We start from the raw sequence: 72,089 nt of genomic DNA, 5'->3' as shown, positions 1-72,089 counted from the left end.
ATGATGTAAAGCATGTTGTCATTAATGGATAAACATCTCTTTTCGGTAAGTAAAAATTATTTCAAGGTACAGGGTGACTCTTTAGAAATGTTTACCAGGTTATTTAATTTTTTTCTGCTGTATTCTCGAGGAAGTTCCCATTATCTATGTTTGTTTAATATTTTTCAGTTGGAAATATACACCACTTCTACTTTATCTAATATTGAAACAAACCGCAATTTGTAGCATAAATTTAATTGTAGAGTTATGGATATCAACGAGGTTCCAGTACCATGTGTCATTGGCTTTGCAGATAATTCTGCATGTCATCTGAATACACACACATCAACAAGGTTTCATTGCAATCAAAGAATTTTCGTTAGAGCAACAGGAACTAATAAACCAAATAAGTGAGACATTTCTTACTGAAAATGCACAAATATGCTTTCATCACAAAGCAATACTTGTGGACAAATATGACTTTCTACGGAGACCTTTTTGTAATCCTTTTGGTGCAAAGAACCATTCTGTTAAAAAGGGTTTACGGATTATCAATGTGGAAACAGCAAAACAATTGCAACCTATAACTAAGAGCAATGTGAAACCTGGTCAGAAGATCTGTCCAACTTGCAGAAAACAGTTTTTAGCAAAGAAAGCAGAAAAATCACAGTCAACTTCAAACCAGTCAGAAGATGGAGCATATCCAGAAGTATCACTCGATTCAAGTCTAACTGCTTTTGGGGTCTCCCCTCTAAAATTTCAGAGAGTAACAAAAAGGGATCCGAAAGGTTACACAAAACGAAAAATAAGCGAAGCTCAAGAGGCAATTGCGAATAACATTGCTGCTGCAGGAGGATTCGCCCCAAAAGATATTCAAACACCTAGTACAAGCGAGACATGTCCTGATTGTGAAGATTATAAGCAGCTGATGAAATAATTGAAAGAGAAGTTGCAATTGTCAAGGCAGCCTGAAAAAATTGCAAATACTGACATTAGTACCACAAAGCTGGACTATAAAAGAGACAATGCAAGACTTTGGTGTTTCAGAGAGGGTGGTAAAAGCAGCTAGGAAGTTACAGGCAGAAAATGGTATATTAGCTCTGCCAAAGAACAAGTGTGGCAAGAAGATTCCAGATCCCGTAAAAGAAAGAGTGGTAACATTTTTTCAGAATAAAGAATTTAGCCGAATTTGTTCAGGTAAATAAGACTGTGCATCAATTAGAATAGAAGGAAAGAAAGTTTTGATGCAAAAATACCTTCTTCTGAGTCATTTGAAAGAAATGTTTGCTGCATATCGACTTCAGCATGGGCCTGAAATAGGATTTTCCAAATTTTGCGAATTGAGGTCAAAATGGTGCATCACTGTGGGTGCTGCAGGAATCCACTCAGTCTGTGTTTGCACTTTACATCAGAATGTGAAACTGATGCTTGCAAGCACTCCAATTAAAGAAGATTATAAGAGTCTGATTGCTAAAATAGTGTGTGATCTGGAATCCAAAGACTGCATGCTTGATCACTGTGGAATCTGTCCAGGAAAAGAACTACTGGAACAGTTTTTAGAAAGTAGTTTTGAAGACAGTGATCCAGATGATACCATTGAGTTCAAACAGTGGGTGCACACTGATAGAGATACATTAGAAATCAAGCAGATGACCACCGAGAATTTTATTGAAGATCTTATTTCAAAAATTGACAAATTTTCTACTCATCATTATGTTGCAAAGCACCAGAGCAAGCACCTAAAATGCATAAAAGAAAGCTGTAAGCCAAATGAACTGATCATATTAATGGACTTTGCTGAAAATTATTCCTTCATTGTCCAGGGTGCAAGGTTTTCACTGGAATAACAGTCAAGCAACTTTACACTCATTTGTTGTGTACTCCAGAAATAACTTGGAGATCAGCAGCTTCAGATACTGTATAATAAGCGACAGCCTGAAACATGCATTTATAGTGAAATTAATAGAAGATTTAAAGTGTCTCCTTGGAAAAATCACACACATTTACTACTTCAGTGATTGGTCAGCAGCACAGTACAAAAACTTCAAAAATTTTCTGAATCTCTGCCACCATCAAAATTACTTTGGAATCTCAGCTGAATGGAACTTTTTTGCTACAAGTCATGGAAAATCTCCATGTGATGGAATTGGAGGAACTGTAAAGTGCCTGGCAGTAAGAGCAAGCCTTCAAAGACCAACTGAGGACCAGATTTTGACACCAACTGATTTGTTTAAATACTGTACAAAGAATATCAGAGGAATCCAATTCATTTTTGTTTCAAAAGCAGAAATTGAAACATTAAAAACTGAGCAGGAAGCAAGGTTCAAAAACGGCTCACTGTATCAGGAACAAGAGAGAATGACCATTTTGTGCCATTAAATGAAAAGCAAGTTTGTATTAGAAGAGCAACCAAGGATACAAATTTTTTTTGTGGCAAATGTTGACCAAAGTCAAGCAACAGTTTCATTCAGAGATATAACAGCATACAACCAGGCCAATACATTGCCTGCATATATGATGGAAAATGGTGGATTGGTTATGTGTCTGAAGTTTCAGAGGAAGAAAATGGTGTTTTAGTCAGTTTCATGCACCCCAATGGACCTGTACATTCATTCTATTGGCTAGCTAGGCAGAATGCTTGTTGGATTCCAAACCATCACATTATTTCTATCATTCCAGCTCCATCAGCAACAAGAATGGGCCGACATTATAGGTTTTTAGAATCTACTGTAATTGCTATTAGTAACAAATGTCAGCAAATGAATTAATAAGAACTGAAATATTTGGCATGAGAACCATAAAGAGTATGACTGGTACATACATTATTTAATGTAATATAAGTGTAAGTTTATTTGGTACAACAAGATTTATGGGCCACTTTGATAGCACACTATGATGAATTTACAATAGTTTAACCTTTTGTTTTACAGCTAAGATATTGTACCCAAAAAGTTGAACAGGATCACAAAGTTTCAGCATGACAGGTCTCTTAGATCCTGAGTAATGATAAAACAAAGTTGTTCATTTATTCATTTATGTCGCAATGTCGAGAAATGTAATGTAACGAAAAGTTTATTTGTTCTTAGATGCTAAGTCTCCAAAATAAAAACATTTTTTTTGATCAAACAAGGTGAGCTGTTTTCAATGGTGCCGAGAAAAATCAAATTTGAGTGACCTCTTTTGAGCTATGACCTTTTGAAAGGAAGCCAAAATTGACTAATTAAATTTTTTAGCACACACTGAACTTCGATAACTCAGTGAGCAATCCTAGTGCCACTTGCAGAGCTTTATGACATGCTGGCACGCTGCAGATAACTAAAGTATTAGCTTCAGAAAATTACTCTTTCAGTAGATACAATTCAATAAAGTATAGCCAAAATTTGGTATGACAAGATTTATGAGCCACTTTGATAGCACACTATGATGAATTTACCATAATTTGACCTTTTGTACTACAACTAAGCTATTGTACCCAAAAAGTTGAACAGGATCACAAAGTTTCAGCACGACGTGTCTCTTAGATCCTGAACAATGGCAAAACAAAGTTGATCATTTATTCATTTCAGTCGCAATGTCCAAAAACGAGGCTTTACGAAAAGGTGGCTAGTGGCCCCACCATACTACTTACGAAGCTGTAATTTGGCAGAGCTTCATGTAAGGTCTATATGTACATCCTGTAAAAATTTCGTAAAAATTGGAGATGGTCGAGTGGGGAGCTTGTCTAAATTTAGGACACTTGACATGGAATGACCCAAGTACATCTAAGAAATGTTTGAAATACGAGCTGTATAAGGGACTGTGGCACACCGAAAGATGTCCCAGATAATTTCCCGTCGCCATCAAACAGAACCATCTTTACTCCAAACTTGTCATAAACTCAGACTGGGAAAAACAAGTTGTAAGATTTGCAGAAAAACTGAAGCAAAACAACTGGCAGTCAGTCGTTGGAAATCTATTACTTGGCCTATTGACTGTGTAAATGTAAATTTAGGGAATTCTCTGAAGTCCTATTCAGTACATTCAACAAGTCTCAAGGAAATAAATGTTGGCTTACAATCAGGTATCGCTAGCACTGCATCTCCTCAAGAAGATTGTGAGTAGATTTTTATTCAGAAAATTCAAGAAAAAGTTTAGCCTGATCTTTAAATTACAAGAAGACGCCTCGTATAAGGACGATGGGAAAACGTTCTGAAGCCAGTGATTTTTAATGGATATATGTCTTGTAATAACATTCATTTTTTGATTAAATGCTAAAATCCATTTTACCATAAGTTTGTTTTCCCAGCTTAGTGCCAGGTTTATTAACCAAACTGAATGAAATTTTTGCAGGAAGTAGTCTCGATGTGTTTGGATATCTCTAAGCATTAATATTATCGAAAACGTAATTTGCTTATTTTATTATCACATTTATGTACCGATATTTAAAGAAAATTTAAGGTTGAAATTTGAAATAAACACTAAAAGCAAATTATTTATATTTCTCATAAAATGAATGAACAGAACCGTTGAACTATGTCTTGCGAATGAACCTACAAAATCTGGCATGTGACAATTGCGGCGCGAGTACCAGAAGCTAGTTTTCAAGAGCATCATTAAAACCATATAAAGAATTTCAAACCCGAAAGCCAAGGAACTTATGGACTTCAAAAGTTGGGTATTGCTACATTTTTACATAATAAACACGATTTTAAAATTTGGTTGCTATCAGTTAGGTAGAATAAAAGTTAAATTCTTGGGTGGAGGCTCCCCTTAAGCACTGCACCGTATATTCTGTAGTAGTAATAGTAGAAGTAGTAGTAGCTTTATTCATCCATTGATTCCTTTTTACTAGGATATAGGACAGGTCAAAGTATTTACAAGTTTAGACTAATTAAAATAAACTAATTCGTATACACATACACTTACAGACTTCTTGTTATAGACAATCTTTAGATTTACTTCTGGTATACAATACTTCTTTTTACAAATAGCTATTAACTAATGTAATGCCACACTGTTCACTTATATCTCACTATTAGTCACTGCACACACTATACACACATTGTTTCATAACACTTCACTCACTACACACACACACACACACACACACACACACACACACACACACACACACACTGGGCCATTTTCTGTACCACAACTTCCCATTTGCTATCTTGAAGAACTGAGTAAGCATTCCTCTATAATGAGTGAGATGTTGAGCTCAGAAAGAGGAAGAGGTGCTAGTATTGTGCAAAGCATAGCTTGAGGGTATGTTTCTCTAGGAAAGGAAAATAGAAGGAAAAATATGTACTGTGAAGGTGTTATGTGGAATGTTGGATGTTCTATAATCTTTATTATTAATTATTTGTATCACATTTTTTTACCAAACTCCTGCTCTGTTTTATCTAAGTAATCCTGCACCGTTTAAAGCATAACAGGTACTTTTTAGCTGCCTTTTTAAATAAGTGTATTTTACAATTTCTTTTATCTCTTTCGGTAATTTGTTGTACAGTTTTATTCCTTGGTAGAAAATGCGGTTTTGAGTTTTATATTTATTTTTTCTTGGCAAATGTAATTTGAGTCTAGCTCTTGTTCCATGGTCATGGACAGAGCTGCTTGTGCAATAACTACCAATGTTATTTTTGATGTGTACAACTGACTGGTAAATGTATTGAAACGGAGCAGTTGAAATTCCCAATGTTCTGAACAGATCTTTACAGTGAGCTCGACTACCATTTTTGGGTATGATTTTTATGGTTCTTTTCTGGAGTTTCAAAATTGTGTTCATATTTTGTGCATATGTTCCCCAAAAAAGAATGCCATAGCTAAGAATTGAGTGTACATATTAACAGTATGTAACTAAAGGACACTGCATGTTACACACTGATGATAGAATTCTAAGGGCATAACATGCTGATGACATTTTGTTTGCAAGTACCTTTGTATGTTCACACCACTTCAACTGAGAATCAATATTCATTCCTAGAAATTTTGCATTTGTTACACAGTCTATAGAGGAGCCAACTACATTTTTTAACATCGTCATTTTCCCTCTGGCAGAAAACCCAAAGAGATTCTGGTCATACATAAAGCATACCAGTGGCAAGAGGCATTCAATAACTTCACTGCGCGATAACAACGGTGAAGTCACTAATGACAGTGCCACTAAAGCAGAGTTATTAAACACGATTTCCCTAAACTTCTTCGCCAAAGAAGACGAAGTAAATATTCCTGAATTCCAATCAAGAACAACTGCCAAGGTGAGAAACATAGAAGTAGATATCCTCGGTGTAGCAAAGCAGCTTAAATCACTTAATAAAGGCAATGCCTCCGGTTCAGATTGTATAACAATTAGGTTCCTTTCAGAGTATGCTGATACAATAGCTCCATATTTAGCAATTATATACAACCGCTCGCTCACAGAAAGATCCGTACCTAAATATTGGAAAATTGCTCAAGTCACACCAAAACCCAAAAATGGAAATAGGAGTAAACCGCTGAATTACAGGCCCATATACTTACGTCGATTTACAGTAGGGTTTTAGAACACATACTGTGTTCGAACAGTATGAATCACCTTGAAGAAAACGATTTATTGACACATAGTCAGCAAGGATTCAGAAAATATAGTTCTTTTGAAACACAACTAGCTCTTTATACTCATGAAGTAACGAGTGCTATCGACGGGGGATATCAGATTGATTCCATATTTTTAGATTTCCAGACGGCTTTGCCACCGTTCCTCACAAGCGTCTTCTAACCAAACTGCATGCCTCAGTTGTGTGGCTGGATTCATGATTTCCTATCAGGAAGGTGACAGTTCGTAGTAATAGACGGAAAGTCATCGAGTAAAACAAGTAATATCCGACGTTCCCCAAGGAAGTGTTATAGGCCATTTACTGCTCCTGATCAATATTATTGACACAGGAGACAATAAGAGTAGCCTTCTTAGATTGTTTGCAGATGATGATGTCATTTACCGTCTTGTAAAGTCATCAGATGACGAAAACTAACTGCAAAATGATTTAGATAAGATATTTATATGGTGAGAAAAGTGGCAATTCATCCTGAATAATGAAAAAAATGTGAAGTGATTCACGTGAGCACTAAAAGAAATCAGCTAAATTTCCAATACGCGATAAGTCACACAAATCTGAAGGCTGTGAATTCAACTAAACACTTAGGAATCGCAATTACAAATACCCTAAATTGGAACGATCATAGAGATAATTTTGTGGGTAGAGCAAACTAAAGACTGCGATTTTTTGGCAGAACACTTAATAGGTGCAACAGGTGTATTAAAGAGAGTGCTTACACCACGCTTGTCCGCCCTATTCTGGAGTTTTGCTGTGCGGTGTGGGATCCGCATCAGGTGGGATCGACTGATGACATCGAAAAAGTTCAAAGAAGGGCAGCTCGTTTTGTATTACCGGGAAGTAGGGGATATAGCGCCACAGATATGATACGTGAATTGGAGTGGCAAACATTAAAACAAAGGCGTTTTTCGTCTGCGACGAGATCTTCTCATGAAAATTCAATCACCAGTTTTGTCCTGCAATTGCAAAAACATCCTGTTGGCACCCACCTACATATGGAGAAATGATCATCACGATAAAATAAGAGAAATCTGGGGTCGCACACAAAAATTAAAGTGCTCGTTTTTCCCGCGCTTGAAGGTGGTTTATTAAACCCTCTGCCATTCACTTTATTGTGAATAGCAGAGTAATCACGTAGATGTAGCTGTAGATTCCACACTTGCAAGTCTTGCACTGACTTCATGGGAGAAAATGCTTCTCAGTGAGATTTGAGAATTATTCTCGACTACCGAGCATGGAAGCGTCATGAAGCATGAAATTATTATCAGCATCATATATTGAATTTGTGTAACATTCCAGAGTGTCGTCGATATGATTGACATTTTCGGTATCACTATCATTTGTCGTCGCACCCACTGCGGCGACATTTAGTATCTCTACACTATTTTCCCCTTAGTCGGCACAACATTTTTAATTGGTTCAATTTTGTAAATTTTTTAAAGTTATAAATATGAAATAAAAGTGAAATTTAATCTTAAAGAACCATGGACCTTGCCGTTGGTGGGGAGGCTTGCGTGCCTCAGCGACACAGATGGCCGTACCGTAGGTGCGACCACAACGGAGGGGTATCTGTTGAGAGGCCAGACAAACGTGTGGTTCCTGAAGAGGGGCAGCAGCCTTTTCAGTAGTTGCAGAGGCAACAATCTGGATGATTGACTGATCTGGCCTTGTAACACTAACCAAAACGGCCTTCCTGTGCTGGTACTGCGAACGGCTGAAAGCAAGGGGAAACTACAGCCGTAATTTTTCCGGAGGGCATGCAGCTTTGCTGTATGGTTAAATGATGATGGCGTCCTCTTGGGTAAAATATTCCGGAGGTAAAATAGTCCCCCAGTCGGATCTCCAGGCGGGGACTACTCAGGAGGACGTCGTTATCAGGAGAAAGAAAACTGGCGTTCTACGGATCGGAGCGTGGAATGTCAGATCCCTTAATCGGGCAGGTAGGTTACAAAATTTAAAAAGAGAAATGGATAGGTTAAAGTTAGATATAGTGGGAATTAGTGAAGTTCGGTGGCCGGAGGAACAAGACTTTTGGTCAGGTGAATACAGGGTTATAAATACAAAATCAAATAGGTGTAATGCAGGACGTGCTGCGCATAATTTCGGCTTCTTCTTCTAACATTTCTGCTGTATATTGTCCAGCCATCTGTCTCTCGGCTCATTCTGAAGATGACTGGACGTCTACAGCCGAAATATTAGAAGTAGAAGCTGAATGTGTGCGACTGCACGCCCGAAATTTAATGGAGCGTATTTGAACTTGAATGTTACTGTTCCATTAAAATGTGATGAAGAATGACAGTAGAAGAAGAATGGGTAGCTTTGAGAGATGAAGTAGTGAAGGCAGCAGAGGACCTAGTACGTAAAAAGAAGAGGGCTAGTAGAAATCCTTGGGTAACAGAAGAAATACTGATTTTAATTGGTGAAAGGAGAAAATATAAAAATGCACTAAATGAAGCAGGCAAAAAGGAATACGAACGTCTCAAAAACGAGATCGACAGGAAGTGCAAAATGGCTAAATAAGGATGGCTAGAGGACAAATGTAAGGATCTAGAGGGTTATCTCACTAGGGGTAAGATAGATACTGCCTGCAGGAAAATTAAAGAGACCTTTGGGGAAAAGAGAACCACTTGTATGAATATCAAGAGCTCAGATGGAAACCCAGTTCTAAGCAAAGAAGGGAAAGCAGAAAGGTGGAGGGAGTATATAGGGGGCCTATACAAGGGCAATGTACTTGAGGACAATATTATGGAAATGGAAGAGGATGTAGGTGAAGATGAAATGGGAGATACGATACTGCGTGAAGAGTTCGACAGAGCACAGAAAGACCTGAGTCGAAACAAGGCTCCGGGAGTAGACAACATTCCATTAGAACTACTGACGGCCTTGAGAGAGCCAGTCCTGACAAAACTCTACCATCTGGTGAGCAAGATGTATGAGACAGGTGAAATACCCTCAGACTTCAAGAAGAATATAATAATTCCAATCCCAAAGAAAGCAGGTGTTGACAGATGTGAAAATTACCGAACTATCAGTTTAGTAAGTCACCGCTGCAAAATACTAACGCGTATTCTCTACAGACGAATGGAAAAACTGGTAGAAGCTGACCTCGGGGAAGATCAGTTTGGATTCTGTAGAAATATTGGAACACATGAGGTAATACTGACCCTACGACTTATCTTAGAAGAAAGATTAAGGAAAGGCAAACCTACGTTTCTAGCAGTTGTAGACTTAGAGAAAGCTTTTGACAATGTTGACTGGATTACTCTCTTTCAAACTCTGAAGGTGGCAGGGGTAAAATACAGGGAGCGAAAGGCTATTTACAATTTGTACAGAAACCAGATGACAGTTATAAGAGTCGAGGGGCATGAAAGGGGAGCAGTGGTTGGGAAGAGAGTGAGACAGGGTTGTAGCCTATCCCCGATGTTATTCAATCTGTATATTGAGCAAGCAGTGAAGGAAACAAAAGAAAAATTCGGAGTAGTCATTAAAATCCATGGAGAAGAAATAAAAACTTTGAGGTTCGCCGATGACATTGTAATTCTGTCGGAGACAGCGAAGGACTTGGAAGAGCACTTGAACGGAATGGACAGTGTCATGAAAGGAGGGTATATGATGAGCATCAACAAAAGCAAAACGAGGATCATGGAATGTAGTCGAATTAAGTCGGGTGATGCTGAGGGAATTCGATTAGGAAATGAGACACTTAAAGTAGTAAAGGAGTTTTGCTATTTGGGGAGCAAAATAACTGATGATGGTCGAAGTAGAGAGGATATAAAATGTAGACTGGCAATGGCAAGGAAAGCGTTTCTGAAGAAGAGAAATTTGTTAACATCGAGTATTGATTTAAGTGTCAGGAAGTCGTTTCTGAAAGTATTTGTGTGGAGCGTAGCCATGTATGGAAGTGAAAAACTAGTCTGGACAAGAAGAGAATAGAAGCTTTCGAAATGTGGTGCTAGAGAAGAATGCTGAAGATTAGATGGGTAGATCATATAACTAATGAGGAGGAATTGAATAGGATTGGGGAGAAGAGAAGTTTGTGGCACAACTTAACTAGAAGAAGGGATCGGTTGGTAGGACATGTTCTGAGGCATCAAGGGATCACCAATTTAGCATTGGAGGGCAGCGTGGAGGGTAAAAATCGTAGAGGGAGACCAAGAGATGAATACACTAAACAGATTCAGAAGGATGTAGGTTGCAGTAGGTACTGGGAGATGAAGAAGCTTGCACAGGATAGAGTAGCATGGAGAGCTGCATCAAACCAGTCTCAGGACTGAAGACCACAACAACAACAACAATTGCAGCTTATTTTTATCGTTTACAGTTTTTGTATCCACGTTCCCAAAAATCAAAATAATGTTAACCCAAACCTCTATTGCTTTAAAAAATGTCTCAGTTTTATGACTGGATAGGGTAAGGTACTGCTACTACTTTTGGTCGAGGCGTTACCAAGTGCGATCATCCGAGCTATGAGTTGGAGTTCTTTCCTATCTTATGGACCATCTTCTTAAATGTTGTTGGTACGATTTGTAATTTATGTGGTATTTGACGTTGGTTTTCTCTCGGCAACATTCCAATCATGAAACAAAGTAAATAAAAAGACGATTAGTACAATAACACGTTTCACAGTGTGTTTTATATCATTTAATTATTTCACCTGTATAATCTATCTCGCACCATCCAGGGAACGGTGGCCAGTTCTGCTGATTAATTAATAATTATAAGAATAATAATTGCAATGGAAATCTGGCGTCGTACAAGAGGCGTAACAATTAGTGAGTTCGCTGGAGAGCGTATGTTTCAGATAATTTAAGCACAGCGACGCACACTCCAGACAGACTTATGATGTTTCGTATACACGAGAAATCTGAAACGTGTAATGTTGGGTTAATAGGCGATAGTTCTTCGATCCTTGAAGTTATTTATCTCTTCCTCTCCTTTGAAGACAATGTTCCGACGTCCAGCTTGCTTCTCCGAAGTGTTACAGTTACCGATAAAGCAGACAGATAGAGTAGGTGAAATAAGGAACTAGTAAGTGAAGTTGACTTCGTACTATAAATTAATATATTTCATATTGTGGTGTCACCGCCAGACACCACACTTGCTAGGTGGTAGCCTTTAAATCGGCCGCGGTCCGCTAGTATACGTCGGACCCGCGTGTCGCCACTGTCAGTGATTGCAGACCGAGCGCCACCACACGGCAGGTCTAGAGAGACTTACTAGCGCTCGTCTCCAGTTGTACAGCCGACGTTCATAGCAGTGGTTCACTGACAAATTACGCTCTCATTTGCCGAGACGATAGTTAGCATAGGCTTCAGCTACGTCATTTGCTACGACCTAGCAAGGTGCCGTATTCAATTGATATTTATATTGAAGCATGTACAGTCAAGAGCGATGTACATCACTTATGGATTAAAGTTAAGTATTACATCAACTACATACTTTAATTGCTACTATTAATTCCCTTAACTGTTCCAGACCTCACACCAATCTGCGTGTAATTAAACGCGTGCATTTCGGCCTCCTCTAGCAACACGGTGTTGGCTCTTCTGCCAACACTACATTGGCAACGAGGATTTAGCGTTCGTATTGCCCTAATTTACTTGTCATGGCTTCGCTACAATCTCCAGATGTACTGTCCGAATTTTATCGCTTGCAGAATCAGCAGACGCAGGCCTTATTGGATGCCCTTGGACAGCTCGTCCAGGGTCAACGTGCAATGCAAAACGATGCGGCCGCCGCCGCTCCACCGCTCCTGCAGCCACAACACGCAGTTGCACGACCTTTTCATCCTTTTGAGGCGGCACTGGAAAGCTGGACGGAGTGGTCACGCCAATTTGGATTCCATCTCGCCGCCTACAGAATTCAAGGTAACGAGCGGCAGCCTTTTTTGTTAGCATCTGTCGGGGTGCGCACGTACTGAGTGATAGTGAAATTATTTCCCCGACGCGACGTAGCAACTCTGTCCTACGACGAAATTTTGTCTGCATTAGATGCATATTTCAAGGAATCAGTCAATGTAGTTGCAAAAAGGTATACGTTCTTTCGTACAAAACGTACGGCCGGTAAAACTAATCGGGAGTGGGTTGCAACTTTGCAAGGCCTTACTAGGGATTGTGCTTTTGAGTGTGAATGTGGACTCCCTTATTCAGATACTATGGTGCGTGAACGTTTCTGATGTTCGTATAAGAGAACAGATTTTGAAACTAGTCAATCCCTCCCTTCAACAAGTGGTGGACATATTGGATAGGCAGGACACACTTGACTTTGCTCAGGAATCATTTGAAACTTCACCAGCTGTGTGTCACATTAACCGGCCCGCCGGGCGAGCTGCACGGAACAGTAAACAGCCCTCGCGCTCGTCCGCGCAGCTGCCGCCAAGCTCTCTGCTACGTTTGCCGCGCGAGCAAGCAAATGCAGTGCTGAAGTCATGCCCGCGCTGTGCTACTCCACATGCGCATGAGAATTGCCCGTCACGCCAAGCTATTTGCTTTTTCTGTAATAAAAAAGGACATGTTCAAAGTGTTTGCCAGAAAAAGCTTAGATCGGACGCTACCAACCATTCCAGGCCCTTTGCTTCACGCCAGAGTCGAACCAAGCATACTCAGGCTCGTGAGCCTTTGCCCATGGACATTCATGTAGTTCATTCCACTCTGCCCAGTGCCACTCGTTCTGACAGTGACTGTGTTCGTCCCACAAATAGTGTGCGTCGACATCGCCGGAAATCGCGTCAAGTCGCAAGTGCTTCTGTACCAGTGTCAGTTCACGTTGCACGAGACAGTCACTCTTGTCATCAGCAGGACAATAAACTTTTTGTAGATTTGGTCTTAAATGGCAACGTGATGCCATTCCAGCTCGATGCCGGAGCTGCAGTTTCATTGATCAATAAAGACACGTACAAACAACTGGGCACAGCTCCCTTGCGTGCCGCAAGTGTTAAGTTAACTAGCTATTCCGGTCAGAATATCCCTGTGTTAGGACAGTGCAGCCTTCTTGCAACATACAAGGGACAAACAAAACTTGTGTCATTTTATGTACTTTGTTCTTCTTCTGCAGTGAACTTGTTTGGTTTAGATTTATTTCAGTTGTTTAACTTGTCTATAGTCACTCACGTCCTATCAGTGAACCAGACTGTGCTTTCAGCAAGTGTTTCTCGTCTATGTGAAGAATTTGCAGACATTTTTGCACCGGGCCTAGGTTGCGCTAAGAACTATAAAGCACATTTGGAACTGAAAGTAAACGCGCAACCGAAATTTTTCAGAGTGTGCAATGTTCCCCAAGCATTGCGTGATGAGGTCGCAAGAACATTAAACGATTTGGAATCACAAGGTGTGATTGAACGTGTGCAGGCTTCTCTCTGGGCATCACCCTTAGTAATTTTGCCAAAACCTTCCGGAAAATTGAGACTTTGTGTGGACTTCAAGGCAACGGTGAATCCACAACTAGTGATTGCAACTTATCCTTTACCCCGCACGGAAGATCTTTTTGACAAACTGTGCCCGGGTAAATATTTTTCGAAGTTGGACCTAGCAGATGCGTACTTGCAAATACCAGTGGACGACGAATCCCAGCGCGTCTTGGTGGTTAACACGCATCTTGGTTTGTATCAATTCAAAAGACTGCCATTCGGGTGTGCATCCGCCCCTGCATTGTTTCAGCAGTATCTGCAAACTGTTTGGGCATCGGTCCCTACTGCAGCAAACTATCTGGACGATATTGTGATCTCCGGAAAGACAGAAGAAGAACATTTAGCCAATCTCAGAACATTATTTCAGGTCTTGCGACAAAATGGTCTTTGCTTGCTGAAGGACAAATGTGTGTTTTTTGCTCGTGACTTACCCTATCTGGGACATGTAATCAATGCCCAAGGCATACATCCCAGTCCAGAGCACCTCCGTGCCATACAAGACTTGCCTTCGCCGCAGAATTTGAAGCAGCTACAGAGTGTGCTGGGAAAAATTAATTATTACCACCGATATGTGCCGCATGCCTCTTCCATTTCAGCTCTGCTTCATCGCTTACGCCGTAAAGGTGTTCCGTTTATCTGGACGACGGAATGTGAACGCGCCTTTCGCCAGTTGAAATCGGCGTTGCTTTCACATACTTGCCTTACGCCATTCGATCCCCAGAAACCCCTTTTGTTGATGGTGGATGCATCGGATTTCGGGATCGGTGCTGTGCTTGCGCACAAAGATGGATCGCATGATCGCCCTATTGCCTTTGCGTCCAAATTGCTCTCGTCTGCGCAAAGAAATTATTCACAGATTGAGAAAGAAGCTTTGGCTCTCGTATTTGGTGTTACTAAGTTTCATGATTTCTTGTATGGTCGTCACTTTACCATCATCACAGACCACAAACCTTTGACGTCGCTTTTTCATCTGAACACGCCTGTACCTCCACGTACAGCGCAGAACTTCATTCGCTGGTCTATTTTCCTCTCGCAGTACCGCTACGATATCTTGTATCGGTCCACTGCTAAGCACGGAAACGCCGATGCGTTGTCCCGTTTGCCTGTTGCTGAGGATAGAGCATTCGATTCCTCTGAACTTGCTTGCATGTTCATTGATTCGGAAACCGATGACGTGGTCGAATCGTTTCCGATTGATTTTCGTCGTGTAGCTAGAGCCACAGCTGCTGACCGTGTCCTTGCTACCGTTTTGCGTTTTGTTGCTACGCAATGGTCCTTGTCCAAGTCACGGATCGAGGATCCGTTGGTTCGCCGATTTTTTGCACACAAGGAGAGACTTTTTGTTCGATGTGGTGTTTTGCTGTTGCGTTCTGATAATGATCAGTCCAGGGTCGTGGTCCCACGTTCGTTACAGTCCTCTGTCTTACGGCTTCTCCACCAAGGTCATTGGGGTATAGTGCGAACGAAACAACTTGCTCGGCAGCACTGTACTTGGTTCGGAATCGATGCTGCGATTACGAATATGTGCTCTTCTTGCATGGCGTGTGCCGAACAAAAATCCGCACCACCGCGGAAATTCTTTGCATGGCCGAAAGCCACTTCCCCTTGGCAACGATTACACATTGATTTTGCTGGTCCATTCTGGAATTCTCGATGGTTGGATCTGGGTGATTCATTCAGTAATTTTCCTTTTGTTGTCCGGATGTCTTCCACGACGTCATCTGCCACCATTCAAGCGTTATCTGCTATCTTTTGCATTGAAGGTCTTCCACAGACTATTGTTTCCGACAATGGCCCACAATTCATGTCCGCAAAATTTCAGTCATTCTGCAAGGCCAATGGTATTCAACATCTGACATCCGCGCCGTTTTCGCCTCACTCAAACGGTGCTGCTGAACGATTGGTCCGGACTTTCAAGTCACAGATGTTGAAGCTGAAAGAGTCGCATTCTCGGGAGGACGCGTTATTGCTCTTCTTGTCCTCGTATCGCTCTCAGCCCCGAGATGGTCGCTCGCCGGCTGAGTTGCTCCACGGTCGTCCTCATCGAACCTTGATGTCTTTGCTGCATCCGCCTTATCATGTTCCTGTGCAGCGGCAGCTACCTGCTTTTGCCCCAGGCGACGTTGTCTACTATCGCAACTATCGAGGTTCACGGCGTTGGCTCGCAGGGCGCATTCTTCGCTGCCTCGGCCGCGCTATTTATCTGGTTTTGCGGGCCTCTGGTGAGATGCGTCGGCGTCTCAATCAGCTGCGCCTCTGTCGTCGCACGGGTTCTGCCGCTCCCCGTCTGCTTTCAGCGACGGTGCCGTCAGGTCAGCGCCCTGGGGATCCATCTACTGGCTCACCTCATCCCCAGGTGTTACCGACGCTGCCTTCCATTTTGCCCCATGGCGACGCGCCGCCGCCGCCGCCGGTCCTCCCGCCGGCGACGCCCGCAGTGGACGCGTCGCTGCATCCGCCGGGCGCCTCCCTGGGTCACGCGCCGCCGATCGCTTCCCGTGACCAGCTGTCCTCCGACGTGGAACTCTTGCCCGCTCCGGACCAGATGTCGTCTTCGCCCGTCGGGTACCCCGACGCGATGGAGGTCGACCCTTCGGCCCCTCCTGTATCTCTCAGGGCGCTTACACCGCATGTTTGCGTGCACCCTGGACTAGGTTTTCAGGCGTTTCCTAGCTCCCCTCGGGCCGAATGGCCGGGTGCGGGTGGCACAGCCTCGCCTGTTGTTAGGCTCCCCACCTCGTCGTATACGTCAACATGGGGTCCTCCCCACGGTGGGCGGAAGCCTTATAACACAACCGTACGCCGATTTGCGGGGGAGGAATGTGGTGTCACCGCCAGACACCACACTTGCTAGGTGGTAGCCTTTAAATCGGCCGCGGTCCATTAGTATACGTCGGACCCGCATGTCGCCACTGTCAGTGATTGCAGACCGAGCGCCACCACACGGCAGGTCTAGAGAGACTTACTAGCACTCGTCCCCAGTTGTACAGCCGACGTTCATAGCAGTGGTTCACTGACAAATTACGCTCTCATTTGCCGAGACGATAGTTAGCATAGGCTTCAGCTACGTCATTTGCTACGACCTAGCAAGGCGCCGTATTCAATTGATATTTATATTGAAGCATGTACAGTCAAGAGCGATGTACACCACTTATGGATTAAAGTTAAGTATTACATCAACTACGTACTTTAATTGCTAGTATTAATTCCCTTAACTGTTCCAGACCTCACGCCAATCTGCGTGTAATTAAACGCGTGCATTTCGGCCTCCTCTAGCAACACGGTGTTAGCTCTTCTGCCAACACTACACATATTATTAGTGAACTAAACAGAAATCCGCGTCCTCTCTCTGTAATGGACGGGAAACATCCGATAGAAATTCTTACAAACATAAGAAAATTAATGTTCTACATCTTTTCTCGCTAGCTCCACAGCATTGATTGCTTTGGGCATACCGCGTTTAATCTTTGCCGTGAACAACTTAGGCGAATGAATGGAGAAAAATAGACAGAAAAAAATAAAACATACACCCTTATAGGTACACCAGCTTAATCTCCAATACAGTTAGTACACATTACAAACTGAGTTTACTCTGTGGCAGATGCTAACATTGTCCTGCTTTCAAACATACTACGACTGCTGAAATGTTCCGTCTAAACGAAATTTGCATCGCTGAATATGTTTACTTGTTGAATAACGCATTAGCAGTAACGAAACGCAGCATTCAAGCAAGACTCTTGCAATGCTGCTGCGCAAAAAATTGTTTAATCGATAAGACTGATTTTGAGCGCACATGCATCCATACCCTGTGATCGGACACAAAACACCTCGGTAACCTACATGGTAATCTACAGTTGCAAGACTTCGTGCACACATGGCGTCAGTTTGACGTCACACGCTGTGTCAAAAGACGAAAAGAGCTGTCCATGGGCTTTCGTGATATGACGTGATATGACGTGATATGACGAACATGACGTTCGAAACAAGAACATTCACCTCAAATGGAGAGAGCTGGAGGTTTTGCTTTTTCTTTACTGTAGGGTACGTTAACCTCGAAGTTACGTTGTTTATAGAGGTATAAAGTTCTGCATTTGTATGGACTACACACTTCAGAAGGGAGAGATTAAAGTGTTTGAAAAAATTAATTCCCAAACTTACTGAAAAAGTTGTACTAACTGTTTTCCTAATTTGCCTTTTTCGACCGCGATGTACAAGCAACAACAAGCTGAGGCCAGCTAGCACTGAATCCAATAACGTATATATATTGAACAGTGTTCGTTAACGTGTCTCAACAACATAAGTTTATTTGTAGAAACTCTGAAAACTAGTTGCAAGAGTTGGTCTGTTTCAAGCAGACGAATTAAAGCAGTAGCTCATTTATCTTATGTCCGTGAACAAATTCTGTTTCAAAACACCAGCACATTCAGCAACACTCGGAAACGCGTCGGATTGGTAAAACTGTTTGTAATGAAATGACGAAAAATGCCGTATTGGTGGTTAAAGATGTACATCAATTGAAGACATGTTTGTATGAAACGAAGTGATCTAAAGAACTAGCTCGTAAATTATGTTTTATGCTTTATAGAAGACTGCGACTAATTTATTTTTTAATTCTTTTGCAAATGGGTCAGTCTTTTCTATGTTTTTAATTCTGAATGGTAGTTTGTTTTACCAAATGATCAATGTGTTTTGAATATTTAAAATATAATATTATAATTTATAATTTGTGTGAGACAATGACAACTTATTCCTGAGAGAGAAAGAGAGAGAGAGGGAGAGAAACGGGAGAGTACTGTTTACGCTCCAGGATAGTATCCCTGGTGGACACTAAAGATTCGTCCAATTTTTACCTTAGCAGCTCCCGGAAACCAAACCGCATGCGTCAATGACCAGTAGACTGCCAGCTAGGGGGAAATGCTGAGCCAGTTGCGGCGAACATGAAAGCTATCGCAGCACGGGAGAACGACCGGGCACCTACGTCTGCAAGCGAAGCATAATATCATGGAAGGCGAGAGATACTGTCATATTAGTGACAATGCAGAATGGGTGTCGAGCCAGAAGAAAAGAGCCTCTGAAAGGTGACAACTTTCAACAGTGACTTATTTTCATGCAGTAGCGTAGATGTAGATTTTTATGTGCCATATGTATTTAAAAATGTTTAGTTTATGCCCGTCCCAACATTTATTAGAGTATCGTGTAAAAGTCTGACGTAATTTCTACAAGAACATTTCGAGATTTTTGTAAACAACCATTCCCATTTATGTACTGTATATGTACTTATATATCATGTAAATTAAAAAAAGTGTAGTCTATGCCCATTCAAACATTAATTAAATTATCGTGTAAAAATCTGAAGTAAATTGGGCAATAACTTTCGGAGCCTTTTGCTAAAAAATTTTCCCTTTCATAAAGTACAAAATATTTATTTACCATATACATTAACAGTGTGTAAACCATAGCCGTGCAAACGATTATTAGAGTGTCGTGTAAAAATTTGAAGTAAATCCGTCGAGTACTTTCGAAGTTCTTGGGAACAATGTTAAATTACAACCTCTCTTTATATAGTAGCATAGATTTGGAAGGGCATATTGTTCTGTATCACTGACTCCTTATTTTTGTTTTTGTGAATGCTAATTATTTTAGTTCTTCTGCAGTCTGTGTGAACTCTTCCGTTAGAAACGCAGATGCATATCATATAAAAGGCAACTCTGTGAGCGATCTGGCAACACTGTGTTGTTGTGCCTCTGTTGACTGCTATTTTCATCCCTTCCAGATGCTCAGTACTAGTTTCAGCCTCGTACAGTTATCACATGATTTTTGAGAACGCCATCAGTGAAGTTGTGCTTTTGTTGTGTGTTACGAAAATGGAACAACGGAATTTAGATCAAAGTTATGCCATCAAGTTTTGTGTTAAACTTGGGTAATCCGCGAGTGTGACCTCCGAAAAGTTGAAATAGTTCCATGGGAAACATTCCTTTACAGAGCACAGGTTTTTCGCTTGAAAAAATCCGTTTCGAAAAGCCGAGAACAGACTGAAGACGAACCTTGCTTAGGTAGATCTCCAACTTACAATCGAGGAAACTTGTCCATTGATCTTCTTGACAGATTGCCAATGACCACAAAAGGTTTATTCGTGTGATCGCAGGTGATGAAACCTGGATTTTTGAATACGATCCTGAGATAAACTGGCAAAGTGGAAGACTCCCCTCGACCGGAAAAAAGCTCAAATGAGCAAATCAAATATCAAAATAGTTCTGATTTGGTTTTTTGACAGCAAGGGTACCATGCAAAAAAAAAAAAATTCCTCCAGGATAAACTGTCAACCAAGTGTTTTACAAAGATTTCCTTGAAAGGCTCAGGAAAACGGGAATCGAGTGAGACTGTACGTTGCAGACAAGTGGATACTGCATCTTGACAACGCCCCATGTCACACAGACATTTCCAACACGGAATTTTTGACCTCAAAAGGCATTTCTGTGGATCCGCGGTCTCCCTATTCACCTGATCTCCGTCCTTGTCACTTTATCCTTTTCCCGAAAGTGAAAAAAAACATCTTGAAAGGACGTCAGTTTGGAACTTTGGAAAACATTCAAAAGAATATGACCGACATGTTAACGGCCCTACCAGTTCAAGCCTTTCAGCGCTGCTGGCTAGACTGGGAACAATGACTCCGACAGTGTATAGCTGCCGAAGGGAACTATTTTGAAGCGAACAATGTTATTGTTTGAAAAAAATAAAAATTTTGCTAGATTTTCCTTACACACCTCGCACTTCATTTACCTCGATTTTTATGAAGTTTTCTTTCTTTACCTGAGCATTGGCTTACGTTATCCCCTTCCTCTTTCCTCCCCATTATCGTTACATGCATTGCGTTGTGTCGCTGTTTTCAGCTGATTTTTCTGGAACTCACTCAGTGTCCCTAAATAAATTAGCAGTTTCAGCAGGTTTCCTGAGTAAGTGTCACACGCTGCGATGCTCAGGTTAAATAGTGCTGGCGCCAAACGGAAAAAGGACGCGACGAAACGGTGTTCTGGTTGGCAGCTGAACAACAAAGTTTCGTGTTGTTTTGCAGTGAATATTTGCCATCAAGTGTGTCACTGAATCCTAAGACACGGAGCTATGAACCACCTATCTCCTTTTTGTGTCGTGTTTTTCCGCAGACGGGGTTTCAAAAGGCGGCAGGCAACTGACCGCACGCACTGTTAAGACGATATTCAGTGCATCTGTTAGTTTTAATCAACAATTGTGCGAATGAGAACAGTTTCTCTGATAACACTGTCCCAGAAACAGGAATATGCATTGAAGTTCTTGACATTTCTGTCGTACAACACGCGTCCTGTATTCAGCCAGTGCTCAGTAACTGCTAATTTATCCGTTACACAAACTATGTGTAGCGACCCGTGCTAGCCGCATCTATCCTTAACGGTGTACCACTGTGGCATGCTATTCTACGTAAGACGCTGGGAGTGGCGCATAATTTGTCTCTGATGACGGGGAGATGCACCGGTCGTTGGGAAGTATCTCATTTAACTTCCTGCCGTAGTGTTTACATTAGATTGTCACAAACACTGATAGGTTCCGCTGAGCGACACCAGGCAAGTATAAATAGGTGCTATAGTTTTGAATAACAGATTTTATATGATGTAATAAAAGTGTTTGTTTTATTTTTGTTCATGATCTATTATCGTTTTCTGCAAGGCGTTCCAGTGATGTTCTGACGACGTGGGAGCGAGTGTACCGGGCGCTGTTGAAGTGCAACAGACTGTTAGTCGGCCGCAGACCACGTGTAAAATTTTGTCGAGACTGAATTTAATTACTAAAAAAAGGCCTTGTTTGCACTTTTGTATCTGAGGTCCGACTCTGGACATTAAAAATTGAAATATATCAGATAGGTATGTACTGGTAATTGATTGTAAGTAATAAGTGCTCAGAAGATAAACTAAGATTCTCACAAGCTTTAATTTTGAGACTTTTGAGTTAAAGGAAGATTAGCGAAGCAACTCTGAATGGAGATTTTTATAGCTCAGAGGAAGTAAATGGAAGTTTAAATTGAACTTTAAATGACAGTAAATATTCTTACACGTTGTATAGCATCTGATGTATAGCAATATCTCTGACAGTTAATGTTGCGAAGTTTAGCTGATTATCTTGCACTTCAGTAATCAATGCATACGTAACTTTAAACAAGTTTTACGAACTGAGAATGGTCGTTTAATGAGCGTAATAGTTATTTGACAGTTAAATGGCAATCAGTGAACCATGTTACTATGCCTGTGAATTCAGTGCATGAGAGTACGGCGAGTGAACTGAATAGAACGATTAACGGCACCTAGGATGATGGCGACTTTTGTCGGTGTACTGAGAACTTACAAAACACTTATGACCGATATCGGAATGATAGTTTGTCACGCAGTATTCCGATTACCAGTAAGCTTGTATCTCTTACTCGTGACTCGTAGCTGACGTGAAGAACGTCAACGAAATGCACCTAATGATATCACTTTAAGTGAGTTATTCAAATGCTTACGTACTCAAGAAGAGGCTTATCGTTAAACACCTTCAGTGTAAAAGTATGTGAAAGAGGACATCAACATAAGAGATTATCGTGTTGTTGGAACATCAATGTATTGACTCTTCGTTTGTTTCACGCGTCTTAATTCGACTTTCCAAGTCGAAGTTATCCCTGGGTCTCCTTGTTAGCGAAAACAATCTGCTATGGAAGAACAGAATTTAACAGAGAAAATCTAATTGGGTAATGATTGATGCGGGTTCGTCTAATTCCAGGTTACACTATGATCTGCACCTGCAGCATGGCCGGCCAGTGAGGCCGAGCGGTTCTAGGCGCTTCAGTCTGGAACCGCGCGACTGCTACGGTCGCAGGTTCGAATCCTGCCTTGGGCATGGATGTGTGTGATGTCCTTAGGTTAGTTAGGTTTAAGTAGTTCTAAGTTCTAGGGGACTGATGACCTCAGATGTTGAGTCCCATAGTGCTCAGAGCCATTTTTGAACCTGCGGCGTGGCGACACATGGTCGTAAAACCAACTACATAAGGAATAAAAGTCTTTATCCATTAAATACTTCGTCGCAGGCAGCCTTTGGAAGACACCAGAAGAGGAGGGATAGTGGACGGCACAACCTGAGCTTTTCAGATTATTATATACACTCTTACACTATACAGCGAACAGTTCTCCTATGTATTTATGTACAGAGTGAACAATTAATAAAACTTACAAACTGCATGGCGGATTCCTGACTGGAAATGGAGGAGAAAAAGTCCTTTGAACATGTGTTCAGAAAAGCGTCGTTGCCGAGATAGATGGCACCGACGAATGAAAGTTCCTCTGACCACCTGCCGTGTGTTCCTCATGCGTTGCCAGCTGTGTGATTGACGCAGTGCACGATAAGTGTAAGCGGCAGAACGGTCTGGTATTCATGTGAGGAACAAGCCGAGATTTTGTTTGTGTGCTGCCAAGCAGATAGAAACGGTCGAGAGGCAGAACTCGATCCTCCTGGTCTGGTGTAAGGACAGTCCGCCACATCCCTGTACGTTCGTCTGTCTGAAAGGACCCATGATCACACAAACGCTCAAAAAGGGCTTCAATTGTTGTGTGATGTGGTTCAGTGTTTTGAATAGCCGTGCTGCTATAGAGTGTTTCCATCTGCTTGGCCCTACCGCAAACACCATCTCGGCTTGTTCCGAACATGAATACCGGACCATTCTATTAATTACAGTACACTGCATCAATCACACAACCTGTAACAAACAAGGAACACACGCCACATGGTCATCAGCGCATCTACACTGGCGACGGTGCATTTCCGGAAACATGTTTATAGGATCTCTTTCCTCCATTTCCAGTCAGGAATCGTCCCTGTAGTTTGTCATTTTCATTAATGTTCACCCATTATATTCTAACAGTTTATAATCATGCCTACAATTAAAATGTGTGTGGGGGGGGGGGGGGAGGGGGTTGGCGTTGTGGAGAGAGAGAGCGCCAGGAAGGTGGAGTTGGTGGACACGGACAAGGAGTGTCTGCTTCACAGAATGTGATTATCTCGATAACTGATTTAATTCCTTTTATTATTTGACGAAACTTTAACCATACACTACAGTCGCTCTTTACAGCATGAAGTACGTTCTTTGACCGTAATTTGAGAGCCAGGTGACCATGACACTAGTACTAAAATTTGTCAAAAAGATAATTTTGGCAGTCTGCTAGACGCCAGTCGCTGTGCTAATCCACGATCGTACGGCAACGACACTGGTGTAAACCTCGGGGATTCCCTGAGCGCAGTAGCCCATGGAGACGATGCCGTACTGCGTAGACCCAACAACCAGTGGTCCGCCGCTGTCTCCGTTGCAAGCACCTCTGCCATATTCACCGGCGCAGATCATGTTCTCCGTGATGCCGCCCAAGTAATAGATATTGCAGTCACGACGTGCGACGATGACCGTGGTGACAGCCTGAAGCTGCTCAGGTAGGGTCTGTGTATAATAATCCAAGGCGCCCCACCCGGTGATGGTCACTGATGTGCCAGCTTCGATGTCTGCAGTGCCAAGACCGACTGTCTGTAAGGAATATAAATGTTAGTAGAATCCTTTCAAGTGAAAGCAGTGACAAAGAGAGCGATTAATGTGATGCAGTAAATGATGAAACAGAAAGACTCATTGTTAATCGATTAAATAGAAAATAAAGACAAAATATAATTTAATGCCATTTCTGTGAAATATGAAGATGTGTGTTTGTGTGTGTTTGTATGAGTGTTTGCGTGTGTATGTCTGTATGTGTGTGTGTGTGTGTGTGTGTGTGTGTGTGTGTGTGTGTGTGTGTGTGCACGCGCATTTAAAGTGATTGTGAGATCTCGCAGTTTTTGGAAGTAACGGTTCGGCACACCTATTGCTAGTGTGTGGAATTCATTTAACAGTGTGCTCCATACCACATTTATTATTACAAGCATATGGCGTAAAACTGATTTAGCTGTAAAATGACCTTAGTTCAGATGGAAATACAGATAAGGAAAACAATTGAGTCATAGGAAGTTACGACGAAATGGCGATTATATATATTCCAATTAAGGAAAATTTTCTTCAAGGTCTGTTGGATTCAAAAATGGCTCTGAGCACTATGGGAATTAACATCTATGGTCATCAGTCCCCTAGAACTTAGAACTACTTTAACCTAACTACCCTAAGGACATCACACACAACACCCAGCCATCACGAGGCAGAGAAAATCCCTGACCCCGCCGGGAATCGAACCCGGGAACCCGGGCGTGGGAAGCGAGAACGCTACCGCACGACCAAGAGATGCGGGCTGGTCTGTGGGAAAATTAGAAGATGTTTTGTTGTACGGTTAATCTTCAGTGTAACAACGACACGAATTTGTCTTCAGCGCATGCCAAATAGCCAGTAACCTCTCCCCATTTCGACTGATTAGTGTACATAATAATAAAACAGTCGTACTTTTTTGAAATGTTATCAAAAAACACCTAAATATCACATGTGGAATGTGTTTTTTTCCTAAAAGTCGTCAAACATCCTAGTTGATCTACTCCAACCTCGCCTTAAAACACTTATTTCTAAATCATAATTCTTTACACATATCTATATCGAAGACCTTCAATGCTCAAAAATGCTTTTTCAAATGTTGCTGCACCGTGAACGAATAACAGCATTGTATGCAAATACTTGGGCAAATATTCTTGGCTTGTCGTAACATGAAAAGGTGGTAAGGTGCGACTTTGCAGCCTCAGCGGAGAGGCTTGGGATAAGATTGGTACAAAAATATTCCAGCGATCAGCATAATTGCCAGATGGTGGACAGCATCGAGAGACTGGCCAGATAGTTCTGTCAGCTCCCTGTGATTTATGGTTAACTCGCCGTAAAATAATAATTGATTTCGGTGTTCTGTTTTCAGACTGCTCTGCACTGGCTAATTGTATGCTACAAGGAATACAGTAAGACAGTTATATTGCTAATACCTTATTCCTTGTGGGATAAGATCACAGCTTGTTTAGTCATATAAGTCTTGTATGTTATCCGTGTACATACTACCCCTAGATACACCCCTATGCTTGTAGTAGAACAACGCAACGACCCGTCCCTCGTTGTGTCAAATGTCTAATCCTCGCTGGTACAAGTTACTGCACACTTTCCCCTGCAGACCTAGTGTTGTAGTATTTCCCTGATGAGGAACGTAAGAAACAATGTAATTTGGAAAACTGACCACCAATTTTCCCAAGATACCAGGACAAAAAATCCAATCAGCCTGATTGCAGTACCTATGACACACAGCGAATGTCACTTTAATGCTATGACATAAACAAGATGTTATCATAGCATTCATTGTATCATAAAGTAACTATTTTTGTAGAACGGGACATAGAAATTGGAAGTTTCAAAATGAGTCTTTGGAGCAGAGGAACGCCAAATAATAAGGTTTCGATGTATAAAATTACTAAATCAAGGAAAATTCGGAAGTTGCGCTGTGGCACTTCGGATTTCCTTGTTCAGTTATTGTAGCTCGGCCATATCCGCTCAGAAGATGAAATATAAAGGTTTGTGAGAATTCCTAGAAGACTGAAAAAGAAAGTGAACGGCTGAGATGTCCGTCCACGTACTCCATAAAATTACGAGGTTAATAATTTTATGGAGCCGGCGGCTTGCCATGCTGAATTGTCCAGGTCGAATTAAATTTTCATCCCTAGTTTTATCTACATCTGGGACTACACTATAATCTACTTCCACATGACGCGGCTCTTTACACAAAGTGAATTGTGGTGAGCTACAATCACAGAAAAAATTGCAACACCAAAAATTAATTAACGCCGAGCAATGAAATTTCTACAATTCATTTGTCTAGATACCATTTTTAAGTGATTAACATTGCAAGATCACAGGTTACTGTAAGCGCGAGAAAAGCCATTGTAAATGTCAAATTCTGATACATTTAAGATCAGTGTAACTGCCAGAATCTTGAATGTAAACATAGAGACGTGTATGCATTGCGTTATGGAAGTGCCAGACGTCACTTTGTAGGATAGAGTTCTATGACTGATGCTTTGGTTGGTCAATAGAGGGACGGTTAATGCTGCTTGGGGTAATGCTGGGGTTGTCGTCCGATGATGTGCGTACGTGCTCGATTGAAGACAGATCTGGTGATCGAGCAGGCCAAGGAAACATGCCGACGTTCTGTAGAGCATGTTGGGTTACAGCAGCGGTATGTGGGAGAGTGTTATCCTTTTGGAACCCCCCCCCCCCCCCCCCCCCTGGAATGCAGTTCGTGAGTGACAGCAGAACGGATCGAATCTCCAAACTGATGTACAAATTTGCACTCACGGTGTTTGGAATACCCACGAGAGTGCCCCTGCTGACATACGAAATCGCGCCACAGACCATAACTTCAGGTCTAGATTCAGTGTGTCTAGCATGCAGATAGGGTGGGTGCAGGCCCTTAGATGGCCTCCTTCTAACAAACATACGGTCATCACTGGCACCGACGCAGAAGCAGATTTCACAAAGCAAGCAGACCTCCAACCCGCCCTCCAATGAGCCCTCGTTTGACATCACTTAAGTAGCAAATGGCTGCGGTTAGGGGTAGGCGGAATGCACGCTGCAGGGCATCTGGCTCGGAAGTGTCATTGAAGTAACCAATTTGTAACAGTTTAGTTATGTCACTGTGGCGCTAAGCGCTCCTCAAATTGCTGCTGCAAATACAATACTATGCGCCAGAAACTTACACCGAACGCGATGGTCTTCCCACCGAGTAGCGCGACGTGGCCGGCTGCCCGGTCTTCTTGCGACCGTACATTCTCGTGATCTACAGTGTCTACATTTCTGTCAAGTCTTTCCGCAACATCGCTGAAGGAACATCCAGCTTCTCGTAGCCCAATTACACGACCTTGTTTCAAACTCGGTGAGGTGTTGATAGCGACGTCTTTGTCATCTTAAAAGCATTCCTGACTTACATCAACTCAGGGTGTCCAGTCTCAAACGTAACTAACGCTCATGCCTGTTAACACTGTTACAGCGTGTATTTGAAGCAAACCCGATTTGGCATCCTCAACATTGCATCCTTCAGATGGAGATCCACGGCTACCAACTTTCGTTGATGTCGCACAACTCCTTCTTGGTGTCGCGATTCTTTTTTCCGTCGTTGTAGTATGTCGGAAAGATCAATGGGGAAGTTCCAACACTGGATGAACGCCACATTCATAAGAGGGTGATATTTACGTTACATAATTTTCAAATAATCATGATTTGTATAACTCCTTCTTAAAAGACCTTTCGCAAGGGTTCCATTTCAGATTCTTTTCCCTACTGGTTTGGCCAATTAGGACGACGTAATGATTTCAGATAATTTCAATTCCTCCTCATGCGCACTTCTCTTTTTCTTCAATATTGTCTCATTTTTTCACTTCATCTCCTTTTTTTTCTTTCTTCTGGCCACTTTACACCCGTTCTCTCACTGTTACTGCCGTGGAATCCTTACAAATTTAATTTTCCTTTTGAAAATACCTCTTTCTGCCGTTCCTTGAACCTGCGTGTTGTGGATATCTAAATCTTTTTTAACTTCTCGGATCCAACTTCCATTAATTTCTTTTCCCTAAGATATTTAGAGATAGGTTTTGTCAGCCTGTTGTTATTCATCCAGCACAAATGTCCCAAAATATCAGTCTTATTTTTGTTAATGGATTGTTTTGTTTAATGTAACAAAATGTTCCTTCTCCTGTCGCCCAGTGGCTATGTAATTCAAAAGCTGCAATAGTCTATGTGCAGCTTTATCACTCTCATGTCGGACAAATGATTCTTTTAGAGCGTAAAAAATTTTAGCAAACGAGTAATTTATAAATATTTTTTTCAGAAACAAGTGCAGTTAAGAGTCAGGAAAGGCCTTTTGAAAAAAAAAGAATCCATGCCCTTTCCATATAAGCCTTGGTTCAAGCTGCAAGGCAAGAAATGTTGTAGTTTCATAATAAAGGGGATAGACAAAATAATGTGATCAGTGTTAGTAATGGGATGGTTGTGTTCGACGCTCAACAAAGCAGGTAAGGCATGTGTCGCGCTGGGCTGTGCGTGTTCAGTACGGACTAGGCAACAATACAGGTTGTTTATGAGTAACGTACACTTCTTATTTGCATTCAGACGCCGATGTCGACGTGCAATGAAAGACCTAACAGACTCCCAAAGAGGGCAGATAGTGGGGGTCCGATTAGCTGGAGCATCAGTAACCAAGACAGCCAACTTATTAAATGTTTCGAGAGTAACTGTTTCAGCAGTCATGATAGCCTACACACAACATGGGAAGACTCATCGTGTAAACGTAATAGTGGACGCAAATCAAAACTAAATGACAGAAATCATCGTACGCTAACACGAATTGTGTCAAAACAACACGAACTATGGCAGTTAACCGCAGAGCTAAATAGCCATCTTCGAGACTCTGTAGCTATTGACACTGTCTGCCGAGAACTCCATAAAGCGAATATTCATGGATGAGCTGCTATAACGAAACCATTAGTGATGACAACCAATGCAAAGTAGCGTGAAACATGGTGTCAGGAGCATAAATCCTGGACGGCTGATCAGTAGAAACACGTTATTTGGTCCGACGAGTTAACGACGTTTTCGTTATTTCCAACATATGGCCGGGCTTACGTCTGGAGAACGCCAAAAGAAGCCTACAATCCTGATTGCTTTATTCGAACGATTAATCATGGAGGTGGAAGTGTGATGGTGTGGGCAGCCATATTATGGTATTCTGCTGCTCCCATCCCTACCCTCAAAGGCCGTGTTAAGCCAACATTTGTTCCCCAACAATGATGCCATATTTTAAGACGATAATACACCCATTCACACGGCCAGGATAGTACAATCGTGGTATGAGGACTATGCAACCGAACTGCAACGTCTTCCCTGGCCAGCACAGTACCCGGATTTGAACAAAATCGAACCCTTGTGGGCGGTGTTGGGGCGCAGACTCCGGAGCATATTTCCGCCTCCCTCGTCAGTACAGGCGTTAGAAGAGGTTTTGATCGAAGACTGGCATAACATTCCACTGGAGACTATACATTCATTATATGCTAGTATTCCAAGAAGAATCGCAGCTGTATTACGGGCAAATGAGGAGGTCCAACCCCTTGTTAATAAACCATTCCCGACTAAGTAGAGGTGTTCACACTATTTTGCCTATCGCCTGTTCATATTGCAAATAGTAAGCATAGGAAGGAAATCAGTGAAGTATACAGAAGTCACAGATTTACAATTCCACGTACAAAAAAGTACTGAAAGTCAGTCTTAGGGAGTTACTAAAAATCAGCGGCTAGAGTGGTGAGTAAACAAGAAGGCGAGTGCACGAGGTGTACTGCACAGTCAGTCGGAGAGCACTTTGTAGTGTTGCCAGTGTGCTCTCTGCCTTACACCACACATTACATTTATTAAGTATCCTAGTAACTGGCAACGCTGGCTTGTATGACATTGCGCCACTATTTCTTGCTCTCCTTCCAAAAAAATTGTAATTAAACTTTCGATACTTGAGAGGGCCTCCATGAAAAACAATGAAACTTGTGGAAACATTTCTAAGGACATGCGGAAGAGATAATAACGAATAAACCATCGAAAGAAACACATTTTAATTTTGACGTGAGAGGGTAACAGGCTGCTCAAGTGCAGAAAGAAGAGACTGTGGCGTCGTGAATTCACTACGTTTACACGCGACACATCTCCCGAAAGACGAAAAACGAGTTTCGAAAACTGTTTTTCGCTATCGTGTTTACGAGTTAAGGGCTGAAGCGGATTTGCTAGCTCAGGCAAATATAGCGTCTGGAAAACAGCTGTTCCAATTTCTGGTTTAGTCAGCACAGTGCCTATTCCTCTTCACTTAAATATTAAAGATAGACAGTTTCATGCTCAGTCTAATAATTCTGCTTCTCCTTCATTGCACAATGAGTCATCCTGTCCATATTAGTCGAATATTCTGAAAACAAGACGTAACCTGATAATCTGAGCATGTTTCAAAAATGATTGTGCGTTTACATGGGAGCGAAAACCGATTGTGAAAGTGGAAAACCGGCAGCTAGTCATGGATTTCCAGAATAGATTTTGGAGTTTTACATGACCAACCAGAAAAGGTATTGTGAAATAGGTTTATGAAGTCCGGTTTTGGGAGCCCCATGTAAACGTGAGAAGATAACCTATTCTCGCTGAGCTCACTTCTGTTATAGTAATGGATTCCGTGCTTTTGTTTCTTCTTAATCTGCATTTTGTTGTTTGCCTTTTTTCTTGGCACACTGCAATGGTTGCACGAGGGATTGGTGTTTTTGATATAGTATTTTCCCACAGCAGCGACAAAATGTTTGAAAGCAATGAGGTATCTGCGTTTCCCAATACCTGAAAAAAAGCCTATACGATGCACAGATAAGAACGTAAATATATAAAAATTTTCTTAACGGAAATTGTTTAAACAGTGAAAAGGTTGAATATGTTTAATGGGACAAATAATTTTCTGCGTTGCATGTCACTTAGCAACAAAACAAGATACAAAGGAGAAAACAAAAAAGGGCAATTTACTGTCTTCTGGATATTGTTTGACATGTTTCTGAAGGCGTATTTTTTCGAGCAAATGAGTATAGATGTTTTGAAATGTTTGGACAACTCTTTCCCATTCTTTCAGTTCTCAGGAATGTTGAGAATTTACCAGAAGATCTTTGCCAAGAACATCCACCATAAATTTTGCTTTGTTCAACAAACTGTATTATCTTTCCTCGTGCCTTCAGTCTGATATTACATTTCGATTAATTTCGTTAAAAGGATGGTCCCTCTACAAATCGACTTACAAGAATAGAAATGTGATGATTTTGAAATGGATTGTGTATATCAGTTTGACAGTATTGTACGGCACAGATTGTAGTTCAACAAACTCTTCTCTAGTGCGCTTGACAATTAACGTATTTTCTGCAGCGAAAGAAAGTGTCCATGTACATAAACACTGTGTATGCGGTGGTACTCTTTGCTGATACAGCATCCTTGACACTGGATTAACAATACTTTTTACTACGGCTTGAGATACTGAAGTAGAAAGACGTGTTGTCGGGGCGGTTCTAATTTTGCTGTTACACGGCAGTCATTACGGAATTCGTTAGAGTTCATTTATCTGTGAATAGAAACACGAAAGTTGTTGTTTTGTCAAAGAGAACTATCGTATAAATAAATATATATTCAAAGGCGAGTAATTTCATCATTTTAACAACGATGGAAATTCGTGCTTCAAGTTTACAAGTACGCAAGATTAGACCTTCGTCTTTGTCGGTTTTTGAGTGTTAGTTCGAGCTTACAGGCTGTCCTGTCCCGTCGCAATAGGTCATCTTTGAACTGGCGCTGTAATTTACTAATACTTTCTCCCCCAAAACGGAGAGAACTACATTCTCGCATCCTACGAGAGTAGGTGGCCACGCATGTCTAACGTGGGAAATAAGCTTAAATAAGCTTTTCAGGACAGCGGCGTGCAACATCAGCAGTGCGGAGGCTACAGCTTCGTAACGCTGCCATTTGATCATTACGGCGACAGTACGGACCTCCTATCATACAAGTAAACTTTTTAAACACAGGCATAGCTGGACTGTCCTGAAAGCTGAGATCCATTTACAGGCACTCTCAGTTAAGGGGAAAGACTTCTTTGTGAAGCGCATTAATATCTATCTTATCACTCAAGTAACTCTCATTCTAATTCTAACATTTCAGGTTTAATATTTATTGGAATAACTCGCAATTTAAATTTCTCTCCCTTTATTTTCCTGTCGCCACACAAAACCCCTTAACTTCACTTTCAGCGCACAGGTACCAAACTGCACAACAGATAGCTCTCACTATACTCGCAGCTGTCGTGGGTAACGCGTTATTCAGACAGCCAAGCAACTCTGAAATCTCCGTCAGCCCCTGAAACGAGATCGAAGATCGTTGCAGAATGTCACGAAGCCCTTGTGAGCCTATGGGAAAGCAACAGGGCGATCTACTGGTCACATAGTAGCAATGAAGAATCTGATAGGCTGTCTAGGATGACGACTCCATTTCTTTGTCCGGAACCTGTCAGATCCATTACTAGGCCGATGGCACGAACAAAACTAAGTAGATGGATTAGGATGCAGCACGCAGAATACTTGACTAAGATCCAAAAACAGACATGGTAAGCTAATGCTACCGTAGCCATGTTTCAAGAGAATTTCTGTAATCCTGGGTTTGAACAGGAGGTAGGTTGAACTCATGGTAGAACTGATGACTCGCCATGGAAGCTTTAAAAAACACCATAGCACAGGCTATGCGGTGAGGAGGATGAAGTCGCACCACGACGTTGGAGGTCAAAAAACACAGCATATTCGGTTCATTAATTCCTCAAGAAGAAATAGCATCTAACAAAGAACTAGTAAAAGGCCTCCTACTACTCTTCAAAGTTTCTTGTTGGCGTTACTAGATTTACAGGGATTGAAACTGGACAGTAAACTTAGTTTCGGTGCGGGCAACAGTGAGCAAAGACCATTGTCGGTTTGTTTCTCTATATAAATCAATCAGTCAATTGCGACTTGTAAACGAAAACCAATAATTGTGACAGGTGAGACTCAGAACAGGAACAAAACGCCAGGGGCGCTGAAATACACTCACTTACCCCGAGTGGTCCAATGAGACAAGCAAGAATGCCGATTGTGTAAAAGAGGCTTTACATGTTGTTGTTGTGGTCTTCAGTCCTGAGACTGGTTTGATCGAGCTCCCCATGCTACTCTATCCTGTGCAAGCTTCTTCATCTCCCAGTACCTACTGCAGCCTACATCCTTCTGAATCTGCTTAATGTATTCATCTCTTGGTCTCTCTCTACGATTTTTACCCTCCACGCTGCCCTCTAGTACTAAATTGGTGATCCTTGATGCCTCAGAACATGTCCTACCAACCGATCCCTTCTTCTAGTCAAGTCGTGCCACAAATTCCTCTTCTCCCCAATTCTATTCAATACCTCCTTATTAGTTATCTACATACGAGGTCTGATGGAAATCTTTTCAACATTGCTCGCCTCAAGGACAAGACCGAAGTAAATACAGTCGTTATCCGTGAGTTGTTATATGCGGACGATGCAGCTCTAGTAGCGAACACAGAAGATGAGCTGCAGTATATAATCAACAAATTATCAAATGCCTGTGAAAAGTTTGGTCTACTCATCAGCCTTCAAAAGACTAAGATCATGGCGCAGAGCACTACCAACCTTCCATCCATTAGCATTGATGGCAATCCTCTCCAGATAGTTGATGACTTTACCTACTTGGGATCCACAATATGTAGCAACTTGTCCATGGACACTGAACTTACTAACAGAATCGCAAAGGCATCATCTGTCATGGCTAGACTGAAAAACAGAGTATGGAACAACGGACTGCTTACCACAAAAACTAAATTAAAAGTCTACAACGCTTGTGTTATAAGCACCCTTCTCTATAGCTGTGAGACATGGACAACTCTTTCTAGGCATGAATCTCGACTCAACAGCTTCCATCTCCGCTGTCTCCGGAAGATCCTTCAGATCTCTTGGAGAGATAGAGTACCCAACACCGAAGTCTTTCATCGTGCAAGCACAACCAGCATCTTTGCACTCCTGAGTCATCGACGTCTAAGATGGTTGGGACATGTCAGGCGCGTGGATCCTGAGCGGATACCGAAACAGCTGCTGTACGGCGAACTTCAGGAAGGTGTGAGGCAAGTGGGACGACCGCATCTTCGTTTCAAGGATGTCTGCAAGAGAGACCTGACCAAGACCAGAATCAATCCAAGCCGCTGGGAAAGCATTGCAGATGACCGTGTCAAGTGGCGAGTAACTGTGCGCAACGGCGTCAAGCTCTCAGAGGACGAACGCACACAGGAACAAATCAGGAAGAGGACAAAGCGAAGAGACAGAGCGGCTTCTGTTCGAAGTCCCTCAAATTTCACATGTCCAAACTGCAGTAGGGACTGCCACTCTCGAGTGGGACTTTTTAGCCACAGCAGACGCTGCAGACTCTGAACCAAGCATGCTACACCATCATCCCTCAAGGATGGACGGATGCCATTATTAGTTATGTGATCTACCAATATTATCTTCAGCATACTTCTGTAGCAGCACAAAAAAAAATGGTTCAAATGGTTCTGAGCACTATGGGACTTAACATCTGAGTTCATCAGTCCACTAGAACTTAGAACTACTTAAACCTAACTAACCTAAGGACATCACACACATCCATGCCCGAGGCAGCGGTCGCGCGGTTCCAGACTGAAGCGCCTAGAACCGCTCGGCCACTCCGGCCGGCCTGTAGCACCACATTTCTAAAGCTTCTATTCTCTTCTTGTCTAAACTATTTATCGTCCATGTACCCCGCTGTAAATTATGACTCTAACTATAGGCCGTACCTGGACGTTGCCATCAAAAGAGAATGAGCCCGAGATAGAAACGACGGCGACGTCATAATCTCCAGTGAAATAGCTGAAATCTTCGTGTATTTGTATGTCAGCAGTCTGGTACACGGAGCCACCGCTCTCGCGTATAGAGGTACCTGCCCTCACGGAGAACTCTGATGCGCGGCTACCGTAGAAGCAGTGTGCTGCGGACAGCACCCAGGTGCTGCTGATAATGGAGCCGCCGCAGTAGTGGCCGCCCATCAGTTGGATCGAGACCTGCCACGGGTACTGCGAGATGTCCACCGGCTCGCCGCCCACAATTCGGCCGCCAAGGCGAGCCCAGAGACCACGAGGTCTCGCGGACGGCGCAGCGCTGCAGACTGCACACAACAGCAACACAATCACGGCGGACATCGACATCTCTGTGACTGGTTCGACGTGCGCCTCCCGATGCTAGCGGTTTTTATACCACATTGCTTTATCAATAATCAGAGTGTCTCCAGAACAGTGCCAATTACCGAGCTATCTCAAAAACAAACAAGGTCAAAGTGGTATCAGCTTACGTAGAACACTGTCAAATCTCATATCGAGTGTGGCTGTAGAATGGTAATACTCTAGACCAGTACTCAGGAGCACCCCAGGTGGGCAAATCAGGTCTAACTACCCGTGATTGCCTCAGTCCACTTCACACAAGCGTCTGCAATATTGATTCACCAAGGCCAACATCGATTCATTCTCCCGTACCTCTCCAGATATCAGGCTCTGCTACAATGTGTCTACTAATCTCTGCATTATCGGAGTACTGAGATCTAATCGGGAATAAAATCTGGTTTCATTATACGATTGCAATAAAAACATAAGCTATTGAGCAACACAGATCCCATTCTTTTCTCAATCAGCAATTTATCGATACAGCCTAACGATCTCGCAACCAACCATTTCCTGTGCTGGTACAAACTCCTCGCCGGCATACCGATTTTCTGAGTGCATAACAAAAGTGAACAGTAACATTTCTCTTTAGATCTTCGACTACATCATTGCTGAGTTTTCTCCTAGAGTTATATCTCTACTGACTATGTTTCCTGTAGTACTACGTAGCTAAACATGTGTAGGATGCAGTGAAAAATGTGACAAAAAACTGGGTTTAAACGTTTCTCTCGTAAATGAGATGCCCGATAGTTTCACGGTAAATGTGTTTCACGCAACCAATTAAGAATGAACTGAAAGATAAATACCGCATTGTTTGGAATTTGCCAAAAAGTGAGAAAAAAGTGATCATTTACGGAATTCTAAATGCGTGACTCGCCCAAAATTATAAAAGTTGAATAGGGCTCTCGATACCGAACTTTTTTCGTAATGAAAGTTGGGAGTGATGCGCTGATTCGATATCTCCAAAAAATCTGCTTGATTGCCACGACCTGAACAGTGCTTAAGAAAAGAAACATAAATTTTATACACTAACGAATACAAGTAAAAATACATCTAGTCTACAATATTTTTGTTCGGAAACTGTTACAATAGAATCCACCTGTTTATTTTGCCCACGGTATACTCGATTCGAGGTTCCTTGGAGACCTGATATCTTTACATTAGTGTAGAAGATGTAAAACCTTACAGATCTGCCAGAGTAAGATTCTGTGGGAAACTTATCTGAGGTAAAACCAAAGTAAATATTTATCGAAATAGCCATTCGAAAATTTGTAAGCAGTAGGTTGTGAATAATCATGTAACGCGGTAGAGGATAAGCGTACACGCGGATATATCATATAAATATACAAAATAATGTGTAGGTCAATATGTGTATCCTCGAATGAAATGTTTGAGATGTTTATCGATGCCATGGAAATAAGGTGGTAAAAGACATACCAGCGTTACTAAGAATAGAATGAAAGTTTGGAGAAGGCAGCAGTATAATGTTGTCCAACTTCCGTTTTGGTGCTTCAGTAACATAAAACACTGAAAGATATGGTGGAGGCATCATTGTGATGTAGCGACAAAGAATTGTTAAATATGTTCTAATTAAAAGATTAAAGGAATGGAGAGAGTTCACTAAGATGACCTGAGTTGCGCGTAGGAACACAGTGCTGATGCGACTGCACATTTTTCAAGCAGTGACGGAAGTGTGCGGTCCAGTTTCATGGGAGTAAGGAAGACAATGTCTTATGGGAAGGCCGTAGTGATACGTATAAAGTGCAGAAAAAAAGGTCCAAACGTTCAGGCAGAATGTTGTTTTAATGGTGGTTTTTCGTCACGGGATGATGGATGTTTTATGGGATTCTTTGTCAGCCAGAGAGCCTGATGCAGTGAATGTGGTAGACTCTAGAAAGCAGAGTAGATTATTGTATGAAGCGATTTATTAGCCTATGAAACTAACGCCGTGTTGGAAGATGTGTGGCCGAAGAGGTTAGTGCGATAAAAGGAGAAAGTATTTTAAGAATTTTTAGTGTGAAGATGAGAAGGGGAAGTCAGTTCTGAGTGAAGTTAAAGTGAGTGCTACTCCTAGCCAGTCTTGAATACGTAGCAAATATAAAGGCAACAGTGTAAAAACTGTTTGCAAAGTAACCATGCTTGTGAAATGAATAGCAATGATAGTAGTAGGTGCGTCATTGGTGTGCACTAAGGATAACAATACGAGGTATTTGTAGGTATAGCTTGATTGTTAGTCGACCTGTCCTTCATTACTCATCTTTTGTAACTTACAGGCAAAGGAATTGAAAAAGAGTAAGATTTCATATATAATTCACGAGTGACCTCGCTTCTACTTAGAAAAAATCCTAGACAAAAGAGGGTACCACATACTATATTTTAATAAAAACAAGTCATGAAAAATAATGTAAGAAAAAAAAATTACTTATGTATTGAAAAAAGGGTTAAACAGTACTATGAGGAGATGTTAACAAAGTATGATAATCACTGAGATGTCACGTTGTCGATACAAAAATAACTGGAAATCAGAATGAAAAGAAACTCATGCTATATAGAACAGTGGAGATTCGATTAAACTAGGAAGACAATCTACATCACCTGTATATGACTATCTTTTAGGTATATTGCCATATGGTTATCTTTCTGTGGTTAATACATAATTCAGGTGTTTATTCACAACAATAAAAACAAATGAAACTTAGTAAAATCAACAAAAGAATTTGTTTATTAAGAGGTTAAAGACAGTTTCGTATGTATATTCCTATTTTCTTAAAATTGCTGAAGTACCGCAATCTTAATCATGAAAAACACAACAAAAGTCACATAGGACAGTCACTATAGTTTAATTTTATTTAAAATATTTGATAATTACTGTACTGAAATATCACCTCAGCAGTAAACGAAATGGGGGGATCCTGCCTGAAATCCAGGCATAGATGCTTTAGTTAAATGAAACTAGGCTATATGGTTGCCGAGACCTTTTCAAGTCTCGTACATCTGTAGTCCGCAGCTCGTGGTCTCGCGGTCGCGTTCTCGCTTCCCGAGCACGGGGTCCCGGGTTCGATTCCCGTCGGTGTCAGGGATTTTCACTTGCCTCGAGATGACTGAGTGTTTTGTGCTGTCCTCATCATTTCATCATTATTCATGAAAGTGGCGAGATTGGACTGAGCAAACCGAGCTGCTGATAACCGAGCAGTTGAGCACCCCACAAACCAAACATTATCATCATCATCATCATCATCGTACATCTGTGATATATATACACAGACTGAAGCCACGGATGAAAATTTGTACCAAGGCCGGGTTGCCTGCTCACTTGGCAGATGCACTCAACCACTACGTCACTCTACCACGGTGGCTTTGCACATCTGTACAGACTACCCTAGCATCCTTCCCTCCTCAGTCCAAATTCCCGTTGATACCACAGCCCACTCGGTATTCGCCCTAAAGTCGAACAGCCTTGGTTTCTGGATACTCCCTTTCGTTCGATGTTGAGGTGCTATTCCAGAACAACTGGAGAGCCCCTGCAGTGCTGTTCGAGTTTATTGTGGATACCAATTAGGCTGAGGCCTCAAAGGTAATTTGGGTTTCGGAACAAGGCATGCTGGGACAGTTCATGCAGTTGTGCAAAGCCTCAGTGCCAGGGAGGCGTAGTAGTCAGTGCACGTGCCCATTGACCAGGAGACCTGAGTTCGAATCCCGACCTTGGTACAAACTTTAATTCGTCACTTCAGTCTACATATATACATCATAGATGTTTGAGACTTGGTAAGGTTTCTGGAAGCATGTAGTTCCTTTTGGTTAAAGCATCTATGTCTGGGTTTGAGGCACAACCCCCATTTCGTTTATTCCTAAGGTGCTATTCCAGTATAGCTGAAGAGCCTCCGCAATGCTATTACGTAACTATCGTATAATATAAACAATTTTTCCTCTTCATTACTGCTACGTCAGCAATTCGTTTTAACTGTAATAAACTTACGGCACACACTCTGTTTCTTTTTGAACCATTTGAAAGCGGTATCCAGAGCCTGAAATGCTTCCACATGAGATGGTCCTGCATCATTTACTGCATCTATGTTTTCTTTTGTTTCATCTCTTCCTGCAGTTCGTTTGCCTGCAATTATGTTTCCAACAATTTCGTGATCCTACATGATCTGGAAACTTTGATCATTACGGTCACTAGTGAGCTACTTTCCACATCATCGACATCACATTCCTGGCACATCTTTAGGTTTACCATTAGCTCAGTAATATCTTCCAAAACAGAATCATCCGTACCCGTTATTCAATTTTCGTGCTCCCGCTTTAGTATTCTGTTCCAAGCTTTCTTCAAAGTCTTCTTTCTTTCAAACAAATCACCCCATCTACAACCATGTCTCTACACTCATTTACATTCATTTGCTTGAAAAATAACAAAACATCTTCTAAATTATCTTCATATACAGATAAACACCTACGTATAAGTTGTTTTCTATAAAGTCAAAGCGACGTAACAAAGTCACGCAGGAGAAAAGCAATCATGATGAGCCATATATGCCGTCTGTAGAAAGCTGAGTAGGTGGGAAGGCAACAAGTCATTAACTAAATTAAAATGACTTTACTGATTAAAATGACGCGTTTCGGAGTATCCCCTTATCACAATGACGCGTTTCAGCGTATGTCATCATCAGATAATACTGGCACTGAAGGTAACCAGTACCTGATAGTTACACGATATTAACTTAATCAGCATGAACAGACTTCTCAGCTTCCTACAGACTATACATATATGGTTCACCACAGTCGCTTTCCCCCTGTGTGACTTTATGTCACGGCTTTGTAAATTCCATTATTTTATTATTATGATCATTCCTCCATATGCAGGTGAGCACCAACAAGATATTTGCACATTCTGAGGAAAAAGTAGTGATTGAAATTTCATGAGAAGATCCTGCTGCAACGAAAAACGCCGTTGTTTTAATTATTGCCACACCAATTCGCGTATCATATCTGTGGCATTCTCTCCCCTATTTCGGGGTGGAACAAAACGAGCTGCCCTTCTTTTGAATTTTTCGATGTCCTCCATTAATCCTAACTGATGAGCAAACCAAACCGCACAGCAGTACTACAAAAATAGTTCAAATGGCTCTGAGCACTATGGGACTCAACTGCTGTGGTCATCAGTCCCCTAGAACTTAGAACTACTTAAACCTAACTAACCTAAGGACATCACACACATCCATGCCCGAGGCAGGATTCGAACCTGCGACCGTAGCAGTCGCACGGTTCCGGACTGCGCGCCTAGAACCGCGAGACCACCGCGGCCGGCAGCAGTACTACAGAAGTGGGCGTACAAACGTAGGGTAAACAGTCGGTTTAGTACATATTTGCATTTTCTAAGTGTTCTGCCAATAAATCACAGTATTTGGTTTCCTTTCAACACAATATTATCTGTGTGATCGTTCCAGTTTGAGTGATTCGTAATTGTAATCGCTAAATATTTAGTTGAACTGGCCGCCTTTAGATCTGTATGATTTATCGTGTAACTGAAATTTAGCGGATTCCTTTTAATACTCGTGTAGATGACTTCACGTTTTTCCTTGTTTAGACTCAACTGCCACTTTTCTAAATTATGTTGCAATTGCTTTTGATCATCTGATGTCTTTACAAGACGGGAAATGACAGTATCATCTGCCAGAAATCTGAGAGGACTGCTCAAATTGTCTCCTAAATCACGTATGTAGATCAGGAACAGCAGATGGCCTATAACACTTCGATGGGGAACGCCGGATATTACTTCTGTTTTACTCAATGCCTTTCCCTCAGTTACTACGAACTGTGACCATTCTGACAGGAAATCACAAAGCTGATCGTACAACTGAGACGATACTCCATAGGAACGGAATTTAATTAGAAGTCACTTGTGAGGAACGGTGTCAAAAGTCTTCTGGAAATCTAAAAATATGGAATAAATTTGACATTCCCTCTCAATGGCACTCATTGTTTCGTGAGAATAAAGAGCTAGTTGTGTTTCACAAGAATGGTAGTTTCTGAATCCGTGCTGGCTATTTGTCAAGAAATAATTTTCTTCGATGTGATTCATACTGTTCGAGCACAGTATATGTTCCAAAATCCTACTGCAGATCGCCGTTTGTGATATGGATCTGTAATTAACCGAATTATTCCCATTTATTTTCTTGGGCACTGGTACGTCTTGTGTAATTCTCCAGTTTCTGGATACGGATCGTTCTACAAGCAAGCAGTTGTATTTTACTACTAAGTATGGAGCTATTGTATCGACATACTCTGAAAGGAACCTGATTGGTAAGCAATCTGGACTGAAAGCCTTCCTTTTCTTAAGTGTTTTAAGCTGCTTCGCTACACCGAGGATATATTTATTTTTAAGTGCTCACTCTTCAGTTCCTCTCGGCGTATTTGTTGATCGAGCAATCCACAGGTGTACTGCCTGTCCAACGGGCACAATATTTCGACGATCAGACAAGTCGCCATCGTCACGTGCACTGATGCACTTCGTTCCTGATAGACATGTGATGCACGCGAGCATTCATGCACGGTGTATGCAGGTTAAGCAGAGCCTACTGTTCCTGATTTGAACACATGATGGAAGTGGTGACCTCTCGTGTTGGTGTTGTCCTCTTGTTTGTCAGTTTTTATATTTTTCGAGCTTCACTTGCTGCCAGATGTGTCACTCCAGCCATCCTTTAGCCGGGCGCCAGTGTATTTGGTTTCCCAGTCCGTTGACCAGCGCGTTCGCCGAGTTTAGCGCCGTCGCGCAGAATCTTGTGGCGAGCTCACGGATGCATTGCCTCAGCATCGGGAGGCCGGCGATGTCGTGAAAATGTCTCATGTTGAAGTTCCGGGTTAGATGCAGCGCCAGTCGGAGAGTTTTATTATGCACTTTTTGCAGTGTATTCAGGTATGTGACTGCCACGTTCTACTCCCCTCCACCGCCCGCTATTGTAAGAAAATGAAAACTTCTACAACCTTTCTTATGCTCTTATTTATTGTGTAGCTACCAGTTGGAGTTGTTCTACAGCTTATTCGACGGTTGTGGAAGGCTGCATCTGCCGCTGCTAATGTGTAGTGAATGAATGCGATTAGTACTGCACACACACCCTCCTCCGCCGGATCGGGAGCGGCGGCGACTGTCTCTGCTAGGTGTTGGTGGAAGTGCTCCAGTTGGTGTTACGAAGAGGTCTGCGATGTTCTTGTGGTGCCACCCCGTCTGTGTCCAAGTCGAAGATCACTGGCGGGTCATCGGATGACAAGGCACAGTGGGTGGTCGCGACTGTGTTGTGTGCAGTGGAGATGGGTCGTTCGCGAATTAACGGGTCCAAAGGAACGGTTCACCAAGATGAACGGAACGAGCGAGGAACTAATTCTAAGGAACGGTCTTCCATAGGTCACTTCGTTCTCGGCTTTCTACTTATAGTTTCAGGGAACGGGAAACGGTCGATCTCGTTCCCGCAACGGCACGTCGGCCGGTCTCGTTCCAGCCTCGGTCCCGTTCCCGTCTGCCTCGGTCTCGGTCTCGCTCACTCGTCCTCCTTCGCGTGGCCACTTGTCGCAATTCCACTGCCGACTGCTCATAGTTAGTTCCGTTTCGAGTTGTTATTCGTTCCGTTCGCTTTGCACGCCCATTCTAGATCTGTTACAAATCTTTTTTGAACTCTAAACTTCTGGTTCTTTTCGTATTCTATTCAGCGTCCACGACCGGTAATTAAAATGTATTTTATAATTCCGTAAATTACATAAAATTACGTGGTATGTATTATATACATTTTTTCAGGTAACAAAACGGCGTATCAGCTTACTACCTTATTTCGATAAACAACAGTAGAAATACTTGTAAAAAGGCAAGATTTTTTGTTATTACACATGCAAAGGACGTCGGCACGGCACACGCGAGTGGCCATTTTCCGTCTTTTTTTGATTCAAGATAAAAGAGCATGTTCTTTGTCATGGAAGGCAGACCGACTAAGAATCGAATGAAGCCCGTGCTTCGTAATCGAGTGTGTGGTGTCACATTTTGTAAAGATTATTTCAGTGGTACAGGGTGGCCCACGAAAAATCGGCCCCAAGTACTAGACTGCTCATTGTCGCTTACCAGTCGTCATCTATTGTTTCGAAGTTGTTTGCATTAGCTTATTTGTTATTTCTTCACTGCCTGTTATTACATGTTTATCTGTTCTGCTCGTAGCTGTCAACAAATCGTGCTTAATTGGCGAGCAGTCTGTGCTCGGGGCCGGTTTTTCGTGCCCAACTTATATTATTTCCCTGCGATCAGCCACACAACGCTACAGTTGGTTAAACGAGATGTTTTGTAGAACCACGAAAATTACAAGTGTCTGAGAGTTCTGTTATGTATAAAAACACTGTATTCCAGGGGGGAGGCAAGTGCCCCCTCTCGGCGCCTTCCATCTTCTGTCACCTATGCTACTAATTTTCAGTTATTCATAAGAACCATAGCCCAAGCACAATGAATGGTGAATGAGTAAAAATGAACGTTTCCCAAAAAAAGAGCGATCACCGGTGAACTAGTTCCCAAGGAGGAACGGCTTTGCCCATCTCTAGTGTGCACCTCCCTTCATGATTACAATGTCGAGAACATCGGACGCACGGCCAAATTATATCCCCTCCCACTGCAAGCCGTTTCCTCCGCGGTCTGCGTCCAAGGGCGAGCGTCGGCGGTCACGGAAGTACTTGGGTGGGCGCGTATGACAGCGTTGATGTAGTTGCTCTGTCTACCCTGGTGGCCAGATCATTGTGTTTGGTGAGCACCTTCTAAATTAGACCCAGTGCTGGTTCCCAAGGCTTGCTGAGAGTATAGCTGTCGTTCTGACTGATAAGATTATCCCTGTATGAATTTCGATGGTTTCTCTAACAACAGTCCCAATATTTAGAAGTTTCCGCTAGAATCCTGGTACAGTCATATTTCATAGCGTGATTTTCTGACAAACAGTGTCCTGCGACCGTCGACTTGTTGGGGTATATTGGTACATTAGTCGAGTGTGCCGCTGGTGTTCACGACATCGGTCCTCAGTGGTGGACACTGTTTGTCCAGTATACTGTCTTGCGACATTGGCACGGTATCTTGTATGTGCCGGTATTCCACAGACCAAGATCATCTCTGACACTCGCCAGTAATGCTCGTGTTTTACTGGGCAGGTAAAAGTTCGTAGCAATGCTTTTAGAGTAAGCGCCCGAATTTTCCCGACAACGCGCCGGTATACGGTATAAAGTCTGTGGCTACCTCTTCCTCCGTGATTGCTTCCGTCTCCACAAGTTATACTGCAATGACTGGGCGAATAGCGCTCTTAATCTGCCTTTCTGGGTATCCGCTTTTTTGGAACATAGTTCTGAGTTGTTCCAGTTCCTGGAGCAGACTCTCTGTGCATCCCGTGTACTAATGTTTTTAGTATCCCATTCCTCTGCACAGGACGGTGGCAGTTATCTGTGTGCAAATATTTGTCAGTGTGCCTTCTCTTGAACATGACGTCCAGGAAAGTTAGTCTTCTTCCTTCTCCGGCCTCCACAGCAAATTTAATTTTGGGATGTGTAGAGTTCAGTGTCGAAGGAAGTCAAGGAGTTTGTCTCTTCCTTGGGGCCAAATGACGAACGTGTCATCCACATAAGGTAAAACGCAGGTGGGATTCCATTTGGATGACGTCAGAGCCTCTTCCTCAAAGTGCTCCTTATACAAATTCGCAACCACTGACGAGAATGGGCTGCCCAAGACGACTCCCTCCGTTTGCTCACTGTATTGTCCATTAAATAGAAAATACGTGGAGATTAGGACATGCCTGAAAAAAGTCGGTGATCTTCTCGTCAAATTTCTCACCAATGAGTTTTAGTGAGCCATGTAGAGGCATCCTGGTGAATAATGAAACGATGTCAAAGCTCACCGTGATATCTGAGTCCTTAATCCTAAGGATGTTGAGGTGTTTACAGATCTTATAAGTTTCTCATGTTTACAGTTTTCCTTTATGCGAATTCTAGAATATTTACTTCGTCTTCTTTGGTGAAGGCGTTTCGGAAAACTGCATTTAGTAACTCTGCTTTAGAGGCACTGTCGTCAGTAATATCACCATTGTTACCGTGCAGTGAAGGTATTGATTGCGTCATTCCGCTGGTGTACTTTACATATGGCCAGAATCTCTTTGGGTTTCCTGCCAGATTTCGAGACACAACTTCGTTGTGGAAACTACTAAAAGCACCTGGTACTGAAGTTCCCGCTAAACTTCGAGATTCTGTAGAACTTTGCCAATCTTGAGGTTTTTGCGTCCTTTTAAATTGGATACGCTTTTTGGTTGCTTCTGCAACAGTGTTCTGATCTGTTTCGTGTACCACGGAGGATCAGTTGCACTTCTTATTAATTTATTTGGTATGTATCTCTCAAATGCCGTCAATACTATTCTCTTGATGCAAACCACATCTGGTCTTCGCTTACGTAGTCAGATCGGATGAAGACTGTCACTTGGGAAAGCGTTAAGTGAATTTTTATCTGCTTTTTTAAATAGATGTATTTTACGTTTATTTTTGATGTTTTGGATGTTACGGTATTTAACCTTTTGGTCACTGATCTCTCTGTCCGTCATGATGCTCCTTATTTGCTCAGGATTGTTTGTTGCTAAGAGATGAAGTGCGTTTTCGCAAACATTTACGCTTGGGATGTGCTGCTGAGCTCATTGTTTGAAATTGGTTTGTGAGAGCGCATTCAGTACGATTTCGGATGTTGTTTTATGCCTACCTCCGACTTTAAACATTTATTTTCGCTAACATATCGAGGAGAGGTTGATGTCACCACCAACTACAATTGTATGGGATGGGTATCTATTTGAAATGGCACAAATGTATTCAATAGGAGTACTGCACAGTTGCTGCACTAGCAGATAAACCAATAACTTTATTTGACGCATTTCGTGTAGAACCTCCCTCAGTTTGTCGTGAACTTCTTGGTGATCAGATGTATAAAGACAGTACGTAACAAACAAAGCTATCATGGCAGATAACATCACGTATCATGGTATGTGTTTCTCACGGACTTTCAGGAGGTGATGAATAATTTGCTGTACAGTGCAACAGGGATCGCTTCGATAACTGCACTAAAGAATAAGACAGCAGTAGACAAGGTTACAGATATGGTAGAGTTCCCGAACATGCAACACCAGTGGCAGTTTTGTTTGTTACATACAGCCTATATACATCTAATCATCAAGATGTTCATGACAAGCCGGCCGCGGTGGTCTCGCGGTTCTGGAGGCGTAGTCCGGAACCGTGCGACTGCTACGGTCGCTGGTTCGAATCCTGCCTCGGGCATGGATGTGTGTGATGTCCTTAGGTTAGTTAGGTTTAAGTAGTTCTAAGTTCTAGGGGACTGATGACCACAGCAGTTGAGTCCCATAGTGCTCAGAGCCATTTTTTTTTTTTTATGTTCATGACAATATGAGGATAGGTTCTACCCAAAACGCGTCAAATAAAGACATTGGTTTACCAGCTGGTGGCTTGTTATTTAGTGACCAGTACAGTAACTGTACAGTATAGTATTCCTATTGATTTGCAGTATGGTCGCATTGTTCCTGCTTTACTTCATGTCACAATTACAATTCAACTTTTCCTTGAACTGTTCAGCAAATGTATCATCTGAGTCAAGGGGTCGGTAAAAGGAACCAATTATCAATTTATTCCAGTTGTCAAGTATAACCTCTATCCATACTAACTCACAGTAACCATCTACTTCAATTTCACTAGGAGGTAAACTGTTATGAATAATAGCCAGCTACACTGCTATGTAAATTGTATGTATTTTATATCATTCACAATGAGCCCATTTCGGCAAATTGACATCGTCAGGTGCTCTGTAAATACGAGGTACGTAAGTAAGAGATAGTCTTAATATAATGCTCTTGTAACTGTAATCTGAAAAGCTATAATGCATCATATGGTGTTTTTACCTTACATGTTAACATCGTTGCCGTCATGTCCTGTCTTTTTAGAGTCATTACTTTCTCCCAGGTGTACACTGGAGATGTATATCGGATTTTTCTTGTTTTCGATGTATGCTACTTTTCTGACAGCGTGAATGACAGTGGGTCAGCGATATTACATGTTTACATAGTTACCATTATAAATAAGTGATGTGTGAAATTCATTTGATTTTTAGTAACACAAAAGCACAAAAAGTTTATAGAAAACTTTACTCACGTTATAAATCAAGAAAACTGGTAAAATAATAAAATCAGAGACGCTAAATAACAATATCCATAGTAACAGCGATAACAATATGAGTAATATGAAACAGAGACATAACACTAACATAAATCATAGGCAACAACAATCATTACGAAAAAATTAAAAACATAAAATAAAACGAAAACAAACTCTAGGCAAAAACATAATTAGAAACAACCCTATTAAAATAATAAAAAATAGCTGAATTTCACAATCACTTATTTATAATGGTAAATATGTGAACATATAATATTGCTGGCCCACTGTCGTCCACGCTGTTAGAAAAGTAGCGTACATGGAAAACAAGAAGAATCCGATATACATCGCCAGTGTACACCTGGGAGAAAGTAAGGACATGACAGCAACGATATTACATGTGACGTAAAAACGCCTAATGATGTATTAAAGCTTTTCAGCTCATAGTTACAAGAGCATTATATTATGACCATCGCTTACTTATGTATTTACAGAGCATCTGACGATGTCAATCTGCCGAAATGGGCTCATCGTGAATGATATACAATATAAACAATTTACATAGCAGTGTAGCTGGCTATTATTCATAATAATCATGTCATTAAAAGACATATTTTGCGCTGCGGGCCACAAAGAACAAAAGGAGGTAAACTACTTTTGTCAAAAATAAGCACTCCACCACTAACTATATTTAATCTATCCTTTCTGAACACCGTTATGTCCTTTGTAAATATTGTGGTTGAACTTACCTCCGGCTTTAGCCAGCTTTCCATACCTCTAACGGTTTCAGCTTCAGTGGTTTCTATTAGCGCTTGGAGCTCTGGTTCTTTTCTAACACAGTTACGACAGTTTACAGCTACAATACCAGTTGTTACTAGTCTCCCTTCCTGTGATCGCTCTGCACCCTTTTACACTGACGCCCTTTCTGTAGTTTCCTGAGAACCTCTAACCTAAAAATCGCCCAGTCCGCTCCACAGCCCCCGCTACCCATGTAGCTGCTTCCTCTGTGTACTGAACCCCTGATTTTTCAAGCGGAAGCTGCAGCCCCACCACACTATGGCAGTAAACGTTATGCACTGTGGGACACGTCCCTCACAGACTTTCAGGAGGTGATGAATAATTTGACTCGTAGTGCACCAGGAATCTCTCTGATAACTGTACTGAAGAATAATAGGGTGTATACGACCCGGGACAACCGGGAGATCCGGGAAAAACCCGGGAATTTTTCATCCTCGAGAAAACCGGGAAATACCCGGGATATTTTTAGAATTCCGGGAAATTTTCATTGTTTAAGTTCTCAGTTAAATTTTTGTAATTTTGACTGGTAAGAACCGATACTCTAACAAAGGATATTACTGTATCCCGCTACTGCAGAATAATACTTCAACAATAAAACATAAACGAGGGAAAAAAACGAAAATAACTTAAATTGCAAAGGAAATGAGCCATATGCAACAACGACACACGTTGCTCATGTAAGCATCTGTTAATTGAAAATGTGTCAAAGGCTTAAGGAGTACTATGCAGTGCTTCATAACAACAAATTGCCTCCAATGAGCGTGAAGTCGCAACTTTTTACATCCGATTTGTTTTAGCAGTTACGCGCGGGCTCATGCGCATGCGCAGTTGAGTCACGTTTGAGTAGTAGATTCTCTCGCTTCTGGCCAAGGTTACTAAATAATAAGGTTGGGCAGTAAGCGCTCTGCTCTGCTATTGGCTGGCCTAGTGACGTCAGTGTGGAAGCAAGCGCTCAGAAGCAGACGACACGGCATGCGCGTTTACGCCAAGTTTTTGGCGGAAGATTTTGTTTATACCAGAATTGAGATGTCTAAACTGCTTTTCTACTGCTAAAATATTACAGTTAAAACTGATGAGTTATATTCTTTCGCAGCTTATGCCTCATACATCGGTAACATATCAGATCACAACCACACTGACACACACTTGAAATTCGAAACCTCGGCTCAGATAAATCAGAAACTATTCATTTAATCGCATTGAAATAAATTTAATTAAGAGCTCGAAGCTGCACACACTTGTTTGTAAGAACAGCATTCCTTCTTTCTAAAGCCGCTATAGTATTCATCAAAGTAACTTTATCTGTGTCTGAAAAAAAAACTGTCATCTGTACATGTGCTCTTATTATGATGTTTCTTATTTGGTGACAGCTTTTCCAGAGTTTCCAGAGATCTCTTATGTAGTTCTCGTTTCTTATACCGTTTGGTTCTGTCTTCTTGTTGCGGGTGACACATTGACAGTCGCACTACTGCACGGCAAATTGCACGAAGGAACTGCATCTGGCTTGAGCATTCTTTTTCGGGGCAAATTAAGCAATTCAGACTGTAAATACCTTAAGTAATCTGTTTCTGCGAAATGGCGAGAACATATTCGTGCATGCGCAACATTTACACTGCCTTTCCTACAACATTTCGACAACCATAGTTTTTGTAATGTTTCATTACGCGGGAAACTGTGATACATTACGTCAGTTCCCTTTGTGCTCCGATTGTAGGAAAAACAGCCCGTAACAGCACAGCCTGGCATTGTAAAAATTAATTTTCTCACTCACTTGTAGATTCTGCAATAAGAACTTCACAGGACGAACCATAAACTATAGAGCTGGCGAACACAATGTTGATCCCGCTGTCCACCATCGCTAACTATTTCAGTTCCGAATCAAATATCAATTACAGCAAAAACCGTTAACACTCCCGAATTCCGAATGTTTCCGCTGTTGACTGAGTACCTCAGAAGAAAGAACCCAATCAAAATACTCCTTCAAACACAAAACAACACAAGAAAAACAATCACACACAATTCGAACTGTGTACTGTTTGGCACAGCTGCTTCCACCGTGACGTCATGCGCACAACTGAGAAAACATGTTGCTTTCTGCGCATAGCTTTCTGCGCCCCCCTGGCTTCTGGCAATGGGAATGTGGCTGTTGGCTGTGCAAGCAGTCGCAGCAAGCAGCTAGATGCTACCGGGAAACGGGGGCGTCAAATTTATATTCTTGAGGAAAAAAACTTGTTTCACAAAGCACCTAGCATCCAGCGCAAGTTTGCCTATCGATTATTCATATGATTTTTAAACGCTTCCCTGTTGGTTTTTGAACATTTTTGAACACATTTTAAGTTGATTTATGAAAGAATCATAAGTTGACTTTTGAATGCATGCATAATGTACGTGATGTCTCTGTCAATAGATTCCTCCTCGCATCTAGAAATAAACTTTCCGCAGACAAAAAAGGGGACGGGGCAATACGAACTGAGGGAGTAAAGCCGAACGTATGAATGCAAATCGCTGTCTGATTATGTGGTTGATTGGGTTTGCGAAAGATCAGCATCCATAGACTCAGACTACCAAAATGAAAATAAGCGACTGACAGGAATAACAGGTGAGAAAGATTACGTATTATCTTCTCAGTGTACCTAAGAAAATGAAATTTTGACAAAGTTTTTGGCCAGATCGCTACAATAGTAAGGACCAGTAGTAGAGTCCCCAGCTAGCAGTCGCTAAGTTCTGTTCTGGAAGTAACGTGTTGTACGAACATGTAACAACGCCTAACTGGAGAATAATCGTGGGATAACTAAACCTGCCCCCCATGAACCATGGACCTTGCCGTTGGTGGGGAGGCTTGCGTGCCTCAGCGATACAGATAGCCGTACCGTAGGTACAACCACAACGGAGGGGTATCTGTTGAGAGGCCAGACAAACGTGTGGTTCCTGAAGAGGGGCAGCAGCCTTTTCAGTAGTTGCAAGGGCAACAGTCTGGATGATTGACTGATCTGGCCTTGTAACAATAACCAAAACGGCCTTGCTGTGCTGGTACTGCGAACGGCTGAAAGCAAGGGGAAACTACAGCCGTAATTTTTCCCGAGGGCATGCAGCTTTACTGTATGATTAAATGATGATGGCGTCCTCTTGGGTAAAATAGTCCCCCATTCGGATCTCCGGGCGGGGACTACTCAAGAGGATGTCGTTATCAGGAGAAAGAAAACTGGCGTTCTACGGATCGGAGCGTGGAATGTCAGATCCCTTAATCGGGCAGGTAGGTTAGAAAATTTAAAAAGGGAAATGGATAGGTTAAAGTTAGATATAGTGGGAATTAGTGAAGTTCGGTGGCAGGAGGAACAAGACTTCTGGTCAGGTGACTACAGGGTTATCAACACAAAGTCAAATAGGGGTAATGCAGGAGTAGGTTTAATAATGAATAGGAAAATAGGAATGCGGGTAAGCTACTACAAACAGCATAGTGAACGCATTATTGTGGCCAAGATAGATACGAAGCCCACACCTACTACAGTAGTACAAGTTTATATGCCAACTAGCTCTGCAGATGACGAAGAAATTGAAGAAATGTATGATGAAATAAAAGAAATTATTCAGATAGTGAAGGGAGACGAAAATTTAATAGTCGTGGGTGACTGGAATTCGAGTGTAGGAAAAGGGAGAGAAGAAAACGTAGTAGGTGAATATGGATTGGGGCTAAGAAATGAAAGAGGAAGCCGCCTGGTAGAATTTTGCACAGAGCACAACTTAATCATAGCTAACACTTGGTTTAAGAATCATGATAGAAGGTTGTATACATGGAAGAACCCTGGAGATACTAAAAGGTATCAGATAGATTATATAATGGTAAGACAGAGATTTAGGAACCAGGTTTTAAATTGTAAGACATTTCCAGGGGCAGATGTGGACTCTGACCACAATCTATTGGTTATGACCTGTAGATTAAAACTGAAGAAACTGCAAAAAGGTGGGAATTTAAGGAGATGGGACCTGGATAAACTGAAAGAACCAGAGGTTGTACAGAGTTACAGGGAGAGCATAAGGGAACAATTGACAGGAATGGGGGAAAGAAATACAGTAGATGAGGAATGGGTAGCTTTGAGGGATGAAGTAGTGAAGGCAGCAGAGGATCAAATAGGTAAAAAGACGAGGGCTAGTAGAAATCCTTGGGTAACAGAAGCAATATTGAATTTAATTGATGAAAGGAGAAAATATAAAAATGCAGTAAATAAAGCAGGCAAAAAGGAATACAAATGTCTCAAAAATGAGATCGACAGGAAGTGCAAAATGGCTAAGCAGGGATGGCTAGAGGACAAATGTAAGGATGTAGAGGCTTTTCTCACTAGGGGTAAGATAGATACTGCCTACAGGAAAATTAAAGAGACCTTTGGAGATAAGAGAACCACTTGTATGAACATCAAGAGCTCAGATGGAAACCCAGTTCTAAGCAAAGAAGGGAAAGCAGAAAGGTGGAAGGAGTATATAGAGGGTCTATACAAGGGCGATGTACTTGAGGACAATATTATGGAAATGGAAGAGGATGTAGATGAAATGGGAGATACGATACTGCGTGAGGAGTTTGACAGAGCACTGAATGACCTGAGTCGAAACAAGGCCCCCGGAGTAGACAACATTCCATTGGAACTACTGACGGCCTTGGGAGAGCCAGTCCTGACAAAACTCTACCATCTGGTGAGCAAGATGTATGAAACAGGCGAAATACCCTCAGACTTCAAAAAGAATATAATAATTCCAATCCCAAAGAAAGCAGGTGTTGACAGATGTGAAAATTACCGGACAATCAGTTTAATAAGCCACAGCTGCAAAATACTAACACGAATTCTTTACAGACGAATGGAAAAACTAGTAGAAACCGGCCTCGGGGAAGATCAGTTTGGATTCCGTAGAAATACTGGAACACGTGAGGCAATACTGACTTTACGCCTTATCTTAGAAGAAACATTAAGGAAAGGCAAACCTACGTTTCTAGCATTTGTAGACTTAGAGAAAGCTTTTGACAATGTTGACTGGAATACTCTCTTTCAAATTCTAAAGGTGGCAGAGGTAAAATACAGGGAGCGAAAGGCTATTTACAATTTGTACAGAAACCAGATGGCAGTTATAAGAGTCGAGTGACATGAAAGGGAAGCAGCGGTTGGGAAGGGAGTAAGACAGGGTTGTAGCCTCTCCCCGATGTTATTCAATCTGTATATTGAGCAAGCAGTAAAGGAAACAAAGGAAAAATTCGGAGTAGGTATTAAAATCCATGGAGAAGAAATAAAAAGTTTGAGGTTCGCCGATGACATTGTAATTCTGTCAGAGACAGCAAAGGACTTGGAAGAGCAGTTGAATGGAATGGATGGTGTCTTGAAGGGAGGATATAAGATGAACATCAACAAAAGCAAAACGAGGATAATGGAATGTAGTCAAATTAAATCGGGTGATGCTGAGGGAATTAGATTAGGAAATGAGACACTTAAAGTAGTAAAGGAGTTTTGCTATTTGGGGAGCAAAATAACTGATGATGGTCGAAGTAGAGAGGATATAAAATTTAGACTGGCAATGGCAAGGAAATCGTTTCTGAAGAAGAGAAATTTGTTAACATCGAGTATAGATTTAAGTGTCAGGAAGTCATTTCTGAAAGTATTTGTATGGAGTGTAGCCACGTATGGAAGTGAAACATGGACGGTAAATAGTTTGGACAAGAAGAGAATAGAAGCTTTCGAAATGTGGTGCTACAGAAGAATGCTGAAGATTAGATGGGTAGATCACATAACTAATGAGGAAGTATTGAATAGGATTGGGGAGAAGAGAAGTTTGTGGCACAACTTGACCAGAAGAAGGGATCGGTTGGTAGGACATGTTCTGAGGCATCAAGGGATCACCAATTTAGTATTGGAGGGCAGCGTGGAGGGTAAAAATCGTAGGGGGAGACCAAGAGATGAATACACTAAGCAGATTCAGAAGGATGTAGGTTGCAGTAGGTACTGGGAGATGAAGAAGCTTGCATAGGATAGAGTAGCATGGAGAGCTGCATCAAACCAGTCTCAGGACTGAAGACCACAACAACTACAACAACTAAACCTGTGATTCTGGCAGGGTTAGTGAAGTTAATCGGTGAACAAATTTTGACAGTGGCAGAAATAGCTACAGAATTGGTGATGACAAGATTGTTTGTTAGAACGAGGAAGGAGAAGAAACGGGGACATCACCCAAATTATGGAAGAATTTATATAAAAATTTATATAAAAATTTCGTAGTACTACTTTTCGATCTCATACTTAAGAACCTGGTGCGTATGAATGAAATGTGAAACTATTCCCTAACATAAAGCCTTTTGCTTGTAGTAGGTCTAATAGGCATTTGATATTGGTAATTATTGGATTATTATCTGTCGTTTTATGAAAATGACCATTTGTGCAAAAACAGTCTCGTTTATTTGGTGTATTACAAAATTGCTGCCATATTAGAAAGGCCTATTTTGTTGTATCTAGCAGACAGTGACAAAATAGACAGCTCGAGAAACCACACCGATCTTGGGCATTATTTGTATTAACAGATTTTTCAGTATTAGATAACGACATTTCGATTTTTCATGTAGCAAAACGTTTGACTAACTTTGATGATGTAATAGATTCTTTCGCAGAAAGGAAAGCACGCCATGTAAAGCTGTAGCAAGATTAGAGAGAAAAAAATGCTAGGAGCTAAGGTTTGAAGAAATGTGTAATTTCTTGCTTATCTCTTGTCAGTATTGGTTTTATATATCCTATATTTAATTTTATGTCGCACAAAACAGCAAGTTATTAGCTAATAGGCAATAAAGAGTTCAGGTTTTCTGAAGAGTTCTTGCTCTCTCGATTACAGATAATCCCATCCGCGCCGGCCGGGGTGACCGAGCGGTTCTAGGCGCTTCAGTCCGGAACCGCGCGACTGCTACGGTCGCAGGTTCGAATCCTGCCTCGGGCGTGGATGTGTGTGAAGTCCTTAGGTTAGTTAGGTTTAAGTAGTTCTAAGTTCTAGGGGACTGATGACCTCAGATGTTAAGTCCCATAGTGCTTAGAGCCATTTGAACCATTTGAATCCCATCCGCTATTAATTGCGAGATTTTTTTTTAAAGAGGGGTAGGCTGGGAGCAGGAGAGGCACCACAGGACATTTCAGTGTCCACTCTCCTGAATATAGTTCGGACGTGGGGTAGAAAAATACTTTAGGAAGAGGCGTGGCACTGCACTTTGACCAAATAATATGTCTTACATTTCCTCGAATATATATGTTTTATGTTTCAGACTTTTCAGAAAGATGTGCGCTACAAGGTAAACATATTTTTTTTAGTATTGACCCGGTTCGCAAATGTCGTAGATCCGGGGCTGATGCGCAGAGCAGTCTTAGTTATAGTGGGTAGTCTCCACGTGAGCCGTGTTTACATTTTGTGATTTTACTGTCTCTCCTTCGTTTGCTCTCACGTCAAATGAAAACAAAACGGATATCTGTGGCCGCGAGTTATCACGTGAATTAAAACACATAAACATATTTACGGAAGGCTGAAATATGTCATTAGTTTCAGATTTTATTTTATTTCCGCCTTTCTGACAGTCAAGCATTAAGCGCCTTGCGGAACAATGAAGTTATTTTTGTCTGTTTGGCTAAAGAAATTTGACTTTTGTCAACCTTTTCAGCAGAGGCAGTCAATGTATTTGAAACGAAACGTTTAAATCCACAGTACTGGCTAGTTTCAACTGTTCGCTGTATTCCAAGTGCACGTTTTCATTTTCTAGCACTTACGGCATTATGCTATAATAAAGAACCAAACATGATATAATACAGTATTGGTGCTCCAAGAAAATTTACATCCCGAAAACCACACTGAAAAGCTTAATATCAGGTCGAGGTCTACTTCATTGGGTATCTGGACATACGAATGTGCCCTTTATGTATGCACTTTAAATATGCACATTTTAATATGGTTCACGAAATTCCGATGCTCTTGCAGCATCCTCTGATGTCTTGTTTCTTTTATGACATAATGTACGATCTTTCAATGTTTTACACTTTTACGTAAATACGGGCTTCCTATGTCATTGTAGCTGCGGAAGCGCGCGGTGTCGCCTGTGATCTGCGCTCTCTGACAACTGCTGAAACAAACCTATTTCTAACAGGTCGTGCGAAAATATTGCAAATAGTGGTTTGAAAGCGTTACTTTCAAAGTAAATATCTTTTTACGTAATTTGAGTTATGTGCAAGAATGTACTAAGAATTTATTAAATCACAGAGCGTTTGACTCTCAATTAAAAATCAATTCTTTGATGACGAGCCATTTAGAAGACTTTCGAACCCTGAAGATCACACATTTATGTCATTATTAAAAATTTTACTGGCACATTTGTGTGATATATCTTAAGGTGTAACACACGTAAAAAAGATCAACAGTATATGCGAAAGCCTAGCTTCTCTTGCAGCTTGAGACCAATATTATAAGTGAAAGCTTTGCGTTTCTTGTAGCAACACTATGTATATTAAACTATTAACTTTCCCTGTTTGTGAGTTCGTGCTACTTAACAGTGATGTTGCTGTTGGCTCACTACATCACGTGTCCTATGCTCCGAATATCCGCTGTCGTCGGCTGGCGAGATCACGTGACATGAGCTACGAACGGCTTACAAAGGCGCATCGAAATCACGATTTTAATTGTAGTGTTGGCAGAAGAGCCAACACCGTGTTGCTAGAGGAGGCCGAAATGCACGCGTTCAAAGCTCACGCAGACTGGCGTGAGGTCTGGAAGAATTAAGGGAGTTGAGTCTAATAAGAAAAGAACGTAGTTCTTGGAATACTTAACTTTAATCCATAATTGGTGTACATCGCTCTTGTTGATTCGTTAATAACAATCGCAATATAAACTGGTAATGGCGCCTTGCTAGGTCGTAGCAAATGGCGTAGCTGAAGGCTATGCTAACTATCGTCTCGGCAAATGAGAGCGTATTTGTCAGTGAACCTTTCCTAGCAAAGTCGGCTGTACAACTGGGGCGAGTGCAAGGACGTCTCTCTAGACCTGCCGTGTGGCGGCGCTCGGTCTGCGATCACTGACAGTGGCGACACGCGGGTCCGACGTATACTAATGGACCGCGGCCGATTTAAAGGCTACCACCTAGCAAGTGTGGTGTCTGGCGGTGACACCACATTCCTCCCCCGCAAATCGGCGTACGGTTGTGTTATAAGGCTTCCGCCCGCCGTGGGGAGGACCCCATGTTGACGTATGCGACGAGGTGGGGAGCCTAACAACAGGCGAGGCTGTGCCACCCGCACCCAGCCATTCGGTCCGAGGGGAGCTAGGAAAAGCCTGAAAACCTAGTCCAGGGTGCACGCCAACATGCGGTGTATGCGCCCGTAGAGAGACCGGAGGGGCCGAAGGGTCGACCTCCATCGCGTCGGGGTACCCGACGGGCGACGACATCTGGTCCGGAATGGGCAAGAGTTCCATGTCGGAGGACAGCTGGTCACGGGAAGCGATCGGCGGCGCGTGACCCAGGGAGGCGCCCGGTGACTGCAGCGACGCGTCCACTGCGGGCGGCGCCGGCAGGAGGACCGGCGGCGGCGCGTCTCCATGGGGCAAAATCGAAGGCATCGTCGATAACACCTGGGGATGAGGCGAGCCAGTAGATGGGTCCCCAGGGCGCTGACATGACGGCACCGTCGCTGAAAGCAGACGGGGAGCGGCAGAACCCGTGCGACGACAGAGGTGCAGCTGATTGAGATGCCGACGCACCTCACCAGAGGCCCCCAAAACCAGATACATAGCGCGGCCGAGGCAGCGAAGAATGCGCCCTGCGAGCCAACGTCGTGAACCGCGATAGTTGCGATAGAACACAACGTCGCCTGGAGCAAAAGCAGGTGGCTGCCGCTGCACAGGAACCTGATGCGGCGGATGTAGCAAAGACATCAAGGTTCGATGAGGACGACCGTGGAGCAACTCAGCCGGCGAGCGACCATCTCGGAGCTGAGAGCGATACGAGGACAAGAAGAGCAATAACGCATCCTCGCGAGAATGCGACTCTTTCAGCTTCAACATCTGTGACTTGAAAGTCCGGACCAATCGTTCAGCGACACCGTTTGACTGAGGCGAAAACGGCGCGGATGTCAGATGTTGAATACCATTGGCCTTGCAGAATGACTGAAATTCTGCGGACATGAATTGTGGGCCATTGTCGGAAACAATAGTCTGCGGAAGATCTTCAATGCAAAAGATAGCAGACAAGGCTTGGATGGTGGCAGATGACGTCGTGGAAGACATCCGGACAACAAAAGGAAAATTACTGAATGAATCTAGCACAACCAACCATCGAGCATTCCAGAATGGACCAGCAAAATCGATGTGTAAACGTTGCCAAAGGGAAGTGGCTTTCGGCCATGCAAAGAATTTCCGCGGTGGTGCGGAATGTTGTTCGGCACACGCCATGCAAGAAGAGCACATATTCGTAATCGCAGCATCGATTCCGAACCAAGTACAGTGCTGACGAGCAAGTTGTTTCGTTCGCACTATACCCCAATGTCCTTGGTGGAGAAGCCGTAATACAGAGGACTGTAACGAACGTGGGACCACGACCCTGGACTGATCATTATCAGAACGCAACAGCAAAACACCACGTCGAACAAAAAGTCTCTCCTTGTGAGCAAAAAATCGGCGAACCAACGGATATTCGATCCGCGACTTTGACAAGGGCCATTGCGTAGCAACAAAACGCAAAACTGTAGCAAGGACAGGGTCAGCAGCTGTGGCTGTAGCTACACGACGAAAATCAATCGGAAACGATTCGACCACGTCATCGGTTTCCGCATCAATGAACATGCAAGCAAGGTCGGAGGAATCGAATGCTCTAACCTCAGCAACAGGCAAACGGGACAACGCATCAGCGTTTCCGTGCTTAGCAGTGGACCGATACACGATATCGTAGCGGTACTGCGAGACGAAAAGAGACCAGCGAATGAATTTCTGCACTGTACGTGGAGGTATAGGCTTGTTCAGATGAAAAAGCGATGCCAAAGTTTGTGGTCTGTGATGATGGTAAAGTGACGACCATACAAGAAATCATGAAACTTTGTAACACCAAATACGAGAGCCAAGGCTTCTTTCTCGATCTGTGAATAATTTCTTTGCGCAGACGAGAGCAATTTTGACGCAAAGGCAATAGGGCGATCATGCGATCCATCTTTGTGCGCAAGCACAGCACCGATCCCGAAATCTGAGGCATCCACCATCAACAAAAGGGGTTTCTGGGGATCAAATGGCGTAAGGCAAGTAGTGGAAAGCAACGCCGATTTCAACTGGCGAAAGGCGCGTTCGCATTCCATCGTCCAGACGAACGGAACACCTTTACGGCGTAAGTGATGAAGCGGAGCTGAAATGGAAGAGGCGTGGCGCACATATTTGTTATAGGAATTGATTTTTCCCAGCACACTCTGGAGCTGCTTCAAATTCTGCGGCGAAGGCAAGGCTTGTATGGCACGGAGGTGTTCTGGACTGGGATGTATGCCTTGCGCATTGATTACATGTCCCAGATAGGGTAAGTCATGAGCAAAAAACACACATTTGTCCTTCCGCAAGCGAAGACCATTTTGTCGCAAGACCTGAAATAATGTTCGGAGAATGGCTAAATGTTCTTCTTCCGTCTTTCCGGAGATCACAATATCATCCAGATAGTTTGCTACAGTAGGGACCGATGCACAAACAGTTTGTAAATATTGCTGAAACAATGCAGGGGTGGATGCACACCCGAATGGCAGTCTTTTGAATCGATACAAACCAAGATGCGTGTTAACCACCAAGACGCGCTGGGATTCTTCGTCCACCGGTATTTGCAAGTACGCATCTGCTAGGTCCAACTTCGAAAAATATTTACCCGGGCACAGTTTGTCAAAAAGAGCTTCCGGGCGGGGTAAAGGATAAGTTGCAATCACTAATTGTGGATTCACTGTTGCCTTGAAGTCCACACAAAGTCTCAATTTTCCGGAAGGTTTTGGCAATATTACTAAGGGTGAGGCCCAGAGAGAAGCCTGCACACGTTCAATCACACCTTGGGATTCCAAATCGTTTAATGTTCTTGCGACCTCATCACGCAATGTGTGGGGAACATTGCGCGCTCTGAAAAATTTTGGTTGCGCGTTTACTTTCAGTTCCAAATGTGCTTTATAGTTCTTAGCGCAATCAAGGCCCGGTGCAAAATAGTCTGCAAATTCTTCACATAGACTAGAAACACTGGCTGAAGGCACAGTCAGGTTCACTGATAGGACCTGATTTACTATAGACAAGTGAAACAACTGAAATAAATCTAAACCAAACAAGTTCACAGCAGAAGAAGAACAAAGTACATAAAATGACACAAGTTTTGTTTGTCCCTTGTATGTTGCAAGAAGGCTACAATGTCCTAACACAGGGATATTCTGACCGGACTAGCTAGTTAACTTAACATTTGCGGCTTGCAACGGAGGTGTGCCCAGTTGTTTGTACGTGTCTTTATTGATCAATGAAACTGCAGCTCCGGTATCGAGCTGGAATGGTATCACGTTGCCATTTAAGACCAAATCTACAAAAAGTTTATTGTCCTGGTGACGACAAGAGCGACTGTCTCGTGCAACGTGAACTGACACTGGTACAGAAGCACTTGCGACTTGACGCGATTTCCGGCGATGTCGACGCACACTATTTGTGGAACGAACACAGTCACTGTTAGAAAGAGTGGCACTGGGCAGAGTGGAATGAACTACATGAATGTCCATGTGCGAAGGCTCACGAGCCCGAGTATGCTTGGTTCGATTCCGGCGAAGCAAAGGGCCTGGAATGGTTGGTAGCGTCTGATCTAAGCTTTTTCTGGCAAACACTTTGAACATGTCCTTTTTTATTACAGAAGAAGCAAATAGCTTGGCGTGACGGGCAGTTCTCACGCGCATGTCGAGTAGCACACCGCAGGCATGACTTCAGCACTGCATTTGCTTGCTGGTGCGGCAAACGTAGCGGAGAGCTTGGCGGCAGCTGCGCGGACGGGCACGAGGGCTGTTGACTGTTCCGTGCAGCTCGCCCGGCGGGCCGGTTAATGTGACACACGGCTGGCGAAGTTGCAAATGATTCCCGAGCAAAGTCAAGTGTGTCTTGCTTATCCAATATGTCCATCACTTGTGGAAGGGAGGGACTGACGAGTTTCAAAATCTGTTCCCTTATATGAACATCAGAAACGTTCTGTGCAATTGCATCATGCACCATAGTATCTGAATAAGGGAGTCCACATTCACACTCAAAAGCACAATCCCTAGTAAGGCCTTGCAAAGTTGCAACCCACTCCCGACTAGTTTTACCGGCCGTACGTTTTGTACGAAAGAACGTATACCGTTTGGCAACTACATTGACTGATTCCTTGAAATATGCATCTAATGCAGACAAAATTTCGTCGTAGGACAGAGTTGCTACGTCGCGTCGGGGAAATAATTTCACTATCACACGGTACATAGACACTCCGACGGATGCTAACAAAAAAGGCTACCGCTCGTTACCTTGAATTCTGTAGGCGGCGAGATGGAATCCAAATTGGCGTGACCACTCCATCCAGCTTTCCAGTGCTGCATCAAAAGGACGAAAAGGTGGTGCAACAGCATGTTGTGGCTGCGGTAGCGGTGGAGCGGCGGCTGCCGCATCGTTTTGCAGTGCACGTTGACCCTGGACGAGCTGTCCAAGGGCATCCAATAAGGCCTGCGTCTGCTGATTCTGCAAGCGATAAAATACGGACAGTACATCTGGAGATTGTGGCGAAGCCATGACACAAGTTATTTAAGCAAGTATAAAGAAGAAGACCATTTTTACTCGTCGCCAATGTAGTGTTGGCAGAAGAGCCAACACCGTGTTGCTAGAGGAGGCCGAAATGCACGCGCTCAAAGCTTACGCAGACTGGCGTGAGGTCTGGAACAATTAAAGGAGTTGAGTCTAATAAGAAAAGAACGTAGTTCTTGGAATACTTAACTTTAATCCATAATTGGTGTACATCGCTCTTGTTGATTCGTTAATAACAATCGCAATATAAACTGGTAATGGCGCCTTGCTAGGTCGTAGCAAATGACGTAGCTGAAGGCTATGCTAACTATCGTCTCGGCAAATGAGAGCGTATTTGTCAGTGAACCTTTCCTAGCAAAGTCGGCTGTACAACTGGGGCGAGTGCAAGGACGTCTCTCTAGACCTGCCGTGTGGCGGCGCTCGGTCTGCGGTCACTGACAGTGGCGACACGCGGGTCCGACGTATACTAATGGACCGCGGCCGATTTAAAGGCTACCACCCAGCAAGTGTGGTGTCTGGCGGTGACACCACATTAATGATTTGGAAAGTAACATGCGGTGTTTGGTGGAATTCCAATGTATGCTTTTGTAATACGAAAATACGCAGCGTACAAGTTGCTGCACATCAAAGATATTTCCAAAACGTGTCTTTTTACCTGAGTTTCGTTTTCTAAAGCGCCGGGAAATTGTGCGCCCGTGTATAAAACCATAACCATTCAAAGGATTGATAAGGGAAAATATACTGTCATCCGGGAGAAAGTGTATTTTTAACCGGAAAATCTGGGAAAAATCCGGGAATTTTTTTTCCTTGTCCACGTATACACCCTGAACAAACCAGCATGAGACAAGGTTGTAGAGATGGTAGATTTCTCGAACAGGCAACACCATGGCACAAAGTAGTGACAGCGTCGGCAATAAAGAAATTAAGAACAACGGCGGCGAAGAGAAAAGAAAGAATGGGAAGTAACGCTAAAACAAGGAGCTATGAAAGAAGTCAGTAGGTTCTGACACAACCGTGTAGACTATCAAGCAGATAGAAGGGTGTATGTCACAAATTCTTCCTGCTGTACTATGGGCAAGTGAGGATCCGGGACATTAGTTATGCCAGTGTCGTAGTGTTGGTGAATCTCAAGCCAGGTAATAAAGGGGAAAACACCGTATTAGCCATGTTAAACCTTTTAGGGAGTTACTCAAAATGTGAACAAGGCCTTTGGGATAAGAAGAAATGACAGAATCTAGTAGGTTTAAGGAAAATCAGGTGATAGGTAGCGGAATATGTGGTTATTCAAATTATATTACGACTTACTTGGAGTAAATGTAGGCATTGGGAAAGAAGAGACCAACTCGGGTGTACATGGTGGTGGTGGTGGTGGTTAGTGTTTAACGTCCCGTCGACACCGGGAGTACAGTGCGTAGAATATATCATAAAGGAGGGATTTATATTACCGACAATAAGAAACTATAGTTAAGTGCATAAGTTTTACCAGGAGCCTGATAAAACCCAGTAGCAGAGGGAAGGTGCATTATGAGAAGTAGTGGAATACTAGAATGTACAGGAAAGCACGCGGCTTCTGGAAAGCTTGGGTTTGTTTTGCCAAATTAGTAAGCAAAAGAGAGAATGAACACTTGTGAGGGGAACAGTAGGTGATTTTTTTGTATATGTCTATGATGAACGAGTGTCGGTACGTAATGTGTGAGGCTGAATATGATGGCCCACATCCAGAATACATGCGGTATTTTTTAGTACGAGTATATTGTGGAAGAAAGTGGATGACCTTGTATATTTGTCGTAGATCAGCGAGCAAGTGTTGTGCCTTAAAACTAGTCGAAGGATGTGAAGGGCGAAATGATAAGTGGACTAATAGTAAAGTGTGTGACTGAACAGCTGGCCAGGGGATAAACTTGATTGTAACGAAGGATTCTTGCAAAATAAAACGAAATCTTTATTTTTTCCGTATAAGTATAAAGCGGCGACATTTACTGCAGGGAGAGACAAAGAAGGTAATAAATACTAAAGAAGCTACACACTTTTTACAACCTCACTGACAACCATGGAGGAATGTAAGGAATACAAGAATAACTGGGGCTACACTGCCCATTGACACAGTGTGAAAAAAAAAATGATGTCCCACCAATTTAAATGGCATGAAGGCCAGACATTATAAGGTTATTTGAAAGTAATGTTATGTTGTTATTTTGTTTTGTAATATGTTCACAGGTAAGAGACAGTCGTGCCACAGTAACGATGACGAGAAGGGGACAGTCATGCTTATGGCACTCCTTATAGTGTGGGAATTCGAAATGATGAAAGGAAAGAAAAGACATGAGGGAGATGTGGAAGTACGGGGACAAGCACGTAGAAAAAAAACGCCAGGCTCGGAAATGCGAGGTAACTCGTTATGGGCGTTGATATCTTCTCTCCTCTTTTGGATTAGATCATAATTAACAAGAACGTGAATGTATAGAGGAATTAACATGGGAAGCAAAAAGGGGGGGAGGCTACATGTACATAACGGATAGGCTGTATGATGGCATGTTCTACTAACCATTTATAACGATACTAACCACTAAACTTACGACACTAAAGGATGTTCAGTTGTAAGTAGATATATAAGACGTAAATTATTAATTTTTATAATAATGAATAGGTCATGCTAGGATAGCGTAGGAGGAAAGATGAAAACCTAATAGAGACGTATTGCAAATAGAACTGCACCATTTGAAAGTAACAGATGTAGAAAATCCAGGAAACTTGTTTAGAATAATGGATGTTGGAATAAAGATGTTAGTATAAATAAATAAAATATATGCTGGTAAGGATGAGCAGTGCACAGTATGTGATGACGGTGGGGTGGCAGGCAGAATGGGAGAGCCATGTGCAGGAAGCACTAATGTGAACTGGGGACAAGCTGACGGCCCTGCAGGAGGGCTCCCAATCCCTGGGATGAGCCTCGAGAGTAGTGAACTGTGGGCAGTTCGACACACACACACACACACACACACACACACACACACACATATATATATATATATATATATATATATATATATATATATATATATATATATATATATATATAATTCTTGAGAAAAAAATAAGATAAATTGAGCCGTTTGGTGGGCGGATGAAGCCGCATGGGACATCCTGCCCAACAATGCCATACGATCATTTCATTTTTCATCGCTCTCTTGTTCAGTTTTAGAAAACCAAATGAATAACACATTTGGCGACACCTTTGGTTGCCTGATTGGCTAACTTCAATGATAATTTACTCATAATTTACTCAGAAATGGCGCAAAATATAGAATTTTTGTCTTAAAAGTTATTTCTCAGCACAACCAACCCTGCAGTACTCTTACAAGCTTTTCAGACTGTTTCCGACCATCCTATAAATATAATGCGATGGTGGTAAGTAAAATGATTTGCACTAGACTAATTTGGGACTGTTGTCTGGAATGTGTACCTGAAACAGACGTTTTTTGTCAATAATGGTCATAACATTAAAGACCTGATGAGCAGTATTTGTTTGGGTCGATTCTGGCTAGAAATTGCAAAAACCAATTTGCAAATATATACCGAAACACCTGAGGAAATGCATCTTGCGACTCTTTCGAGGGGCAGCTTGTACCTCCGATCACTAATGATATATTGATACAGTTGCATATTGGTACACAATCTTTTAAAAACAAATTCCTGAAAGTTTAGTCTGTATCACTTGTATTTAAATTTCTCTGTTTCATCGATATCCAGAAACTCGTACTGGATATGATGCTTGTGTATCAAATTCTTCAGACCCTACCGCGTTTAAACCATATGCAGACATTCTCTTTACGTACACAAGAGAAATTGATTTGCTGTCTGTGTATACATTGGGCAGATAATGAGCTGCTGTTCAAGACCGCCTTGCACGGTTGTAACCTGGAGATTGGTTCTCTCCAGAAGAAAATTAATCATAGTTATATACCCCTTAAACAGTGCTACTGTGAGTTGTAGCCTGGCCAGCTCGACGTCGTCCGAAAAGGAATGGTGTCTGTCGTTCCCCCAAAGTGTGTTTTAAAGTCTTTGCTTTGTATCACACTTGTGTGGCGAAGTTGGTGTCAACTTCGTGGCGTGTGCCAACACCGTGTTGTGGCATAGCCACTGTTTTGTCCTACTAAGCTGCTGGTGTGGGCGTGTCCCGCGCTGCTCCTAAGGGTATGACGCAGTCGCCACGTTGTGGTTCTCACTGCTGATCCCGACCATTCTGCCACTTACAGTACGCTGCGTCAATCACACAGCATGTAACATACGAGGAACATACGGCACGTGGTCAGAGGAACTTTTATTCGGCACGACCATCTATCGTGGCAACGATGTTACATGTTCGTATGACTTTTTTCCTCCATTTCCGGTATATGTAGGTTGTGGTCCAGATTGCTGTACACACCGGTTCCTGTAATATCCAGTAGCACGTCTTCTTCCATTGATGCATGCCTGTATTCGTCGTGGCCTACTGCCCACAAGTTCATCAAGGCACTGTTGGTCCAGATTGTCCCACTTCTCAATGGAGACTCGGCGTAGATCCCTCAGAGTGGTTGGTGGATCACCCCCATCCATAAACAGCCCTTTTCAATCTGGTTGCACTATCTGTCGGAGGATGACATTCACGTATGATACAGCCGTTTACGGCGCGTTCCATGACCACCAGCGGCGTACGTCGGTCCCACATAATGCCACCCCAAAACATCAGGGAACCTCCACCTTGCTGCACTCGTTGGACAATGTGTCTAAGGCGTCTATCCTGACTGGGTTGCCTCCAAACACGTGTCCGACGATTGTCTGGTTGAAGGCATATGCGACACTCGTCGGTGAAGAACGTGATACCAATCCTGTGCGATCCATTCGGCATGTTGTTGGGCCCATCTGTACCGCGCTGCATGGTGTCGTGTTTGCAAAGATGGACCTCGCCGTGGACGTCGGGAGTGAAGTTGCGCATCATGCATCCTATTGCGCATAGTTCGAGTTGTAACACGGCGTCCCGTGGCTGCACGAAAAGCATTATTCAATATGGTGGCGTTGCTGTCAGGGTTTCTCCTAGCCATAATCCATAGGAAGCAGCCATCCACTGCAGTAGTGGCCCTTGGGTGGCATGAGCGAGGCATATCATCGACAGTTCATGTCTCTCTGTATCTCCTCCATGGCCGGACAACATCGTTTTGGTTCAATCCGAGACGCCTGGACACTTGCTTTGTTGAGAGCCCTTCCTGGCACAAACTAACAATGCGGACGCTATCGAACCGCGACATTGACCGTCTAGGTATGGTTGACAACACGAGCCGTGTACCTCCATCCTGGCGGAATGAGTGGAACTGATCGGCTGTCGGACCTCCTCCGTCTAGTAGGCGTTGCTCATGTATGGTTGTTTACATCTGTGGGCGGGTTTAGTGACATCACTGAACAGTCAGAGATACTGTGTCCGTGATACAATATCCACAGTCAACGTCTATCTTCAAGAGTTATAGGAACTGGGGTGATGCAAAACCTTTTTTGATGCGTGTATTTTCATGTTTTTATTGTTTTCTGCTTGCTTAATCGTTATCATGGAGTTAAGTATCATTTTCTCATGTTTTCAAGTCAGTGGCGTGTACTTTTCTGGTTAAACAGCATGTACGACATGTGAAGTTATCGCAATATATATTTTTCGTAAGCACACTTAATTTTTCGGACTAATAGTTCTCAAGAAAATGTAATATGTGTTGATATTCAAAATTTTCACTTTGTATCCATTTTTGTGCTAGCACTGACAAGATGGCCCATGATCGAAGCCGGTTGCGAATAAATGTATTGTAAGACAGCACAGTGTATATCATGCATTTCTCAGAGCGTAAGAATATTATTACTGGTTCCTAGTCTCTGCAGCAAGGAAGGGCAGGATGGTAGTCTATTGCCAAATTGTGATTTAACAGTTACAGAGAAGTACCGATGACGAAAGGCAAAACGCATTTAAAAATCAGACAGACAGAATTTGCTGTACATCTGAAGACAATACTTTAAATGGCGAGAGTAGAGGGGAAGGCAGATTAATAGTTCTTCAAAGCAATGATCAAACAAGTCTTGCTGTTGCGCCTTTAATTATACATTGCTTAGTGTTAATACCCACAGGTCAGCATTACTTCATACAACAGCATTTTCTCACGAGGAAGATGCTGCAGAGCTACTGCAAGAGTACGCAAAGATTTAAGCGGTTAATACACATGTTGTTAATTTTTTTCACATGCTGTTCGAGAATGGACTGGCTTTGATATCGGAGTTCGACTAGCGTGTAGTATATCTCACACCCACATGGACACTGCACATTTGTGAACTTGTTCCCCTTTAATTACTTAATAGTATGCTGTGTGATCTACATTACGCATGTACTGTCTGATCAGAAGCATCTAGACATCTACTAGTGGACATTAATACTGTATGTGTCTTCTAGTCGAAATGTACACAGTATTTAAAAAAGAAAATCGTGACTGGCAGAGTTGTGTCATGTATGTAGAAGTTGTGTCCGTTTGTCTGTCTCCCAGGTTAGCCTGTGTTTGTCGTACATTTGCATTGTAATCCCCAGACCGGTTTATCATCTCCGCGATAAATCGGGTTCCGTGGAAGAACGACGAGGTAATTACCGTAAAACTGTTGGGAAATTTTTGGGAACGCGCGTTCGAGGTAGAATGAGCGACAGTTTTACAGCTGCCATAATGTATCTCACATAGAGGCCATAGGAATGAGAAAAGCGAGATGACTATCCGCTATTCAATGTGCTTTTTGGGCAGAAAAATCACTGGAATATGTACCAAGCACCCTCCATCGATACAGTGATATGTGATATACAGTGGATATCATAATTAAAGGCGTAAACGCATATAGTTGAAAGTACACGATACTAGAAGCACAAAACTCTCACAAGGGAACCTTCCCATCGCACCCCCCTCAGATTTAGTTATAAGTTGGCACAGTGGATAGGCCTTGAGAAACTGAACACAGATCAATTGAGAAAACAGGAAGAAGTTGTGTGGAACTGTGAAAAAATAAGCAAATTATACAAACTGACTAGTTCATGGGAAGATAGGCAACATCAAGGACACTGAAACTGTGGGAGCGCCGTGGTCTCGTGGTAACGTGAGCAGCTGTGGAACGAATGGTCCTTGGTTCAAGTCTTCCATCGAGTGAAAATTTTAATTTTTTATTTTCAGTTTATGTGACAAACTCTTATGTTTTCATCACTTTTTTGGGAGTGATTATCACATCCACAAGAAAACGTAAATCGGGCAAGGTAGAAGAATCTTTTTACTCATTCGCCAAGTGTACAAGTTAAGTGGGTCGACAACATATTCCTGTCATGTGACGCACATGCCGTCACCAGTGTCGTATAGAATATATCAGATGTGTTTTCCTGTGGAGGAATCGGTTGACCTATTACCTTGCTATCAAATGTTTTCGGTTCCCATTGGAGAGGCACGTCCTTTCGTCTACTAATCGCACGGTTTTGCGATGCGGTCGCAAAACACAGACACTAAACTTATTACAGTGAACAGAGACGTCAATGAACGAACGGACAAATAATAACTATGCAAAAATAAAGAAAGTAAAGTTTTCACTCGAGGGAAGACTTGAACCAAGGACCTCTCATTCTGCAACTGCTCACGCTACCACGGGACCACGGCGCTTCTGAGCTCACGTTCTCCATGATGTTGCCTATGTCGCCCATGGACTACTCAGTTTGTATATTTTGCTTGTTTTTTCACAGTTCCACACAACTTCTTCCTGTTTTCTCAATTGATCTGTGTTCAGTTTATCAAGGCCTATCCACTGTGCCAACTTATAACTAAATCTGAGGGGGGTGCGATGGGGAGGTTCCCTTGTCAGAAGGCACAGATTCTCAACTGAACCGTTAGCAAGATAGAAAAAAAAAAGTTGCGACTTTGTAGTTGCCGGCTACCACTGACTTGATTCTGTGTTACCGTCATCTCAGTTGGAAAAGCTAACAATACTGCACAAGGTTAAGAAAAGTTATTAGAGATACTTCAACAGAAGTGCAGGTGTTTTGAATGAACAGGACAACAGTTATATAACTGTGATCATAATTAACCTTTTCAGTCCGTGGGTACACATACGAGTATTCCGAGTTTTCACTACAGCCGACTTCAAAATTCGGAGTACACATACGTGAACTTCGGGTTACATCTTCAAAGCTATTTCTGTATTTCATATACAGTGTAAATAGTAACTTATTTTATTTTGCCTCATGACAACCTCACAATTATGTAATGCTTTGGCTGTATGTAACTTGACTGTTAGGAAACAGATGTTATAACGTCAGTTTATTTTCAGTTATCAATGACGAAGAAATACTTCGTGCGGGGGGGGGGGGGGGGGGGGGGAGAGTAATATCACTCCTGTGTTGAAAGAGAGCCACATGGTACCTGTAAGTGGCGAATTATATCGTTTAACCATTAGCCATAGTTAACTACCGGATTACGTGCAAAAGATCTTGTGCAGAAGAAGGAGTTTCAAATTATAACAGATTGTCCTAGTGGACGTTAGACTGAATTTTGCAAGTGAGCTGATAAAGTGAACAGATCTGTGGATGAACGCCCGAGAGCTCTGACAGTTATGCATCTGATGACAAAACATTCAAGAGAAGTTTTTTCCCCAAACCTAAGCCGCTATGACCACTATTATCACCTTCCCCAGTACGCAGAGGCGAAGAATGCCTGTAAATGTTGCTCTGAAGGGTGCAGAACCATGTGCAAGAAGTGTAACCTGCTTTTTAAAATCCCGTGAACAAAAAATCTTAATATGCGCCATAAAATATTTTTTCTTCTACTGGTTAAGACCCGAAGTACACATATGTTTCTTCAAATATTTGAGAAAATATACAAAATATTAAACAAAATAATGTAATTTAGAGTGTAACTATGTGTAACAACAGTAAAATACACGGTGAAAACATTTTTATTTACTTATTTTATCAGCTAGCCTTAGGACGATAAAGGAGGTGTTCAGAGTATCGTCCTTGTACCCTGATGTAGGCTTGTACCCGTCACCGCAACGAGTTTCGAATCCTTTCAAACATCCTGGATCATTTCGAAATTCTTGACTAGCAGTGACAAGCCTCTGCTCCAATTCTTCAACCGTTCAAAATGGTTCAAATGGCTCTGAGCACTATGGGATTTAACTTCTGAGGTCATCAGTCCCCTAGAACTTAGAACTACTTAAACCTAACTAACCTAAGGACATCACAGACATCCATGCCCGAGGCAGGATTCGAACCTGCGACTGTAGCGGACATGCGGTTCCAAACTGAAGCGCTTAGAACCGCACGGCCACACCGGCCGGCTCTTCAACCGTGTTAAACGGAGTAGCCTGCACTGCATCTTTAACACAGAAACTGATGAGTTTCAGATGATCTTGAGTTTACGGTAGAGATCCTCCTCGCGCAATCCATTTTTGGCTGTATCGG

The 72,089-nt window shown here is 42.4% G+C and overlaps 1 protein-coding gene across 1 annotated transcript; it reads right to left on the bottom strand.

Moving 5' to 3' along the window:
* Nucleotides 1-24,021: 24,021 nt before the first annotated feature.
* Nucleotides 24,022-35,817, bottom strand: LOC126252017 (trypsin delta-like). The gene is made up of 2 exons (XM_049952801.1): nt 35,381-35,817; nt 24,022-24,529 (listed from the first exon to the last, which is right to left on the bottom strand). Exons 1-2 carry the CDS (start codon nt 35,786-35,788, stop codon nt 24,176-24,178), a joined length of 762 nt encoding a protein of 253 aa, XP_049808758.1. The 5' UTR covers nt 35,789-35,817; the 3' UTR covers nt 24,022-24,175.
* Between the last annotated feature and the right edge of the window lie 36,272 nt (nt 35,818-72,089).

The sequence above is a fragment of the Schistocerca nitens genome, chromosome 4 (genome assembly GCF_023898315.1).
Source record: "Schistocerca nitens isolate TAMUIC-IGC-003100 chromosome 4, iqSchNite1.1, whole genome shotgun sequence".
Classification (NCBI taxonomy): Eukaryota; Metazoa; Arthropoda; class Insecta; order Orthoptera; family Acrididae; genus Schistocerca; species Schistocerca nitens.
The sequence above is the reverse complement of the archived record's forward strand: the minus strand, read 5'-3'. Positions and strand labels throughout refer to the sequence as shown.

Excerpts from the sequence above, each read along its gene's own strand:
- LOC126252017 (XM_049952801.1), bottom strand. The coding sequence starts at position 35,788 with ATGTCGATGTCCGCCGTGATTGTGTTGCTGTTGTGTGCAGTCTGCAGC. Across the intron at positions 24,530-35,380 it reads CTTTTGATGGCAACGTCCAG|ACAGTCGGTCTTGGCACTGC; the intron begins GTACGGCCTATA and ends TATTCCTTACAG.